General features: G+C 60.2%; 2 protein-coding genes across 9 annotated transcripts in view; both read right to left on the bottom strand.

The window, feature by feature from the left end:
- NTSR1 (neurotensin receptor 1) overlaps window positions 1-18,369 on the bottom strand; it is a 45,785-nt gene extending 27,416 nt beyond the window's left edge. Inside the window, exon 1 of the mRNA XM_027623113.2 lies at window positions 17,656-18,369. Within this exon, the coding sequence (XP_027478914.1) occupies window positions 17,656-18,369 (714 nt within the window). The remainder of the gene's footprint in view (window positions 1-17,655) is intronic.
- Window positions 18,370-38,279: 19,910 nt separating this feature from the next.
- On the bottom strand, window positions 38,280-62,627 carry SLCO4A1 (solute carrier organic anion transporter family member 4A1). Of its 8 annotated transcripts, XM_027622530.2 has the most exons (12): window positions 61,744-62,331; window positions 50,125-51,008; window positions 49,177-49,267; window positions 48,286-48,407; window positions 47,793-47,904; window positions 44,810-44,964; window positions 43,181-43,376; window positions 42,015-42,180; window positions 41,746-41,918; window positions 41,415-41,479; window positions 40,872-41,020; window positions 38,280-39,466 (listed from the first exon to the last, which is right to left on the bottom strand). In XM_027622530.2, exons 1-12 carry the CDS (start codon window positions 61,815-61,817, stop codon window positions 39,269-39,271), a joined length of 2,385 nt encoding a protein of 794 aa, XP_027478331.1. In that variant the 5' UTR covers window positions 61,818-62,331; the 3' UTR covers window positions 38,280-39,268. The 8 variants fall into 8 exon arrangements, 5 of the variants coding, with proteins under 5 accessions (XP_027478331.1, XP_027478332.1, XP_027478329.1 ...); XM_027622531.2 differs by lacking the exon at window positions 61,744-62,331 and adding an exon at window positions 62,380-62,627 and having other exon boundaries at window positions 41,415-41,775; XM_027622528.2 differs by having other exon boundaries at window positions 41,415-41,775; window positions 61,744-62,332.
- Between the last annotated feature and the right edge of the window lie 6,392 nt (window positions 62,628-69,019).

The following is a 69,019-nucleotide window of genomic DNA, read 5'->3' as shown; positions in this document are numbered from 1 at the left end:
AGTAGACGTTATCTGCAGCGGAAGGCTCATCCTTCCCCAAGTGGAAATGGGGGCCAAGCACTGGTGGGCAGTTAAAGCCACAAATGGCTTCAAGTTTTACTGAAATGGAAACAGCTTTGCAGAAGGATGTTGAGAAATGAGCCCTCTGCCATTTTTAGAAACCAGATAGTAAAAATCTGCAAGAGCGGACTGTTGAAAACGGAAGCTTCTCTCACTTTTGCGGGTGGGCCGTCTGAGGGGTCCCCCAGCCGAGCTTCGGCAGCTTGCTGACCCCATCCGGCGGTCAGAGCTGCCTTGTCCAGCTCTGCCCTTATGACTCACTGAGGAAGCAGAGCCAGGGACGGCTCCACAGGAGCCGTGAGGTTGAGGGATGGACGGCTTCCTGGAGGAGTCGGCCCCGGGCCCAGCTGAACAGGTGGTGAACGTGGGCATCTAGAGGGAGGTGAAAGCACAAATGTCAAGGAGCCCAACCCTCCCTCCCACTGGATGAAAGCGTGGGCACTGGGAGAATACAGGGCACAGTGATCCACCCACCTTCCCAGACCTGGAAGCCGCTCACCCCTTCCTCCAGGAAGTCCTCCTTGCTGCTCCAGCTCACACTGCTCATAAGTCAATGTTGCTCTTCCTTGTCCTCACAGGGAGCCCTGAGAGGGGTGCAAGGAGTCAGACTGGTCCTGTTTGGGCTCTTACGTGCTGGGGGCTTTGGGCAATCCCAGGGCTGTGCTGTGCTGGCACCATCAGATGCCGCAGGGTGAGCGACACAGGGGGCTGGGTGCGGGGTTGCCCAGCATTGGCCACAGAGCCAGAGGCCCAGGACATAAAACATGGCAGTTCTGTGCCTTGGCCACACTGCTGGCCTTGCCCAGGAGCCAGACCCAGCTGGTCCCGGACAATCTCTCCCTGGACCCCGAGGAAGGATCCAGGCCTCTCGAATTACCTCGGGGCAGCTTCTTGGGCACCCATGCCTGCCTGCCCTGGGGCGGTGCCTCTCAGCTCCATGGTGGCCCTCGGGGAGCTCCTGCAGACGGAGGCCCTGGGCTGTGGATTCCTGGGCCTGGGGCCGTCTGCTATGAAAGCTTCCAGCCTCCCCGGATACGTGTCCTTGTGGAAACCCATGTCCAGCTGCCCCACCTGTGCAGCCTGCCGCCGTCACTCAGCCGCCAGCCCAGGGCTCAGAGCTGCTGCCCAGTGGCCATGCGTAGGGATGAGCCTCGCAGAGCAGGAGTCGGCTCCAGACCTGCCTGCTGAGTGGGCTCGGTCTCAGGGGAGGAAGCTGTGGCTCCAGGCAAGGACAACCTTGCTTCTTGTTGGTGTCAGAGGCTGCTGGTGCCTCACTGTGCTCCGGCTCTTGGACCCACCCGTTCCTGGAAACTCTGGGCCGGGGCTGGCTCAGGGAGACAGCAGGGGTGGCCGAGGGAGAGGTGCCTGCCTCAGGGACGAGTCCGAAGGGCTGTGGGGGGCCAGCATGGGTCCTCGTCGGCTGGGGGGTGGCGATGTGACCGGGTTTTGTTTCCCAACCAGATCAGATGGTCTCTCTGGGACCAATGAGCACAGGTGAGGCTGAGACCCTCGTTCCTGCCATGTACCCCCCATGAGCACCAGAGCCCACCCTCCAGCCCATCAATGTAGCCGTTTCCTGGCAGGACTCAGAGGGACCGGAGGGAGGGACCACACACTGCACCTGGTTTGCAGGCAATCTCTGTGCTGCTCACGAGCATCTGCAGCCTTGCTCAGCTGTAAGGGACAAGCTGGCCTCCTGGCTATGCTTTAGGTGGTCCCATTACTGGTAGAGAATGGCCACTTGACCCCCAAATCAGCAATCAGTAATGAAAAATAGTAATGAAGAAAGCCCTCGGTGCTTGGGAAACAGTTGGCTGGGCTTCAGCGGCCGCACTGTGTGGGATAGCTGGTTTCTCCAGGGACTGGCCTGCAGGTGGCAGGGGACAGCAGGGTCATCCTGCAGGTGGGACATGGGATGCAGAGTGAGGGGTGGCCCGGGCCTGTCACCTCCAGCCCCCAGGCCGGGCACCTCTGGGCTTTCCTTCACGAAGAGCCTGTCCTGGGCTGTCCTCTCCCACAGTGGCCGTTTCTCCAGGGCAGGAGGAATGAAGACACATTTAATTTATTGCCGATGGAAGTGAAAATCCCCGCGGGTGGGGTCCAAGCTGCTGGCCCCCCAGAGAGCCGTTCTGCTCGTGTCCTGGCATGCGCTTGGGTTGGAACCCTGGTGACTCCGGCTCACAATGTCAGGGAAAGGGGCTGGGCCATTGACCCAGGGATGCCCCATCCATCTTGTGAGTTAGTTAATAAGGTCAAGGAAGGATTCCTTTAAAACTCAGCAGGAGGTCCCCCAGAAAGGGCTGGAAGTGGTTCTAAATGCTTTAAATGCCAACACAGAAGCTCGCCCTTGGGGCTGGGATGAGGTCTCCAGTGACCGCAGCCCCTGCGCCGCTGACCCAGCTGAGTCTTGGTGGAATGTGGCTCCTTTCAGCTCCTGTCTGGTCAAGCCCTGGGGTTGGGACAGGGGAGAAGATCCTTTGGCTCTTTTGGGAGCCACTGAGGCCCAGGCAGTGGATGGGGCAGGGGTTTTGGGCCTTGAGGCAGAGCCACCAGGAGCCCTCCCACGCCTGGGGCAGGGAGCGCTGGCGGGTGGCGGGGGCACCCATGCACCGAGCTGCAGAGAGCCAGGAATCCTGACCATACCCTGACCTCACTGCTTGTTGCCCCCGTTTCCAGCTTGCCCTTGAGCCAGAGCAACCTCCTGACCAGGGTCCCAGCATCCGTGCTGCCCCTCCAGCCTGCCCAGCACAGCAGAGCCATCTCAGGTCTCTGTCCCAGAATTAAGCCAAGACCTGCTCTGCACACATGTCCCTTTGGCCTTCATAGTGGCTACATGGAGGCACCTTCATGGGGCCCCTGACCCAGGCTAGTGACCTGCAGGTGCGCTAAATGTTACAGGCTTGGAGCAGAAAGGATTAAACAAGAACCAGCCCGACTGTCGTGGGCGCCCATCCCCCACAGGGTCACCGGGGCCATCTGGGGGCCGTCGTGGGCGCCCGTCCCCCGCGGGGTCACTGGGGCCATCTGAGCTCCACTTCAGCTCATCACGGTGTGAGACTGGAGCCGGGAGGAACCAGCTGACCACCTAACACCTTTCAGCCAAGGGACAACATGGAAGGTGTGGGCAGGTCAGAATACCTGACAGGTGCAGGCAGGTAGGACAACTGGCTGGGGCTGGGCCAGGATTCTGAGTCCGTGCAGGGGGGCCAGAGGCCTTTCCTTGGCTGGAGACACCCAGAGCGCCGCCCCGTCTTGGCCGGTCCCGGGACCGTCGGAGCAAACTTATCGGAGGGCCGTGAGGTCCGCAGGCATCTCCTTCTTGCTGCTCCTCACACATTTATCAGGGCCCGGCACCTGCTCTGCACCTGGACCTGGGGGGCCAGTCAAGTCCCCAGGAGACAGAGTGCTGTGTCCGCCCCAGAAGTGAGCCCCCCGCCCGGACAAGCAGCCCTGGTCCCGTCTTCTGCCTCTGTGTTGAACTGTGGTCTAGTGGGGCTACTGGTGGACATCAAAACACATGTCCAGGTCCCACCCCCCCAAGAACCTGTCAGTGTAACCTTATTTGGAAAAAGGGTCTTCACAGATGCAATTAAGGACATGGAGATGAGATCATGCTGAATTAGGGTGGCCTTAAGGCCAACGACAAGTGTCCCTATAGTAGAAGGAGGCACACCCTGTGAAGACAGGCAGAGACTGGAGGGACGCCTGGGGCCCCAGAAGCTGGAAGCGGCAGGGAGGACCCTCCTCTGAAGCTGCCGAGGGACCACGGCCCTGCCCACACCTTGGAGGTTTCAGACTTCCGGCCTCCAGAGCTGTGAGAGGCTAGGCTTCTGCGCTGGGAGCAGTGGGGTCTGTGGTCCTTTGCTACCGTGGCCCCAGGGCACTTGTGCTCGGCTCATGAGACCCTCACAACAGGCGGAAGCAGAGAAGGTGCTTGGGGTTAGAGCCTTTTCCAAACATGAATATCTGCCCCTGGTGGTTTTAATTGGAAGCTTTCTGAACACCGTCTAGCTGATCTCCAGGTCTGACATAAATGTAGGTATTTTAATACATTAGATGGACGACTTTTAAACAAGCTGTCAGGAAAATGAATTGCAGGAAGTTGAATGGGTGTTAACCTTGTCTAAGTGCCCTGCAATTATCTGCATCTAGTATGCTGGCAAGTGTGACGGGGGCGCCTCACCGGCGCCTCGCAGCTCCAGAAAAGCTTCCTTCGGCTGGGGCGCACTTCCCGACCCCAGATCACCTGGGGTCTGTTTGGCAGTCTGCTGCTGCCTGTTTGGCAGTCTGTTTGGCAGTCTCCTGTGGCTGGCTGGTGCTCTTCCCCAATCTTCTGGGCCTCTGAAGGTGGAAAGGGCCCCCCTGGGACCTGTACCCCTCCCAAGCCCCCAGCCTGGCCTGGCCCTGCTCCTCCTCAAACTCCACCGGGCACCAAGGCAGAGCAGGTGTCCCCCAGATGGGCTCAAGTCCCCTGGAGGACAGCTCACCCCAGCCAAAGGGGCCTCGGGGTGGGGCAGAGCCTAGGGCCCGGGCATGTTGCCAGCCTGTGGGGGGACAGAGGGGCCTCTGGGCTGGCAACTTTCCTTCCTGCCTCACGTGGGCATCACTGCAAGCGCTGCACGGGACTGGCCATGACCCAGCTGCTCAACGCCCTGCTCACTGGAGCTCCCGTCTGCATCGTCTCACTATCCTGTCTCCTGCCCTGGACCCTGGTGCCTGTGCTCCCAGCCTGCTGTCACGGGAAGACAGGCAGACCACCTGGAGGCCACCAGACAGCAAGCGTACACCAGAAACTGGTGTCACAGAAGTCTCAACGTCGTTCCGTGGCTGGGCCCTGCCTCCCCTGGGCCCCTCCCCAGAGTGGGAAGACAAAGCAGTGAGGTTATGGGGCTCCCCACACTGAGGACAATCCAGGAGGGGGTCTCCAAGCCGCATGGGCAAGACCTTCCCTGGGCTGGAAAGCTCCCTGCCCCCACTCGGTGCTCCTTCCTGCTCCCGTTCAGGGTTTCCAGGAGCAGCTGGTGCGCCCAGATCCAGAGATCCTGGGAGCGGGGTCGGCACAAATGTGATTGCTTCTCCCTCAGCCCCAGGCAATAAATAGTGACCCTCAGCAGCTTCTGACCACGCACGTCCTGTTGGGTATAGGGCCTGAAGCAGATGGACTTACAAACAGATGAGTCTTTGATTTTGGCTCTGCACCAGCAAGAGCTGGGTGTCCCGATGCACCGGGCTCCCGGGTGACATGACCCAGATGCACTTCCCCTCCCGCCTGACCCTCGGGAGCTGGAGGCTTCAAGGGCCTGCCAAGTAACGGGGAATTATACTCAGGACAGCAACAGCCCACGGCCTGCCATGAGCACTTACGACTTTGTAATTCCTGAATAGGTACGAGTCCAAATAGCCCAGGACTCTCTGAACTTCAGGAAGTTGAAATGGTGTGCGTTTTTTTTTCTTTTTTAATAGAGAAAGTATTTTTGAGTTATAAGAGCACAAAACTTGCTGAAGAATGCCCTTAACCTTTAAATATGTCAAGGGAGAGTTACTGAACTTTACAATAAATTCACCTTTTAACAGACAACGAGCTAAAAATGTTTAAGTCCAAATAATGTCACTCCTTTTCATAAGCTTCAGTACAAGATTTACTCAAACACAGTGGCTATCTTCAACTTCCTGTTTCTAGGATAACTCTGTTTCTTTGTTGGGTATTCTGTTGCAACTTTGTTTTAATAGTTCCTTTAATAGACCAAAGTTTTCTATCATAAACTGTCTCAGATATTTTTGAAAGTAGGCAGTGTTTAAAATCCAGGGCTGACTCCCACTTGGGGTACTGGACTAGCTCTCCTCTCATAAACAACTATGAAATTGTACACAATGCGTCAGCCAGTTGTTTTCAGACACGGGACAATCTACAGAACAAGACTGTGGTGGCCGAGAGCAGGGAAACTCACAAAGTGAGCCCCACCGTCACCTGTTTCTCTCCTTGGGGCCATTTTCTGGATTGCAACATTAGGAGCTGGGGTCTGGCCCAGCATGGCTATTCCGGCTGAGGAGGCCGAACTCAGAAGCTGGGGCCGCAGAGCAGTTTGAATCTGCAGAGAAGGCAATTGAAAGGGGGGTCCACATTGTGGGGGTCCTCAGAAGCCTGTGAGGGACTCTCCATGGCTTCTGTGCTGGCTGGGCTGTATACACAAACTGAAACCTTGATAGGCTTATGGCAGGTGGCTGGCTTTCTGGCAGCGCTGGAGGGCAGAGGCCTCATTAACACACCGAGTGTCCTGCTGAGATGCCAGGAGGTCCACACCTGAGGAATGAGCACCGTGCCCTAGATGGAGGCCGACTCTAGACCCGCCTACCTAAGCCTCAAAGCAAACCCCCAAATCCACAGGGGACACTGAGACTAGAGTTGATTCCTCCCAAGTTAGAAGGGGCTGGGCTTTCCGTAAAGCTGCACGGATGAGGTGTAAACCGGGATGATCAGTCTGCAACTGAAAGGCCTACAAAAGCAAGAATCGACACTCTTCAAAGCAAGATAACAGAACACAGAGTCTCTTCAATGCATCATCTACAATGTTCAGTACAAATAAAAAATGACTAGATATGCAAAGAAACAGAAAAATGTGACCCATTTATAAGAAAAAAAGGAAATCAATTAAAACAGCCCCCCAGGTGAGCAATGAGAAGTGGGAAGCATCAGGTGTGAATGGGTGCAATGTGAATGCTTAGCAGACGTTGAACTTGAGGATGCGTGTTTACACCCCCCAGAGCAGCTGTTACAAGAACAAACACAGACAGCTATACCTAAGAAAGTTAGTCGAGGAAATGAAATGGAATTCTCGGGCTTCCCTGTCAGAGGACTCAGAAAAGGATCTCTCGAAACTGGGGCGTATGGGAGGAAATCTCAGCAAGGAAAGAGCTGGAAAACGGATCCCCAATTCTGTGCATGATTTGACACAAATCCTGGGCTCACCCTTGACCTGCGCATGCGTGGAACCCACCTAAAGAACCAGAGTAAAGGAAGGACCTGAAAACTGCACTGTGACATAAACCACCTCCCAGAACCAGGACGAGACCCCAAGTGCTGTGTGCATGGGGGAGAGCAGGACGGTGCATCACAGGGCTTACAAACGAGACTGACGTTGGAGCCACCACCAGACAGTGAGGCAGATCGGGCAGCTCCTCATGGGCTCCCTGCCCAAAGAAAAGAATCCACTAAAAACATCAACATTCTCCAGGGGGTTCTAATTAACCCAAAGCACCACAGCAATATTCAAAGTGTTCAGAAAGTAACCCCAGATTACTTGATATGGAAAGGACCAGGAAAATAAGACTAATTCTCATGGAAAAGACAATATAGACCACTCTCAGGAAGACTCAGACGGTGGGACTTTCAGATGGGGACTTAGGAGCTTGTGCGAGCACCATGCTCCTTGAGATGAGAGCAACTCTTGAATGGAAAGGTACAAGTTCTTAAAAGATGAAAAGAAAGACATTGAAAGGACCAATGGAGGTTTTAGAACTAGATGATACAATGTTATCAACCAAACTGACCCTCAGAGAGCAATATGCCCAGCGGAGCGACCGTGGGGTCTGCGAGGGCGCACGCACCATTCACCAGCACAGACCGTGACTCGGGGCCGCCAGACAAACCTCAACTCCTTTAGGGAACTGAAATCACACGGGTATGTCCTCAAGCATGTGAAATTACAAACCAACGACAAATGTTGTCAACATTTGGAAATTAAACAACACGATTCTCAATAGTCCAAAGACTAGAGGGAATCTCAGGAGACGTAAGAAAATACCTTGAGCCGAATTAGAATACGTTTCAAAAATTTTGAAATGCTACTAAAGCAGCATTTAGGAGGGAATTTATAGCATTCGATGTTTAAACTACAAAAGAATAAAGGCCCTGAGTCAATAATCCAAGCTTTCACCTCAAGAAATCTAGGAAGCCAAGAACAGATTAAATCCAAACCAAACATGAAAAGGAAATGAAGATGGGAGTGTAAATAAATAAAACTGAAAGCAGGAAGACAACAGAAAAAAATCACGAAACCAAAAGCTGGTTATTCGAAAAAAGAATATTAATATTGGTAAACTCCCAGCTGTACGGACCAGGGGAAAGAGGGTGCACAGGTCACCAGTACCAGGAATGAGGGAGAAGAGGGCTCACAGACCCCACGGGCAGCCTAGGGGTGACAGGAGTGCCACAAGTCCCATGCCCCCAAATGTGACAACTTTTAGATAAAATGGACCCGTTCTTTGAAAGACACGAGTCGCCAAAACTTGCGCAGGCAGAAGTACAACACCGGAATCTCTCTACACCCACGAAAGGAACTGAAATCACAGCTGGAAACCTTCCGACAAAACTTCTGGCCCAGACGGAGTCGCTGAGGAACTCTACTGAACCTTAAAGGAAGACAGACGATCGCTTCCAGGAAACAGAAGAGGAGCAAGTACTTTCCAGATAATTCTATGAGGTCACCATGACCCGGATACAGAAACCGGACAAAGACGCACAAGAAGATAAAACTACAGACCGATATCTCTCATGAGCCTGGACACAGAAATTCCCAACAAAATATTAACTCAAATCCAGCAACATATACAAGGACAAAGCATGGCCAGGTGGGGCCTGTACTAGAAACGTGAGGCTGGCCCAACAGTGAAAACTAGTAAGGTTTTCCATGAATACAAGGTCCCCGGAGTCATCAAATCCACGGAGACAGAGGCAGAGTGGTGGTCTCCGGGCCGGGGGAGGGGTGGCTGGGGAGGGACTGTTTCGTGGGGACGAAGTTCCCATTGGGAGGTGAAGGCATGCCAGACACGGGTGGTGGGGATGGTCGCACAGCAATGTGAACGTGCCTAGTGCCACTGACCTGTCTGCTTAAAAATGGCTAAAGTGGTAAATTGCATGTTCTATATAGTTTGCCACAATAAAAAATTACTCAATGTAATTCACTATATTAACTAAGGAAGAAAAACCACATGACCATACCAACAGACACAGGAAAAGCATTGAACAAAAGTCAACATCCATGCATGATTTCTTAATCTGATAAAGGGCCTCTACTAAAAACTTAAATAAACTAAAAACCTCATCCTTGATTGTAAAGTATAAAGACTTTCTAAGATCCGGAACAAGGCCAGGAAGTTTTCTCTTCCGCTCTGATTACATATCATACTGGAAGTCACAGCCAGAACAATAAGGCAATAAAAGGAAATTAAAGGTATACAGATTGGAAAGGAAGAACCAAAACGTTCTCTATTCACAGACAACATGACGGTCTACACAGAAGATCCCAGGGACCCTACAAAGTAATTTGTAGAATTCATAAGTGTGCTCATCACAGTTGCAAGATGCAACATCGACCTACAAAACCCAATCACACTTCTATAGGCTAGCCATGAAAAACTGGAAATAGAAAAATAATTCCCAAAACATGAATACTTAGGTATAAATCTAACAAAATACATTAGGACCTGTATACTGGAGGCTAGCACTAATGATAGCAAAGGGGACCCAACTCAACGGATGGATGCACCGTCCTCGGGGATGTCTCAGTGTGAAGATGCCACGTCTCCCCACCATTGATTGACACATTGACCCAATCCAAATCAAAACCCCTGCACGCTTTTTTGATGGTCCTAGATTTATGTAGAAAACAAAGGGCCGAAAGTAGCAACGCTGTGTTGGAAACGAACACAGCTGGACGATACACGCAGTTTGGAATGCTCACTGTGAATCCACAGCGTGGGGGCAGGGACGGTGCAGACACGGAGACGGAGGGGGGTCTGGGCAGAGCCCCACACGGGAGGTCAGGCAACTTTTGATTAAGGTGCCAAGGAACTTTAGTGCAGAAAAGAGCATGTTTTCATGAGCAGTACTGACCACGTGGATATGTACATATAAACGAAAGCACCCGTATCTCATCCTACAGAAAAACGGATCATAAACCTAAATATGAAACATGAAACTATAAAGATGATGGAAGATAGCAGGAAAGAAGATCTTCGTGAATTCTTAGAGCACCAAAAGCAGGATCCGTTTAAATGTCTGACGGGCTGGACTCCATCAAAAAACCATAGCTGTTTGCTCTGTGATGTGCAATGTCAGGAAAATGCAAAGAGAAGCCACAGAAGGGGAGACAGTATCTGCGAATCATGTATCTGGACAAAGGACTCATATGCAGAATATATTTTAAAAACTCTCAAAATTCAACAATAAGAAAGCAAGTCAATTTAACAATTGGGCAAACTACTGAAGCAGACTTTGGCAGAGAAGGTGCACAGGTGCCAAGACCATATGGCGCCCCATGTCACCAGTCATCAGGGAAACGCAAATCAAGCCATAGCAGGATCCCACTGCACGCCCATGGGACGGCTAAATGAAAATAAAACCCAAACCTAAAACTGACTATCACAGGTGCCAGGTAGGATGTGGAGCACTGCGTCCTTCTACGCGGCTGTGGACATTCAAAATGGCACCTCCACTTTGGAAAAGCTTGGCAATTTCCTGGAAGGTTGAACACACTTCCTGTAGGACTCAGCAATCTGACTCGTAAGTATTCATGTGGGAGAAATGAAAATGCTCATTCACAGAAAATCCTGTACCTGAATATTATTGGTAGCAGCTTTATTTGTCATTGCTCAAAACTGGAAACCACCCAAACGACCTTCACCTGCCAAATGGAGAAACAAACAGTGGAATCCTCCATAAACGAAGGAGCAAGCTATTTTGATGCAGGCAACAGCATGGATGAGTTCCAAGGGCCATAGCAAGTGAAAGAAGCCAGACTTGGGGAGGGGACACCCCAAAGTCTCCATTTACGTGACGTCCTGGAAAAGGCACAAGGTTGAGAGAATAGATCCTGGTTTCCAGGGGCTGGGGCGGGGTGTGGTTGACCCCAAAGCAATAGCACAAGACATAGCTTTGGGGACACAAGACTGGCCTTGATCCTCTGAGGCAGTGGTTACGTGGCTCTACGTGTTTGCTAAAACTCGGAAGTCAACGGAAGAAAAGTGATTCTGACCAGGTGTAAATTTTAAAATAAAGTGTTTCCTGCAGGATCCTGCACCCAGATGACAGGGAGCAGCTCCCAGCCCCAGGAGGGGGATTCCCCAAATCAGAGGCCTGGTCTCTCCACACACGTGGCTGAATTACTGCTGCGCGGGTCACAGAGCCCCCACTGGGCGCCCAGAGCCATCCCAGGCACCTTGAGTGTATTAAGTCACCAAGCCACAGAGTCATCGCTACCTGCAGTCGGCCGGCAAAGAAGCGAGGCGCACAAGGTCATGTGGCTGGCCCAGGGTCCGGCAGCTGGCCAGCAGTGAAGCTGCCATGCTGCTGATGACAAACCCCAAACTTCCCGCTCCCCAGGAGCACGGAGGCTCCCCTGGGTGTTGATGGAGCAGCCCCACAGGTGTTCACGCGTGAAGTCCCCAAAGCAGCAGAGCGAGCCTGCAGGTGAGCAGCCCCACACCCTGCACCGGGTCCAGCTCGAGCGCCCTGCCCTCTCTGGGCCTCCGCTTCCCGGTGGGACCTGAAGAGCCTGGTGCTTCCACCTGGGATGACACCTGGCCTGGGCTGGCCACGTGGCCTCTCGGTGGCTGTTCCTTTGCTGGCGGGGTGCGGTGCTGCTGGGGAACAGCAGGGGTGCGGGGAGCCAGGCAGAGCCCACAGCTGTGAGCTCAGCACCATCATCCTCTCCTGGGGGTGGGAATCAAGCCCTCCTGGGGGGTGAGAGCACTGCTGGGGGCTTTGGGCTCCCCACGGACGTTCCCAGGACCCCTCGGGTCCTTGTGGGCCATCGAGCCTTCAGGAGGACCGTGCAGTGCCCAGAGGCCCGCCAGAGAGAGGACCTGCCTGTCCCCCACAACCTTCACGGGGCGAGGCCTCAGCACGCTTCGTGCTCGTTTCCGACAGACCCACTGAGACGTAACAATTTACATTCACTAAAATTACCCCTCAGTCCGTAGCTTTTCATAAACGCTCAGTCGTGTAATCACCACTACAGTCAAGATGCAGAGCATTTATTGCCCAACGTCAACCCCGCCCCCAGCCCGTCAGCCACTGATCCGTCCCGGTCGCTTTGCCTTTTCCAGAATGCTCTGCAGGTGGAAGTGTCGCAGGCGGCCTTCTGAGGCTGCGGCCCTTGCTCGGCACAGAGGGTTCATCCGTGGACTCCGGCTCTCAGAGGAGACCACGGGCAGGCTTGAAAGCCCGCCGGGGAGGGCCGGGGATCTAGACACAGAAAGTGGGAGTGGACACACGGGCTGGAGGGGCGGGGGGAGCAGTCAGGGTCTAATGGGGGACAGAGCTCCCCGTCGCAAACGGTGGCCGTGATCTGGGGACGGGTGGTGCGGATGGTTGAGCTGAAAAATGGTTGAAATGGTAAATTTCATGTTACGTATCTTCTACCGCAATAGGAAAGAAGAAAGAAAGGCTTCAGATTCCATTTTCTGCTCCTAACACAAACCACTAAGAGACCAGCTGGGGTGCCTGGTTGGCTCTTTCTCTGGCAGAGAGAAACAAAGGCTCCCTGACATCCCAAGCTGGGCCTGCCTGTCCTGCGGTGCCGCGGGCGAGCCCCTGTCCTCCTGCAGCGGAGACTTCCCCCGGAGTGAGGATGGCCCGTGGGCACCAGGCCGGGCCCACCTGGCACTGCAGACGGCACTTGGGGCCGGACTCGGTCTTTGGACAAGGACGTCTTCTTACAGAGGCTCAGCACAACCATCAAAATCAGAACCCACACCTCACAGGAACGGTGCCTCCCCGACTGACTGCGGATGGTACCCGGGTTTGGCGACTGTCCCAACCGCGAACTTCACAGCGATTTCCCTTTCTGGGCCAGCGTCTAATTGGAAACCACGTGTGGTGCTCAGCGCTGTGTCTAATCCCCGGGATACAGAGCGGCTCCATAGCGGGGCTCCTCTCTCAGGGCTGGGCACGCCGTGGGCCAGAACGTCCCTCAAGCTACGAGACTGAGGGCCAGGAAGGGGGCTCTATGTGCTGTCCTCAGGGCGCAGAGCAGGGGCACACAATGGCACCAGCGGGGAGCCGTTCAGCGTGGTGGCTGCCCTCCCCTCTACAAAGTCACTTTTGTGGGGACCCTGGGGCTCGCTAAACGTTGCCAATGAGTGCCGGCGTCCCTGAGGCCGGGCTGCTACCCGCGGTTCGCGGGCAGGGGAAGGAACAGACCATCAAGGTGCCACAGGACAGAAATCCTGAGAAAATGACTCGTGGTCTGACTCTCCTGGAACGAACCTTCTTCCACTTAGTGGAGACGGGTCCTGCTGCCTCGGCTTCCGTGGAGTCACACCCGACGGTAGGGGCTGCGTGTCGCACAGGCCGCGGACCTGGGGCCGGCGGGTGTGGGGCACCAGCTCCTCCCTGACCCCACGGCCCAGCTCGGCCCTGAGGGCGAGAGGACACACCGCTGCCAGGGGCACTTCCGTCTGAGAAGGTGAACAGAAGCAGGGGCCTCCAGGAGTGAGGTCCTTGGAGGCCCGTGGGGCCTGACATCAGCAACAACGACGTGTCGGCACAGAGAGCCCTCGGCTGCTGTGGTGCCGGCCGCCCAGGCTCTGCCCGTCGTGGCGCGAGGCTGCGCCGCCCCTGCCCTGGGGGCACCGCTGGTGTGCCCTGGGGAGGCTCCTGGGTTCCCTCTGCCCCTGCTCACAGAGCTCATGTGCTCCCGGGGTGGAAATACTTTACCACCGGTTTGAGCATCGCGAAGACCAACTTTACTGCGAAAACAGCAGATCCAGGTCTCAGCACAGAAGCCCGACCATCCCCACGGGCGCTGTCCCGGGACTGGGCACCACGTGAGGACTAGCGTGGGGCCCTGGGATTCTGCCCAGCCGTACGCCCCAGCGCCGAGGGCTGGGGGTGGCCCTGATCCTGGGGGTCAGTGCTCAGGGCACCCGTTAGAGAAGTCTGGGCTCCGAGCTTCCCTCACCTGCCCAGTGCGTGCGTCTGCCCCCATATCCCATGCCCTGAGCAGCACAGATGCCTGTGTACTTTTGATGGAGAAGATGGGGCCTCCCAGGCCTCCTTCTGTTAACTGAGTGGCAGAGACAGCCTGCAACACGGATGGGGTGCTGTGTGTGCATGTGATGTGCACACGTGTGTTTCCTGTGCCGTCTACGTACGTGTGTTACATCTCTGTGTGTCTCCACGTTCACGCGCGGAGGTCTGTGTATGTGTTTCTGCATGTGCATCTACATATGTTTGCACATGTGTGGACACAACCCCCAGGCTCTAGAACACTGGACTGTAGGGGGTCAGCACCTCCCCTACCCTCCTTCTTTAACTGGGAAAATGAGAACACACCTGGGGACAGCATGTGTCTAGGAGCTGTGGCTAGAACCAGGGCAAAGCTGGTGACCAAGTTAGCAACTGTCTTGGGGCAGGCAGCATATTCACCACTGAGTCCTGGGTCAGGGCGGGGGGGGCCGCCGGGAGCATGAAGCTGGGCAAGTGCCCGGCCAAGTCAGATCTGAACCAGACGCTCAAACCCCCCGGGTATCTGCTGCCACTGGTCATTGGTCACAGTGCACATTCACTGGAGGGGTGGACACGGGCCCTGCCCCACCTGAAGCCAGCCACAGACAGCCTGGGACAGCAGGATCCACATGGTGCCTGAGGTCAGAGCAGGGGACCAGGCAGGCCTGCAGTAGGGTCAAACACAAACCACGTGCGCTGATCCACACAGGCAGGGCCACCCGTAGGGACCGCGGTGCACCCTGGGGAGATGGTGCATGGAGTGAACGGTGGAGGCGGTACTGTTTCTCGGGGGGACTTTCTAGTGGGAAGACCCCTCAATGGCAAGAAGTCTTCACTGTGACCAACAGTCTGTTGGAAAGACCGAATCAGTTCCCCTCTGGGGTCAGAGGAGGGACCGGATTAGGGAACGCAGCAGGCCCTGTGGCTCCTCCTCCCAGCCACCCCGTCAACTTGGGGCCCAGGGTCTGGGGCCTCTGCTGGCCTGGGCCTTGCCCTGCCCTCTGACCAAGCCCCACTTAGCCCAACTCCAGGCGACACACTCAGAAAATGCCCAGCAGTACTGAGCAATGATTATTCAAAGTTGTTCAGAAATCTGATCCCAAACCCCCTCATTTCTAAATGACTTGTGCATGTAAGTACCCAGCATGGGCTCTTGTGGATGAGGGGGGTTGGCGGCCTCCTGGGAGACATGCAGACTTTCCTGTTTTGAAAAGAGGGGCCATTTGACTGGCTGACACCTCCACACTTCCAACATCGTCGGTGAGAGGGAGACACATGGATGCAAGCATGCAGCCCCTCCCGGTAAGCATCACTGCTTAAAAACAGTGGATGTTCACCCTGACCTGCCCAGTGGCCCCGAAGCCCAAGTGGGGGACACGAACCCAGGGCACCTCTCCTGAGATGGAGCAGGGCATGCAGAAGGGAGCGGGGATGGTGGCGAGGCCCCAGCCACACTCCTGGGAGCCACCCACAGGGTCAGCCTGGAGTAGATGGGCACCCGGAGTCTGGGGTCTCTGGGGGAAGATGAGGTCCAGTCTCGGAGGGCGTCAGGAAGCCAGCAAGCACTAGTAAATGCTCAGGCAGCACTAGGCCTGTGGGCACAGAAGGGGGCCCGTCTGCAGTGACCACTCAGCAGACATCTGCCAGGACACCCAGTGGCCCCGAAGCCACACCCTGGGCGGTGTGGGTGTCGCAGCCTCCGAGCACAGGGACTCCGAGGAACGGCCCTTGGGGAGGTGAAGTGGTGTCACTGGGCGTCTGATTGCGTGGGGCCGACGGAGAGGAGGCAGGAGTGGGGAGAGAGGATGCTTCAGGGGGGCTGTGTGCGCTCTGCTCTGCTGCGGCTGGTTCTTGATGATTCAAACCCGCCTGCTCCTGGCCAAGCCCTGGGAGCCGCCGGAAAGGCGGCTGAGCGGAGGCGGCTCCTGGGTGGGCAGGGCGTGCTAGCCACCTGAGCCGCTGACCCCCGAACCTGCCACTTCATACCTTTGAAGGCAGGCAGTGTGGCTGCTGTGCCCCAGCCCTGGGTGCAGACCGGGGGAGGCCCCTGCACAGCCGATCGAAGACAGGAGCTAAGGAGACAATGAGGGCCCTCTGAGGCCTCGGGAGAACACTTTCCCACCGTCCATCGCACGCGGCCCCGTGTGGCTTTGTCCCCAGCGCAGGGACCGTGTTGCAGACAGGCAGCCAGGCTCTACTAACCTCCCTGCGGCCTGTGCTGGGGGTGGGGGCCCTCAGCACGCAGCGGACCCTGTAGCCACAAGTTCTCAGCACCGGCGTCAGGGGCCAGGGTGGTGGCTTGTGGAGGGTCTGCCACAGCCCAGGGAGTGATGCGTAGACCACAGTCCTGCCCGCGTGGGGCCGGCTCCCCAGCCCAGCACACCGTCCTACTTCCAGCAGGAGCCCTGCTGGGAGGTGTGAAAGGATAGCCAGCCGGGTACGGGGCGGGGCACCCCGGCCCCCTCCTCTGGCTCTGCTGAGCACCTGCAGGCCCCGCCCAGAACCCCTGGCCCCATCCCACCCTGCACCTCCATGGCTACCCGGTCCTAGGGCCAGGATGCTGTCCAAAGTGGCATCTCTGCCCAGACTTCCTCCCACGCAGGGCCCTTGCCCAGGTGGTCCCTGACTGAGAAACCTTCTCTCCAGGCCGGCGTACCCCACCCTGCCAGGACGCCTCATCCTAGCCGATTCCCAGGGAGGGCTCCCACCTGGGCTCCCGTAGCACCTTGCTCAGACCCTCGGAGGGCTGTTGGTCACTCAGCTCCAGTGTCGTCCACCTCACACAGGTCTCCCACCTGCCACCGCGCCCAAACACCTTAAGATCCTCCCAGCAGAAACAACTTTGTCATCACCACCACCAAAACAGTGCTTCTGAGCATTTCCATGTCCTGGGAACCATGCGAGGGCTTCCCACGCTCTTTCTCCTGAATCCTCTACCACCTGAGGTCGGGCTGTGATTACCTGGTCACAGATGGGGATCCCGAGGCTCAACTAAGGAACCAGTCCAGGTGGTATCAAGTTTGCCTCCACCTCCCAAGTGTGAGCGGGGGCAGGGCAGCCAGGAGGCACTGGGGGGTGGCGTGGGAGGACGTGACGTCAGTGCTGGCCTGGGGGCGCTGCTGCAGAGGGGACAGACCTAGTCTCCTGGGGCCGCAAAGCCTTTTGGAAAGCCGATGAAAGGAGCTGCCTCCAGCACACATGTTTACCTTAAACCTCAGGGAGTTTGGGGACAGCTGAGGCCCATCTATGGACCCTCCAAGACGTCACTGATGTGAGGGCCCCGCTCCCTTTGATAGGAGGGGATGAGACGCGGGGGTGAGATCTCGCGGCTCTGGAGTGACAGGTGGGAGAAGGGGGGTCAGGCTGAGCTCCCAGGCCCTGCCCCCATCCCCTTCCCCGCTGCACAGGAGTAATATTTCCTGGTGACATCCTCTCCCTCCCTGACCCAGAGGGAGCACGGGCTGGAAACGATTTTCGAGGTGAGGGAAAGAGAAGACGGAGGTGCCCCTGAGGGAGGGCCTACCAACCCTGCCCCCAGGCCAGACCCCGTTTCTTCCCTGCCCTTCTCCCCTGATGCAGCTGCTCACCTGGATGACGACCTTGATCGTGGCGGTGCCCACTACGGGCGTGCACACCAGGCCGCCGGGGTGATGGCCGTCAGCACTGCGGTTCTGCTGGCCCATGGTGAAGGGCATGGGCACAGCCAACAGGCCCGAGGCGAGCCAGATGGCACTGATGAACTTCTTGGTGCGGCTGCGAGACATGAGGGTCTTGGCCCTGAAAGGGTGGCAGATGGCCAGGTAGCGCTCCACACTGAGGCTGGCCACGTTGAAGGCGGTGGCGTAGGTGCAGGCGTCCCTCAGGAAATAGTACCCGCGACAGACGGCGTCGCCGAAGGCCCAGGGGTGGTGCACCCAGATGAAGTTGTACAGCTCCACGGGCATGGCCAGCAGCAGGATGAGCAGGTCGGACAGCGCCAGGCTGCCCAGGTGGAAGTGCACGGTGCTCTGCAGGTTCTGCAGCGACTTCTTGCGCCCCAGCGTGAATGCCGTCACCGAGTTGCCCACCGTGCCCACCACGAAGAGCGCCAGGTACACCACCGTTACCAGCACCTTGGAGTAGATGTCCGTGTTCACGTCCAGGTCGCTGCTGGGCGCCGCTCGCAGGTGCTCCGACTCGTTGCCCGTGCCGTTACCGAAGCCTGGGGCTAGGAGCGCCGCCTCCAGCCCCGAGGGCGGCAGCAGGAAGGGTTTGGCGCCCGGCGCGCCCCGGGGAACCGGCGCAGAGCCGTTGAGGCGCATGGTGGGCGCGGCTCTGGCTCTGGCGGGGACCTAGCGGAGGGAGCCGGCGGGGAGCGCGCAAGACTGAGAGCGGGCGCGCCGTCCAGCGGGGGAGCTCCCGACCCGGCCCGCGCCGCCCCGGAGAGCTCTACGCGCGCTCACCGGGGGCCGCCGGTTCCCTCCCGCTGCCGGCTGGCCCCGGCTTCCTCCGATCTCCAATCTCCGCGACTGTGCGGGCTGCCGGCTCCAGACCCCGCGGGTCCGCGGCTCGGGGCGAGCCTGTGGCGCGAGCGGAGCGCACGCACGGCCGCCCCGGCACGCTCACTCCCTCGCCTGCGCTGTCCTCCCTCGCGCTCTCCGCGCACACCCGCTCGGTGCACACCCGCTCCGCACACCGCCCGCCGCGCCCGCGCCCTCCCGGGCTCCGCGCCTTCACTCAGCTGGCGGCAGCGCGGCGCGCCCAGCCGTGGTGGTGGGGGGGGGGGGGGGGGGGCGGCGGCGGCGGCGGCGGCGGAGGCGGCCCTTCCTCTGTCCCCGCCCAGCCCAACTGTAGGGCTGGCGGGTCTCCCCCGCGCGATGCCGCGGGTGAGTAGGGGATATTGGTTCTTTCCCCACACCCTCTCTCAGGAGCACGCCCTTCGTTCAGGGTCTTCCCAACTTCTCTCGCCCCCCACCCACCCCAGGAAGGCAACTGCCTCCAGGTCGTTTGCAGCGCTCTCAGGGGGGTGAGGGAGGTAAGGGGGGACAGGGCCCGCAGCCCCGTTGGGATGGCTGGGGTGCTGCACAGCTGGCTGGACAGCCCGCATGGTGCCAGCAGAGATGGGTGCCCGGCGGGCTCCAGCACAGCCAGGTGGGAGTGGTGGGCGAGGGCGGGGAGCAAAGCAGCGCCCCTCCCCAGGCAGGCTGGGGTCCTGCACCTGGCACCCTGAGGTGGCTTTGTTCCCACCATGGCTGCCAGTGGGCACACCACCCCTTTATCACCACCTGGATTTGATCATCAGAAGTCCCCTCAGAGCCCATGCCCAGCAGGTTGGGGAAGGGTGGCCGTGGGGGTCAGAGCCTCAGGGCCCTGCCTCGTCCCTGTGTGGACCTGGCTGGCTCTACCGACTGTGCCGAGAACAGGAACCTAGAGGAGGCTGGGGTGTGGGATTTGGGGTGTTGGAGAAAGGTGTGAGGCCTAAGAAGGGTGCCCGGACCCCGGACCCTGGCCCCGGGAATGGGTCTGTATTTATTCCTCTCTTTTCAGCTGGCTTTGGGCTTGACTGTTCCTCAGAAACCTGATGTTCTCATCAGGGGATCCTAGCACGTAAAAATACGTGCTTAAAAATTCAGCCTTCGAAGATAACACAAACATCCCTTTGCTGGAAACCAGTAGAGGAGGCTCGGGGGCAGCCAGCACGGCTTCATCCTGGCCTTGCTGCTTTGTATTCGGGCAACTGCTCTAGCGTCTCTGTGCCTCAGTTTGTCATCTGTAAAATGGGCATGGTGATTGAACAGATGGCCCCTGGGGCCAGGGCTATTACTGATGCTGTCAGTGCGGGCACATAGTAAGTGCTCAGTGAACACCTGTGGGGTGGGCGTTGCAGGATTGTGCTGTGGCTTCAGAGGGTGTGAGGGTTCAGGGCCCAGGCCAACAAAAGTGGCACTAAACCCCCAGCGGATCTGACCAGCTTGCTCTCTGGAAGGCAAGTCTACCAACTAAGTAAACGGCTCTTGGGATGGGGACCTGGGTGTGCCGGTCACAAAAGGAAGTGATGGTGCTAGACCACATTGGAGCCCCGGGGGCTCAAGGCCACCTCGGCTCACAGGTGACACGGGTCTTAACCATGGATGGTGGCATCTGGTCGCCACTCTCAGGAGCCTCCCCAGGGGAAGGCCCCAGCCGGTGGCCACTGGGACCTGTCCCTTTGCCGGCCAGTAGCTGAAGCTGCTCAGGATGACACTGATGAAATGTACTCTGGCTCGGCTGCTTAAACTCACTGTTTGGTTTTCAAACCCTGACCTTTCCACTAAGCTGGCCTTTTTTTTTCAAATATTTCTTTTTGAGCCAGCCTCGGAGCTTGAAAAGTCATAAAAGTCAACTTAGCACAAATATTGGACAAGACATTTGCTTAAAATCATGGAGGAAATGTCACTTGGAAGGCCTTGGTCTACAAAGTGGGCAGCAGGCCCTTGTCGGGGGCTCCCTGGAGGCCCACTTGGAACCCCTCTCCCGTGTCCCGAGAGCCTGGACAGCGCAGAGGCCAGAACCTTCCACCGTTTGGCCCTTTCTCTCTCTGACTTCCCCTGACGCAGACATGTCCTGGACAGCTGAGATCCTTTAAAGAAAGTGTTGGCAAGGTGCAGGGAGGACCGATCCTGGATCCGGCTGTGTCTGTGGGAGATGGGCTGTGCCCTTGGCGGGTGCGGGCCCCCACACTGACCAGCGAAGCCCTGCAGTGTGAGCTGCTCCCGGCTGCCCAGAGAGCCGTGGGGCCTGTCACCCTGACCCCATGCTCCAGCTGCTGCGTGTCTTGGGGAGCTGGCCCATCCCATGTGCCCTGAGGGCTGAGCTGCATGCACGGAGCCCGCTGGGCATGTCCCGGCCCCGTCCCAGCGCTGCAGCTGTGGGAGGAGTTGGGGGCACTCACTAGTCTCAGGAGTAAAGCCTGTGGGTGTGAAACACCTACTTTTCTGGCTGCAGAATTCAGTCCCTGGAGTTACCAGCGCCATGGGCTGCCCTCCACGCTTGGAGGTCCCTCTCTCTCCTCTGGGCCCCATCCGCTGGAGGGCAGTTCTTGCCAACAAGAGACATCTTCCTAAATTAAAAAAAAATAGTAACTTGAAAGCAATACTGGTATCAGGACATCATGATGATGTTTCCTGCAAGACTGGGGGCGGGGGGGAGTGAGTGCTTATCTGGAGGGTGAGTAATTTGAGGAAATGTAATATGCATATTTGCAGAGTTTTAGCTGTGGATTTTCTCATCCATGGCTTGGAAATCACACACGTTCCCGAATGTACAGCATTCCAAGGAAAATTTTAAAAATAGAGCAACACATGTGCAAATGTAAGCGAGGTGTGAGTGTGAGCCGGCTGGAGGGGTGGGCCGAGCCTCATTCAGCTGGGGCCCCCCAAGGGCTCATGGCACATGTGGGCTGCTGACCGACCGCAGAGCTCCCGCTCCAGGCAGTGCGCTTCAGCTGCCTCACCCTTGTCTCTCCTGTCCTCCTGGTGAGCCACACGCCCGTCACATGGTCTGTGTGCGTGTGTGCACGTGTGAACAAGAACCTGTATGTTGGGCACCCGGGCACAGGGGCTCAGAGTATCTTTGTTGGCAAGCCCATCGCCTGCCTCTGCCCCTGGGCTGGGTGCATGCTTTTCAGAGAAAGCCGTGCGTGCCGTGGGGAGGGAGGAAGCCCCCTGAGGGGGGAGCATGCGTCCAACGTCACCCCTCCTTGGGAGCTGCTGTGCAGAAGCTTGATTGGGCTGCAGCTTTTTGGCTGAATGTGCGCCAGAACTACTGTGGACACCTGTGCCCCAGCCCTGGGGCCCCTCATCCTTGGGTTTCTGTGGACCAACACTGACATAGGATTAGTTTCCACCAGCCAGAGCCCCTCTCCCTAGGGCTTCCCTGCATCCACTGTCCATTTGTCTATCTGTGCAGCACTAACCGAGTGTGGTCAGCACCCGGGGACAGGGGGCTGCCTTCCCAGGACTCACGGCACACCGAGTGGAAAGCTTTCTGTGCAGGGCGGGGCTTATTCCCTCTGGACATGCAGGGAAGGCTGCAGGTCGGGGGCTGGTCCCTCTGGGACCCTCGCCCTCCACGTCTCCGTTGTCACCCCCCCAGAAGCCAGCCCCTCCCTCTAACCAATCCTGGAGGTTGGTCAAGCAGAACCACTTGATGGCAGCTCCTGGCCCTTCCGGCAGACGAGGGCAGGGGAGCTCGGTGGAGCCGCGCCAGCGTGAGCCCCATCGGGGACATTGCCGGCTCCTGCCAGGAGCTGTGCAAGGAAGCTGGTGTTTGGAAGGAAGGGGGCCATGTCAGATCATCCCCTAAGGAGAAAGAAAATCCAACTTCCAAGACATGTTCAACGCAGCTCGGGTCCCTAGAAGCGTCCTGGGAAGGCTTTGCTTCGGCTTCGTGTAGGCATGCACACAAAGGATGCTTGTTAGAATTGCCTTTGAGGCTGCACAACAACTTCTCCGGACCAGGCTTGGAACGGACCGAGTGACCCTCCGAACGGAGGCCATTGCCGCCTCCCCGCTCATCCCCTCCAGATCATGCTGGGAGGAGGGTCCCTAATTTGCTTTTGGGCAAAAGACACACACACACACAGCACGTCTAACACAGAAGGACAAACAGTCCCATCTGCTCAGTATGCAAAAAAAAGCAGTATGTTGTCAGCTCTCACCCTAGGAGATGGAGAGTTTTTATGCCTGTTATAAATTTACCAATTTGTGGTTGAATTTCCCAGGCATGCTTCTGAACACAACAGGCAATTTAAAGTTGAAAGGGTCCTGTTTGGCTAAAATGAGGCTTCCATTTATTACTTGGAGGAAGGGGGACCAGGAGGAAGGGGCACTGGGAGTTCTCGGATTCGATAGTGGCTGGCTGTTGGACAGCAGGGTGTGGGGACCCCTCCCTGGGCACAGCGGACGACCCCGGGGCGTGGCGGGCGGGGGCAGGTGGGCATCGGTGCCCCTATCCCCTGCCTTCCTGACTTCTCTCCTTGGCAGGGAGGATGGAGTTTGCACAAACATGATGCTGATGTGGCTCTAGCTCTTTCTCGGCAGATGTGAAGCGTGCTCCCTTTGTCTGTAATCAGGGGTTCTAGTTGCCTAGAAATATTTAAATAGAAGAAATGTCTCTCATCTTCTAGCGACTTCATACAAGTTCCAAAAATAAAACCTGAACCAGGGGCTCTTTTGTCGTTCTTGCCTTGGAGCTCCAGTGACCTGTTCAAGGGTACACATGGCCAGGTGCGGGGGGCTAAGGGCAAGTGACCGCAGGAGCCTGGGATGGAGGACGGGTCCCACAGAGTCGCGGCAGCAGGCTGTGGATTCCCAGGCAGCCCCCACGGCACGTCTGGGACCCTGGAGAGCCACAGCCGCAGGGGCCCAGCCAAGGGGGCGTCAGCAGGCATCCCCGTGCCCCTCTTCCTCTGCCCTGAGTCTCCCCTGTGGGCACAGTGAGTCCTGCCCTGCAGGCGGGCCGCGGGCATGCGCTCTGGCCAACAGGTGTGCAGAGAAAGGTGCCCGCTCCAGCTAGGTCCTCCTTTGGCCTCTACTGCCCGGCATGAGTTCATGGTGGTGGGACCCCGGGTTGGAAGCTATGGGGGAGATGCCCAGCAGCCAAAGAGAACGAGCTGGGACCTCCCTCCCTGGGAACCCCCCCTCACTGGGACTCCCTACCCCCTAGGGGTCTTGGCCACTTCCCAAAGTGCCCCAAGACAGCCATCTATGACCTTAGAAGACACACTCCTTTAACCACCTGCTACAGGATGAGGGTGCTTGGAGATCTGGGAGGGGGTTCCCGAGGAGACCAGTCCCCTCTCAGGAAATTGAGTGGTGTGTATAGGGATGGGCCCGGGAGTCTGGAGCCAGCAGAGCAGAACCAGCCCAGGCCACGTGGGGTCAGCCTCTGGGACAGAAGCCCTGAAGTGTGGGAGGCCCGGATGACAGCCGGGTGACCCCTGCTGGCTCTCCCCTCCCCACTTAGATGCCAGGCACTCTCCTCAGGCAGCTCGTGAGCCCCTGTCATCGGCGACACGTGTTTGTGCACGGTGGGCTTGCCCACTGGGCCACGTGCTCCCGAAGCGAGGGTGGCTGCTGCCCACTCCCAGGGCCGCCCAGCAATTACCAGTCCAGTTGGCTGGCCAAGGCGTCAGCCGGCGGGCCCTTGACAGGGGCTCTGGGGAGAGTCTCCAGGCTCAAGGGGTCCCTGTGGCTGCAGGACAGGTGTGAGTCCTGGCTGGCGGTCAGGCGGGCCACCCCAGCCTCTGGAGGCCTCGCCAGTCATCCGACAGAGGCCTCGGCCTCCTCTCACATCTGTCTCCCGAATTCTGCTCCAGCCACTTCCCGATGACAGTCGGAGCACGTTTCCCCACCCCAGGGTCTGGGATGAGCGCCCTCCCTTTGTCCAGTCCGCAAGGCCCCCTTTGCCTGGTGTGCCTGCATCCTCACAAGTTCCAGGGGCCGGATGCGGGGTTTCTGGTCAAGGCCTTCAGAGAGCTGACCCTGCGGGCCCCGCACCCAGAGCACCAGCACCCAGGGCTCTCACACTTGGGGCAGATCGGCCCAGGCCCGCTGGGTCCTGCCATCCACTGAGAGGAGACCACGTCTGAGCCACAGAGCATGCCCCGAGCTCCCGTGGGGACGGGCGGTGGCTCCTCACCGGTGCCCGCTTGTGCTCCACTTCTGCGGACCAGAGCTGAGACACAGCGGTCCTGGGGAAGCTGCCCCGTGCCTCATTCAGCGGCGTGAGGGGCGCCCCGCTCACGGGTGACAAGAGCATAGTGAGGAATTCACTGTTTTGTTGGCTTGAATCAAAATGTCTGAAGAGCTGCAAGATTTTAAGGAGTTTTTTTTTTTAAAGACTTTATTTATTTATTTGACAGAGAGCGACACAGCGAGAGAGGGAACACAAGCAGTGGGAGGGGCAGAGAAGGAGAAGCAGGCTTCCCGCGGAGCAGTGAGCCCGACGCAGGGCTTGATCCCAGGACCCTGGGATCATGACCTGAGCCGAAGGCAGACGCTTAACGACTGAGCCACCCAGGCGCCCCTTTTAAGGAGATTTTAGGGTGGAGACAGACCCCAGTGCAGACACCTGACGGGTCCTCAGATCGGGGGATGGTGAGGCGGGCCACGTGGGCCAGCGTCCAGGCCAGGGGGCTCACAGGGGCTTCCTCATTCACTGTGGATCGTCGGCCCTTCTTCCCTGGGGCCGTGAGCATCTAGGGGCCGCCGTAACCCATGACCACAGCGTGGGGGGCTGTACTCTCTTGATCAGCGAACCCAGGTGTGCGTGAAACCGTCCCTTCTTCCCGGGGCTCCACACAGAGCGGTGGTGACACATGGTCACTCTCATCCCTGCTGGAGGGCATCCCTGCTGGCCGGGACAGCATGGAGCTTCTCTCAGGCCCAGAGCTGGGAGTCCTCTCCGCGGGCCAGGCTGAGGGCTCTGCAGACCGCGTCCATCCCCCGCTGGTGTGAGTCCGCCAGGCGTGTGCCATGTCAGTGCTCGAAGGGCCGGCCTCGAGGTTTTCCCCTCTAAAAATGTGCTTGTGTTTGTCGGTTAGCACACCAGCACGATTCTGCAATCTGGTTTTTAAAAAATATCATCACTGGGGGAGAAAAGGAGCATGAGCATGCGTAAGGAAATGTGTTCGGGTGTAAATGAGCAATTACAGTTCGCTCTGATGCTGCGTGCCGCACGGGTGAGCATGTGCACACACACAACACAATAGCCCGACCCCACCCTGTGCTGTTCGGCGTCCTCGCCCGAATCGGCTCCCGGCCTGCAGACAGAGCCCTAGACTGTCCCTGACACGGACCCCCGTGGATGATGGCTAAGGGACGGGATGGCTTATTCCATCTTTCTTTTAAAAGGGCTGAGGCTGCTAGATGTCACCGAGCAAATGCTCTTGCTATCCGCATCCTTAACGGCCCTGAATCTCAGAGCCTGGCTTTTGTCATCTTTTCTCAGGTACCACGTTTGTGTGGCAGGCTGGTTCTCTGGATGGCAAGTCTGCTGCCCCTTTGTCCGTCCTCACAACAGGCGAACGGTGCCGCTCTGCCGTGGGCAGCTGGTGCCGACCCCGGAGGGGACATCTGTTGGTGTTGCTCCAGACCCCCGTGCCCCCTGCCCCAGCCCGGCCCCTACTGCTGAGTCACAGGGGTCTCGGGGCCTCGTGCCCACTGGCGTGACCTCGGGAGGTCTGACCGCCCCGGTCCTGCCCCCAGAAAATCAGAGGCCCCCTTCCCATGGCCCCGGGGGCCCAGGGTGGACGCTCAGAACTTCTCCCACTTGTTGGGGAGAGCAGACACCCCTGCTCGCTGGTTGCTGAGGCGTTTCCGGGCAGGGCTGGGGACAGAAGGAGGCCTGGCAACTCCGCTCGAAGCCCTGACTCCCGGGGCGCAGGGGGCCCGCCCCGCCCAGCCTGCTTTTCCCCGAGCGGGTGTGACTCCGTTTCCAGCACCGGCAGCCAAGCGTCGGCCCATGGGCACCTCAGATGTCACTTGCGGGCTCTTGTGACCCTTGATTCCTGAGTCCTTGATGTGCAAAGTGGGCGGGAGGGCCGAGATGCCGCCGCAGCGAGTCCCTGGTTTCTCTCGCCCAGCGGGAAAATGCTGGTGGTGTCACGCCTGGCTGACTCTCGTCTTCTCCAGAAATTTCAAGGCTCGAAGACGGAGACGTTAGCTCCTGAGATGCTTCGGTCTGCCGGGAACGGAGTGGAGGTAATTTGCTTCTTCCTGTGACAGCTAATGATCAGCTTCATAACAGCATGCCACCGGCTGAGACTGATTGGCCTCCACGGCCAAGTTATTACAGAAAAACGTGATTTTGAGAAAACAGAATTCCAGGGCCTTTCTGCTTCTTCCTTCCGAATGCGCCAGAACCTCGGCCCTGCGCGTCCCTCTCCGAGCGGCCCTGAGCGGCCCAGGTTTGGGTCCTCCCTGCCGGGACCCGCGGGGCGCCGTCCTCCCTGGCTCCATCCATCCTCCCCGGCCAGGCTCGTCCTCGGGGGCCGGGCGGGCGCCGGGCCGCCTGCTCTTGTGCGGATGCCCCTTGAGGAAGCGCAGGGGAGCCACCCGAGGCCAGCGTCCACCCCTTCCTAACCCACCATTGCAGTGACGAGAGACTTCTGACCTTGTCAAAAAATGTTAAAAGGGAATTTGGGGCAGGAGGCCAAGCTGCCAAGTGGCTGAAGTGGGGTTGTGTGCTGGAAATACAGACGCAGGCGGGGGGTGCGTGGGGTCACGGCACCGTTCTCCCTCGGCTTCTACACGAGGTTAACAGAAGACGTCTGGGGTAAAATAAAGGCGTTTATCGAATGGCCATCCTCTGCCTATGAAGGTCTGGCTGCTGTCACTGGGCTGGAAACCAGTAGGGTGGTTCCTCTCCACTGTCGAAAAATAAACCCCAGAACGAGTCCACCGAGGTAGCTCCTGCCGACGTGAAGATGCCGTTTCCCACCAGTCTCTCTGTCTGTGGGACGAGCGGTGAATCCCAAGCAGTGAGGCGGAGTAAGGAGCGAGGGGCAGCGTGCAGGGGCCCTGGGCGGCGTTCTGGGGGCGCGTCTGGAGGGCGTGCATGCGCCTCCCTTGCTCCCTGCCTGTTGGGGTTCTCCTTGCTCCTGCAAAGCCCTCCCCAGGCAGAGGAGGGGACAGGGGGGCAGACGGCCCGGGGTCCGTTCCTGCCTTTCCAGCAGGTGGCCCGGGAGCTGAGCAGGTAACACCCTCTCCTGAGCTCCGTGTCCCCTGTGGGAAAGCAGAGCAGGATGTCAACCGGCCTCCTTGGGCCGTGGCGGGAATCGATGAGATACCGGGGCACCCGGGGAGCTGCACTGCTGATGGGCACCCCCAAGCAGACGTGGGACAGGGAGCCACAGGCAGGGTGTGGGGGGAGGAGACCAGGAGGCATTGCTGGGGGGCAGGTAGGTGAGGCCGGGACACCTGCATTCCCATCACACATCTGCTTTGCACCTGTGCGGCAGGTGAACCCGCCCAGAGCAGCTCTCCCTCCACGCCTGGCGGGAGTCACCCAGAGGGGGACACGCGGTGTGACAAAGGCAATGTCACCGGGGACGCATCTGCCCCGGCCTCTTCCTTGGCCAGAGGGGCACCCCTGCCCGTGTGCACGGAGCCGTCCCCTGACCAACCGGCTCCAGCTTGATGCCCACAGGTGTTGGGGCACTGATGGTGCAGGTTACCTCTGCTTGGAGCACAACAGGGGTCCCTGAGCCAGGTGCGTGTCGGCTCCCTTCATCAGCCTCTGAGACTTCGCAAGTGTTTCCAGGACCTTCAGGACAGGGCTGGGGTTCTAAGATGCCCAGGAAGTCTTTGGAAAGGACTCGGCCCCACAGGAGGGGAAGGTGTGGGATGCAGATGCTTCTCGAGAGTGACTGCTGAGCTGGGGTCCCCAGCTCACCCGGGCCTGCTGCAGGGGGGCCAGGGATCCCCTCCACCTTGTCCCATGCTCTGAGCCTCTACTGTCTGCAAGGCTGGTTTCCTTGGCGCCCAGATGGCATCTGCCCTGTTCTCCACAAACCCTCCTGCAGTGAAGTGAAGGATGCACAGAAAAGGAAGACCCTGGTGTGTGTCCCCTGCCCTGCTGATGTCCCTCAGGAGGCCCAGTCCCAAGCCATCCATGGTTCAGGGAGGGAGAGTCTGCAGGTGCATAGAAACAGGCTTGACTTGGTTTTGGATGACCGGGCTCGGTCCTCTTATGGGAGGAGTGGGGGTCCCCAGGGCCTGGACGGGACCGTGAGGACTTCTGCAAGAGGGAAGGTCAGGGAAGTCTTCACGGGAAGGGCTTTCACGCTGAGCTTTGTGGGCTCATCTGGTTTATTTGAAGGTGTGCATTTCTCAGGAAATGAGAACCCTCCTTCTCTGCCAGTTGGGCTCCCCGAAGACCCCAGCAGTTCCTTCTCTCCCCTCCGCTGGGCACTTCTGCTTGGAGCACGGGGGTTTTCTGGCTGGTGCCGTCAGGTGGGGAGGCAGCTCAGCCTCCGGTGTGTCCTCCTTATGGGTCCAGGCCCCCAGGACGGCTCTGCACCCCTAGGTGCCTGCCCTTGGGGTACGGAGTCTGGCTAGAGAGGTGGCCGCGTACCCAGGGTCCCAGAGGGTGTGGCCCCTGGTGGATGGGAGGGGTCCTCCTTTCTCCAGGGTGTACCTGTGGTTCTGTCGCTGCCTCCTTGCCTGCCTGGCTCACAGTGTGGATGGTGGCAGGCTGCCTGACATCTCCCACTCCCTAGATGCCCCCCCCCCGGGGTTGTGGCTTTTGTTCATCATTGGGCTCCCCGTTTGCCTGCTGCCTCCTCTCCAGGTCTCGGCTCAAACTCACCTTCTCCACAGGCCTCCCCCCTGATGCCCACAGTGCACCCCCTCTGCAGCCCCCCACTCGGCAGGTGTCCACATTACCCTGTGTGAGTGGAGGACCACTAGGGATCCGGGGGCCCCTGTGCTGCCTACGGCTCTGTCCTCAGCAGCAGGACCACTTGGCATGTAGAAGGTGCTTGGCAGGTGTTTGCTCACTGACAAAGGGCACCAAGGTCCACTGTCCTTCATGTGGCTGCCTGGCCTTTAGCCATCTTCATAGACCTTTGGAGCCTTGTGAGGCTGAGCTAGAGGCCGCCCAAATTAGAAAGTAAAATGAAGACATTTGTCTAGCCTGTTGTGGGGACTTTTCATTCTGCTGTAGCGTCTCCTTCTGCCTGCCCTGTGTGGCCCTGTGTACCCGGCCACCCTCTTCCCTCCCCCACATCCTCCAAAGCTGCCCTTGGCGAAACAGCTGATACTAATTCAGACTAGAGGGTAAATGACTGGTATGGCTTGCCTTTCTATCTTATAATAAGATACTAATTCAGACCAAAGGGTAAATGACTCATACGGCCTAACGTGGCCTTTTCCTTTCTGTCTTATAAGATTTTTTTTTTTTTTTTTAAGTAAAGGAAAGCTTGTGACTGATGTCTGGAAGGCAGGGAAGCTGGGAAGCTCCCTGGGGCCCAGAGGTGGTGCTTGCCCTTCAGACAGCTGTCCGCCGTCCTGCGGCTGGTGGACCGGTTCTTCCAGCTCCCTCCCTGCCTCCACCCCGGCAGAGCAAGATTTCCTCATTCTGAAGCTGTGGAACATGACGATCAGTCACCACGGAACGTCAGAAGAGGAATAAAGTCCTCAGTCAACTGTCCTCCTTGGTAAATAGGGGCAGCGTCTGCGGCCCTCCTCTCCCCTAAGCTGGGGGCTTGGAGAGCACCGTCAGGAGCTGTCATCCTCAGCCTGGGACACTGTTTCCCAGGGGCAGCTCGGCCAGGCTCTGCTCCCCAAGCACAAAGCCAGATGCCTTTGGCCGAGACAACTGCGCACATGGCCCCGAAGGCCACAAGCCACTGCACAGCTCTGTCTTCGCTCAGAGGCTCTTGCTCATCACGTGTGTCCTGTCGGCAGAGCGCAGAGGTGGCCACGGAGAGGCAGCCCTGCTGCCCACTTACCAGCCCTGCAACTACAGCCTGGGGCAGAGGGCAGAGGAGAGGAGAGGAAGGGATGGGGGAGGAGGGGAGGAGGGGAGGAGGGGAGAAGGGGAGGAGGGAGGAGGGAGGAGGGGAGGAGGGGAGGAGGGGAGGAGGGAGGGAGGGAGGGGAGGAGGGGGAGGGGGAGGGGAGGAGGGGAGGAGGGGGAGGAGGGGGAGGAGGGGAGGAGGGGAGGAGGGGAGGAGGAGGGGAGAAGGGGAAGAGGGGGGGGAGGAGGGGAGGGGGGAAGAGGGGGAATAGGGGGGAGGGGGAGGGGGAGGAGGGGGAGGAGGGGAGGAGGGGGAGGAGGGGAGGAGGAGGGGAGGAGGGGAAGAGGGGGGAGGAGGGGAGGGGGGAAGAGGGGGAATAGGGGGGAGGGGGAGGGGGGAGGAGGGGAGGAGGGGAGGAGGGGAGGAGGGGGGAGGAGGGGAGGAGTGGAGAGAGGGGGAGGGGGGAGGGGGGAGGGGGAAGAGGGGAGCAGGGGGAGGAGGGGGAGGAGGGGAGGAGGGGAAGAGGGGGGAGGAGGGGAGGGGGGAAGAGGGGGAATAGGGGGGAGGGGGAGGGGGAGGAGGGGAGGAGGGGTGGGAAGGGGGATGGGAAGGAGGGGGAGGAGGGGAGGAGGGGGAAGGGTGTCCTGGAGGACCCCTCCCTGCAAGGCGCCCCTTCCCGCACACTGTGCAGGCTGTTTGCTTGGGATGGTGCAGGCTTCATTATAAACCCGTAACTGTAAGCGCGTGGGGTTTCGCAGGAGGAGGACTCGCTCCGCCCCTCTGTCTGTCCCCTGGGCACGGGGTGGGGGTGGGGAAGTGCGTTTATGTCCTGAGGGGAAGGTGTGGGAACGCGGGGTCAGAAAGCCCACCTCCCCTGGCGCCCGGGGTGCAGTTCCACCGAGAGGGAAATCCCATGGACCCCTGAAGGAGCCGCCGCCCCGCCGAAAATCCGAGTGTAGCTTCTGCGTCCCCCAAACGCACCTGCTCACAGCGGCCCGCCGGGGCCAGCAGTGCCCCGACACACACGTGTTGTATGCGCGGCACGCCGTACTCCTGCCAGGAAGGAAGCCGACAGAAGAAAATGTCATTAAGAAAATCGAAAGGAGGGGGCGCCTGGGTGACTCAGTCGGTGAAGCATCTGTCTTCGGCTCAGGTCATGATCCCAGGGTCCTGGGATCGAGCCCCACATCGGGCTCCCTGCTCCGCAGGGAGTCTGCTTCTCCCTCTCCCACTCCCCCTGCGTGTGTTCCTGCTCTAGCTGTGTCTCTCTCTGTCAAATAATTAAATAAAATCTTAGACGAACCATGAGAGACTATGGACTCTGAGAAACAAACTGAGGGTTCTAGAGGGGAGGGGGTGGGGGATGGGTTAGCCTGGTGATGGGTATTGAAGAGGGCACGTTCTGCGTGGAGCACTGGGTGTTGTGCACAAACAATGAATCATGGAACACTGCATCAAAAACTAATGATGTAATGTACGGTGATTAACATAACATAATAAAATTTTAAAAAATGAAAAAAATAAAATCTTAAAAAGAAAAAGAAAATCGAGAGGAGATAAAACACACTCAGTGTCCTGTCCAAGCCCGTGTGGCTTGGGGGCCGAGGGTATTTGCCGGGGTCACACTGGGTCTCATGGCTTCCTGACTTCTTTCTCTGCCTCATTGCAACCCAGCAAGGAGATGACGCCCCACGCGAGGCTGCCATGGATGGCGGAAAGGGACTGTGTATGCAGCTGCCCTTTGGGCTGACTCAGGGAGCAGGCTGGGGCGAGCCGCCAGGTCCCCCACACCCACCATCCCCCTCATCCGACCCCTTCTGGCCCCACCTGCCCCTGTGGTGACTCCACCATCCACCATCCATGTTGCTAAGGTGGGAGAGGGGTCCCCTCTGTGCCAGGCTGACCACCCACTAGCCTTGGAGGGGGCTGCAGGGCCCCCAACCCCTCGAGCTTGCTGCTCCTCTGAGTCTTCCTGGGAAAGTGGGAAACAAATACACGGGGCGGTCCTTAGGATTGTGCCTGTTGTGAAGGCGGGTTATTAGCTGAAGAATAAATCCACGACGGGCCGTGCGGAGGACAAGGGCTGGGGCCCATCAGGACCAGTGCCTTCCAGGGGCGGTGATGGTGACCGCTGTCCTGGCCATCATGCAATGAGTGACCCCTGGGGGGGGGGGCTCGGGAAGTTTGCGGACAGAGCTCACACCAGCGGCTGGGACGTGATGACAGCCCAGCTGCCTGGACCCTCCCAGAGACTCTGAACCAGGGGGCGTGAGGGCGGCGGGCCCCGCCTTTCAACACGGGTCCCCACCTGGTTCGGCTGGACATGGTGGGGCCGCAAGCCCGGCTCAGCAGACAGGGGTTCTGGGGGACGTGAGGCTCCAGGAAGAAGCGGCACAACCTGCAGGCGTGTGCAATGTTTCACTTCACCTGTCAAGCTGGCGGTACCTGGGGGCCTGGATGACACGTTTTTCTGGGTGTTTCCAGCTTCCTGGACCCGCACTTGCGGCTGGCGGATTGCAGGACCCCCAGCCTCTGTGATAGGATGTCTGCACAGGTGCACATGCTTCCCTTGCGTCTGTGTCTGGGGACCCCGGCTGCCACGGGCTGGCTACCCAGCTGTCCAGGCCTCCCATTCCTACCTGCCGAGCAACGGCAAGGACTACAATCATCCGATGAACATGTCCACGGCATTTAGTCCTGACCCAGGGACCCTCGTCCTCCTAAACCCCAATAAGCCCATATAGTGGCTTCATGCCCACTTCAGAGGTGGGGAGACTGCGGCATGGAGAGGTTGAGTGACACCCCAGGACCGCACATCTCTGAACGCACGGGGTCTGCCCCAGGCCTGCTAGCTGTTAAACTCAGGCCGTGTGGCCAGCCCTGCCTCGCAGGTGTGCCAGGGGCTCAGAGTGCACACGCGCCCCAGGCTCAGCTGCTCAATTACAGTTACTAATGTAGCCGATACCGTATGGCCTTTGCCTCTCATCGTCCTCAACATCACCATCGCGGTCGTTCCCGCCACCCCCGAAGGCTCCTGTGGCGGCTTCTGCCCGGCCCCACGCCCGCCCCGCGGAGGGCGGCTCCTGCAGCGCGCCCCCGTGCGCCTCCCGTGCAGTAAACAATCGAGCTAGGAATTAAACACAGCAGAACGCAATTACCGCGGGAGTCAGCTGCGGATACAGCAGATTATACCCGTGACCCGCATCCACGGCCAGCACTCGTGGGTTTCTAATGAGCTGCCAATTAAAATAAAGCCAAGTGTAAATGATGGCTCAGAGTAATTGCTCTCCACACCTCGTGTCTGTGCCCCAGGGGGCGGCATAGCTGCGCAAAGCCGTCCACCAGCACAGCCGGGCCTCAGGGGCCACCAGCCTCCAACCAGACCAGAATGGGGCCGCCCGGGGTCCTGGAGCCACCAGCACTGAGTGGCCAGGCGTCCTCAGAGCTCCGCCTGGATGATTCAATTCTTCCTGGCCTCGCCCTGGGAGGCGGGTCCCCCTCTGGGCCCCCATTTGCAAATGGGAACACTGAGGCAGGGGGTCAGTATCGCTTGCTCAAGGTCACACCACCTGTAAGTGCTAGAGCTGGATTGGAACGCCACCCCAGGATCAGGTTTGGAACCACCCTCCATGGGACAGCACTTTAGAAGTGAGTGTGTGTATGTGCACACGTGTGCGTGGTCATCCATGCACACGGACCTATGAGCACACGTATGCAGATAAACACATGTGCCATTCAATGGGGTAACACCCCAGATTTCAGCAGAGACTCCAGAGGCCTCCCAGCTCCTGCAGCTTCCCACCATCCCCAGACTGGACGCCTAGCATATGGGGAAGGATGGGTGGGCGTGGTGCTCGGGACTCAGGAGCCCTGTCCACTCCCTCCGGTGCTGCGGCCAGCCTCCCCCCTGCCCCGGGGCCCACACCGGGTGCTTTGGCCAGCCTCCCCCCCTGTCCCACACCGGTGCTGTGGCCAGCCTCCCCCCTGCCCGGGGCTCACACCTGGTGTTGCATCCAGCCTCCCTCCTGCCCCAGGGCCCACGTGCTGCGGCCAGCCTCCCCCTGCCCTGGCCAACATGGCTGGTGACAGGGCATCCAGAGTGCTGCGAGGTCCAGCTTTCCTAGGCCACGGCCACACGTGATTGCAGAAGCGTGTCGACCCTCCCGGAAGACGGGGTGCTGCTCCAGCCCTGGCGGCCCAGGAGCCCTCCGCCCTCGCCCCATTTCCGTCGGGCCTCTACCCTACAGGCCCTGGCCTGCTGTCCTCACCCATCTCGGGTCCGAGGCTGGCATCCCCATCCATGGACAGACTTGCCTCCCACGTTTTTACTGTAGGGATTTCCATCGTGACGTCTTCAGCAGCCCCACGTGACTGGACACCGGTGGGTTTCCACCGTGTTCCCATGCTTTGTTTGGCCATGTCCTTGGTGGCATTTCAGGAATGGACATCTGATACTTGTGCCTGTCCCTCCCTCCCTCTGTCCTCCCTGCAGGGGGGGCGGGTGGGTGGTGTGCGTTGCACCCTGACCCTCCTCAGAGCCAGCAGACCGGGCTTGAGATCTGCCGTAACCGGGAATGACAGGCATTTACTTCCCACAGCTCCGTGGCTGGAAATCGGGGCCAGGGTATCGCGTGGTTGGGCCCTGCTGAGGATTCTTCTCCTGATTTGCAGAAGGCCACCCTCTCGTTGTGCCCTCCCGTGGTGGGGAGGCAGGGAGCTCATGGCCCTCATGGGGCCCCACATCTGATACCTTTCCACTGGGGCCAGGCCTACACAACATTCAGTTCCCGACACTTGCCTTGGCCACTTTATCACTAGGGGGCCTCTAGGAACATTGCGAGGCTCTCAGACCCTCAGAACCTCAGCTCAGAAGCTCCCCATCCATAAAATAGGGACAACTCCAACCACTGCAGATGGGGACACACGACTCTGAGCACCACATGCGTGCGCCTGGCTCGGGGAGCCAGGTGTCACGTTCCCCTGGTGCCCCCCGTCTTCTGACTGTCACCCCACCCCTCACTCCCCCCCAGCCGCATGCGAGCAGCTTCTTCCTGCTGCCCTCCAGGCCTGGGTCCCGGGACTCAACCCTCCTGCATGGGGCCCGTCCACTGGGAGCTTTGATGCCACACGGCTCTGTAGGGGCTGGTGTAACCTCCAGCAGGTATGCAGCCGGCTTTCCCACCTCCCTCTGCGGTGGGGCCAGGGGACGTGGCTCATACTGTGGGATGTGAGTACATGGACTCAGCTGACCCCCTGCCCTCTGCCCCGGCTCCGTCCTTCCACCCTCGGTCTGGCTGCTGGAACAGCCGGCTACAGGAACACAGGGTGGGAAGGGGTAGGCCGCAGGGCCTGGCCCCAGCAGCACTGGGCCCTCTGGGGCTCCCACGTTGGAGATGTGCTCCTCCCTGATTGAAGCTGCTGTCCCTGTCGGCAGTGAGACCCCATCCTGGTGCTGACCCGGACACCTGCCCCTGCAGCTCCTCCTCACCATCCAGCCCGCTACCCGGGCCACGCCAGGTCTCCAGCACGATGCGGCCAGCCTCACCTCCAGCCCTGTCTCCTATTTGGTCCCGGGTGACTGCTCACCTCCCAGGCACCCTGTTCCCTCCTTCCCCTGTGAGATGGGTATGACATTGCCTCCCCAGGAAGCTGCTGCCCGCCCCCCAAACCTACCCTTGCAATGTGACTCCTCAATACTCTGTGCCCCCGGATGCCCTCCCCTGGCCGGCCTGGCCCAGTGGTCAATAGATGAGTTTGGCAGACGCCATCCTGGGGACCTCATGGCCTCGGAGGCAGCAGACGTGGACCGGCGTGGATGCAGCGGTCAGGCCCGTCCCAGTGAGGGGGCATGTGTGTGCAGAGGATGTCTGTGTCCGCTCAGAACTCTACAGTGTGGCTCAACGTCAGAGTCCTGCTAGAGGACATATCATCCTAATTCCAACACCGAAGTGATCACAATTTTGTGTTTCAGCCTGGGAATGGCTTGGGAGGGGCCAGGGACCTTGTTTCTCCTTTAAATGTGACTGACACATGGGGTCTATCCATGCAGCGGACTACCTTTCCACCTTAGCCAGGACATAGGTTTCCTCATGGAGGTGCCCTGTGGTTGCGGCCGACACGGAAGGACCACGTCACGTGTGGTTGCCCCTATAGCAAATGGCCCAAACGGACAGCTAGAGAGGAACGTGGATTCGTGGTTGCTGGGGGCGGGGAGAGGAGCTGGGGGTGGCAGCTGAGGGGGGGTTCTTGTTGCCGTAACGAAAGTGTTCTAGCTGCCCGCGGTGATGGTCCTAGGACTCTGAATAGACTAAAACCCACTGTTGCGCTTTAAATGGGTGAGTTACATGGGGTGTGATTCATATTTCAACAAAGCTGTTTAAAAAAATATATGGGCTGAAAGAAGTACCCACTCCCGCTGGGACCCTTTCCAAGGGCAGAGACAGGATGGAAGGAGTCCAGAAGCATGTTTCTGCCAGGTGCCCGGGGTCCCTCCCTGCGAAGGGGGTCTGAGGGCCTCCCTTGCCAGGAGAGGGCATCGGGGGCACCGCCCCGGGCTGAATCCCAGCACCCTGGCTGTGCTGTCCATCCCAGGCCCCTGCTGCCCTCCTGCCTGGTCTGGGTTTGCTGCCGGGAGCTCTCTGGTCAGCGTCTCCACTGTTCCCTGCTGCTTAGCACAGGGCCTGGCATGTAGCAGGTGCTCAACTCTCAGGGAGCCTGTTTGGCCCCTGCTCCCCACTTAAACCCAGGCCCCCTGGCTCCTGGCAAATGGAAGTGGCTGGGTCGGGACCCGAGGGAGGACTGGCATCCAGCTCACATTCACAGAAATGTGGGGAGTGGAAGGAAGAGAGCCCCGTCTAGGGGCTTGGACCCCAGGGTACCTCTGAGCTGCCTCCTGGTGCCCACCGGCCATAGTTGTGGACTCTCTGGGCTCCCTGGCACCCACCTGGGAGGGGCTGCAGTCAGGGTCAGAAGTTACAGCCAGAGCTGGGGCCTGGGGGGCCTGAATTCAACCAGGAGCAGGCAGGGCACGCCCCGGGACCCCTGTGGCCTCAGCCCTCTGGCCGTCACAGACCATCTCCAGAGGACAAGGGGGTGGAGGTGCCCCAACGTGCCTGTTGGATGAGATGCAAGGGGCACTTGCCCTGAGCATCCTAAAGGCTCGGGGTGACGGGGCTCCTGCCCTGGGCATTGCGGGGACTCAGAGCCAGGTGCTGCTCAGAACCTGCAGCCAGGAGCACCAGGGACCAGATCATCCACCTGCTTCCACCATTGCATCTGCTGAGCACTATGGAGGCCACGTTCTGGCCCTCCAGGAGGCGACGCGGACCGGCCATCGCCCCGTGTGGTCACTGCTCCCTCAGACTCGGACGCCCAGGGAGCACAGGGTCCGCCCACCTCTCACGCACGCACATTCTTCTGCACCAACCGCTGTGTCCAGACATCCTGGTCTGAGTCCCGATGCTCCGGGTCATTCAGGAATGTGGCAGGGAGTGGGGCCCAGGGTTGAGGACCCAGGCCCCCCAACCACTCCCCAGGGGCTGGTCTCTGGAGGGAAAGGACTCTGGGGTCACAGTGGGGGAGGGGACAGTCATGCCCAGGCAGGTTCAGGGCCAAGGAAACGCTCATCCGGGGCCAGCCTGCCACAGACTCTGAGACACAAACTCACAGAAATCCACAGGAAGGACGTACAAAACCACCGAGCTCTGCAAATTCATAGAAACAAAACACATTGGACAGAGAGATAGGTTTTTATATATTAAAATATATTTATATACACATCATTTTAAGTGAGGACACCCGCCAACAGACATTCCATGGAAGTGCTGCCGTCCTTGTGGTAGAATCACACGTGCCTACTGAGTGTGCCGCTACACGCACACCGCACTACCCAGTAAAAAACAATCCTATAAATAAGTTTATGTAAAATATTGGTCCATAAATATCTGCTTGTGCACGGTGCTCCCATCCTGCTGCAGATCTGAGGACAGGTTAGAAAACACTGAGAAGGCGGCTCCCCCGGGACGGCGCCCCCGGGGACAGCCTCACACCCCTTCCCTGACCTCTGGAGAAACACCGGAAGTCAGGCCGGGCTGGTCCGCAGGGCGCAGGGAGTGGAACCCGTTCGGAAGCATGGCTGGCAGACACCCCGCGGCGGGGGCCAGTGCCTTCTACTTTAATCCAGTGGTTTCGACGGTGCCACGCGTAAGGCCGTGTGTGCACATGGAGGTCCGTGGCGGGCCCTCCCCAGGCTCCCAGACAGGACGGCAACCGACAAAACTCCGGGGGCCACCGGCTCCACACCAGGCCTGCAGGCGGCTTTGCACTTTCTAGAACTAACGGCACAGTTACGATTGCATAGACCTTTTTAAAAGCATGGCTGTTAACGTGTCCAAGGGCTCTTGGGGCCCCCGAGGGAAATTCAGTGCTATGTGGCTGTGTCCGGTCGTGGAGCAGGAAGCAGGAAGGGAATGGCTGCTGGGCCTCGTTCTTCCCGAGAGCCGTAGACACCATCACCCCGGTCCCCAGGCACCAGGAGGGAGGTGCGCCCATTTTCCATGAGCCTTGCTTTCTCTCTCCCTGGTGTCTGAGGGTCACATGTGTCCTCCACCAGCTCAGGAACCCTCGGAATCCAGTGGGAGATTTCTGGAGGGTCCTCAGCACGGGGGTATCACAATGGGTGAGGGGTTAGCCCTTCTGGGGAGAAATCCGACAGAGTTCTCAGGAAGTGCCCCTGGGCAGACAGGTGGGCCGCCAGACGTCACTCCGGAGCTGGAGGGCCAAGGGAGTATCCCGGACGTCCATGGGGTTGTCAGAGGCCGAGGACTGGCTGGGCAGAGAGGCTGCCAGGCTGTTGGGAGACTCCGAGGGGGGCTTGTACAGCACACAGGTGGTGGCAAAGAATAGGAAACCCAGCACCTAGGAGGGGGAAAGGAGGAGCTCACTGGACGCACCCGGAGCCGCCCGCCCAGCCCTGGTCCCTGAGGACCCCGGCTCTGGCGAGAAGACCCTTCTTTCCTGCAGAACCCTAGCGTGGACACCAATACCGTTCGTGAGGGAGGTGGAGGGCTTCATGGGCTGAAGAGCGTCCCCCTGGAAGAGACGCCCCAGCCCTGACCCCCAGAACCTGCAGTTGGAAATAGGTCTTTGCAGATGTCATTCAGTTAAGGAGCTTGAGATGAAATCATCCTGGATTTTGGGTGGGCCCACCTGCCATGCCGGGTGTCCTTACAGGAGCAAGGAGACACACAGGGAGAAGGCCATGTGACCCGGGGGCAGAGATGGAGATGCAGGCCCAGACCCTCTGGCAGGGCCCCCAGAGGGAACAGACCCTGCCACATGTGGATTTGGGACCTCTGGCCTCTAGAGCTGAGGAAAGAATAAATATCTGTAGTTTAAGCCCCCGGGTTTGTGGTCAGCACTCAGAGCTGCGGAGGCTACTTCACCCACAACCAGCCACACAGACCTCACAGCCCCGCCGGGCTCCCACACAGCCTCACGGAGGACTCTGGGCACGCAAGGGCACGTCTTTACAGCTGACCCAGCGCTGACCTCCAGAGCCACACAAATCCCTGCTCACACCCGGCTATTTCTATGCTAAGCCGTGCAGAGATAAACCCAGGGGGCCGAGGATCCTCCATTCTTGAGGCCCTTCAAGAAAAGCTTGAGGCGAGAGGTGGAACCCCTGGGCAGCCCCTCCACCCGGAGAAGGAAATCAAAAAACCCTTACAGACTGGCCCTAGAATTTCATGCTATTTTGAAGGTTTTATGCCTTTTCCTCCAATCAGGCAAAATTCAAAATATAAATACTGCGCTTCTCCCCACGCAACGTGAGCCAAGTGTTCCAGCAGGAAGTTTCTCCTAACGGGGTCAGGCTAAGGAAGGGGGCAGCGCCCAGGGCATGGGAAGGCTGGAAGAAGGGGGTGTTGCTCATGCGTGGATCCATCAGGCTGACCCGGCCCAGACGGGAACAGGCCTGTCAGAACCCAAGCTCACAGAAAGGAGCTGGTTTTCATTTCTGCAAAGCCTCAGCTGATGGGAGCCCCAGGGCCAACCACCAAGCTGCAGGGTGAGGGCCCCAGCAGGTGGGGGGCCCGGGAGCACCTGCATCCCAGCGTCGCGGGCCCGACCCCGACGGCTCTAACGTGGAAAGGATGCTCCTCCTGGACACCAGGCCACCAGGGTCCAGGAGGGGTTCTGAGCTGCGGGAAGGCCCCTGTGGGGCACTCGGGACCTGAGCTAGCTGGAGAAGATGCTCAGCCTTTTGGAGTGGACTCTGGGGCTCCCTTGGTCCCACACACGGGGCAGATGCCGCCTCACTCACCTTGTACACCAGCCCGGTGATGAGCATGTACCGGCTCATGGCCGAGTTCTGGTACACAAAGCAGGAGCCCTGCTGGCCACACTGGTCCTGCCAGAGCAGGCACGCCTTGTCAATCACCCAGCCGAAGGCGATGGGCCCGGGGATGGCCCCTGTAGGGAGAGGCTCAGTCAGTAGGCCCCCAAGCCTGGGGCAGGCAGGGTGGGCGGGCAGCACCGAGACCCAGACCGTGCAGGTTCTCAGAAAGGTGGCATCAGTCTTCGGTGATCTCAAGGGGTGCAAAGTGGACTTCAATGTTCCTTTCTCGGGGGGACCTGGCATCAGGCTGGGGGATTCCCCGTGACTTCTGAGCCCTTTGTGCTAAAGAGGAAAAGCCACCCTCTGGGTCTGGGCAAATCAACGGCCATGGGTCCCTCTAGTGGACTGTTAGGGAATGGCGTCCTTCGCCAAGTGGGCACACACTGAGGAGACACTGTCTGGGTGCCCTTGTGCAGTGAACGCACTACGCAACTGTACCACTCCACAACGCTACCCAGTGCACAGTACCTAGTGTTCTAACCACAATCCACTGGATTCCCAGCGCAAAGGATCTCTGCCGGTCACAGACACACCTGAAATGGAAGACAGCAGCGTCAGCGTCCTGGAGAGTGCGGCCGTCCACCAAGTCACACCCCCACACCAGCTGCCAGGTCCTGGCCAAGCCCCAGGCTGCGTCACCGCCTCCCCAGGTGGCCAGCCCCTCGCCGAGGCAGTTAGCGCCGTGCGGCCACGGGGCTCCAGGGGGCCCAGCACGTACCCTGCGGGATCTGCAGGGCTCCACCGCAGCGTGCTGCAAGGGAAGGCTCTGGACCAGAGCGAGACCCAGGCCCGGGCTTACCGTAACGTTGCCATCAGCGCAGGAATGCTGCTGAGGAATGTAAAGATAATTACAACGAATATGAAAACCAGAAGGAGGGGCTTTCTTTGACAAGTTGAAGTGCATTTCCCTGCAGTAGCATGGCCAAAACCAGAGGAAAAATTCTGAGGGACACAGCTACAGTCTTGGTACACCTGAGGGGCGCAACAACACCGCTGGTTACAGGAGGGAGGGGCGGGGGCCCTCCCGGGGCAGGGCGCGGACAGCACACAGGCCTCAGCCGCACCCACCTTCTGGCTGCCTGCGCTGGGCGCAGCCTCCCCACCACAGCCCGCATGGCAGGGAGAATAGTACGTGAGGCTGTCGGAGCCACACACGGGGCTGTAGTGCTCGGGCCGGCAGGTGCACGGGGCGTTGCAGGCGGCTGTCAGCTCCAGGCGGCCTTCCGGAAGGACGCTGAGGGCAGGAGACAAGGTGGCTGTGGGACCGGGGCCAGCGCCGGGGGATGGGGCGGGGGAGGAGCGCCCAGCCTCCTCAGCGCCCTGTGGCCACATGGGCTCCACCCGAGGCAGGCGCCTCCCTGCACAGGATCGTCGGGAACTCTCACGCCACCCACACCACGCCTGTCCTGCTCCCCAACCGTGTGCACCACGCGCTCCCTGACTCGGCTATGGGAGAGGCAATGTGTGCACAGGGCTCAGAACCCAAAAATGGCAAGAGGACAGGCCAAAGCCCTCCGCCACAGCGCCAGCCCCTCGGGCTGTGGCTACACCATTTGCACGGATCGTGTGTGCATGCACACAGCAGTGGTCACGGACACACACGCTTTCTTCTCTTTTCCACTCAAATGGGAAACACTAAACCACCATCTGGTCCCTCCAGCTTGCCCTCAGCTCTGTAACCCGGGGCCGGCCCCAGGGCCAGCTGCCGCCCCCCTCTCATGGTGGCAGGGCCCTCGTGGGCTGTGTAGCCTGTGCCCTCTCCACCAACCCCGTCAGAGGACTGCACCACATGGCATCGCTGTGCCCTGCGTGGCCAGTCGAGTCTGCAGGGAATCCCGGGAGGGGCCCGCCCGGCCCACGGGCAGGCGGCCGGCCCCTGCTTGAGATAGTCCCCTCTTGCCATCGGGGGGCTATTGTTCTCATGTCCCTATGACGTGGTGACACATGAGAGCCGACCCTGGGCCACTTACCATGTGCACACGTGGAAAGGAGCTGGGTGATCATGGTCTCGTTTTCAGACGAGAACCCTGGGCTCGGCTGAAACGGAGCTGAGGGCTTCTCAAGGGCCGACGCCGGGCTGTCTTTGAGCAACCGTGAGCCCATGTCCTGCTGCTATGAGCATCTCCAAACAGTGACCGAGGGCCAACCCCAACTCCCCCAGTCCCCGGAGCCACTGGTGCCCCCGACAGGTGTGCTGGGGGCCCCCCTTTGCCTGGGCACTGCCCGGCCCTTACCTGCCGCTGTAGCTGGCTGTCACACCGGCCATGGGCACATTGGGGCAGTGGATGAAGAACACGAAGACGGCCAGCAGGCTGGTCAGGGTGCAGAGCAGACACAGCTTGATGATGCCCACCCCGCGGAGCTTGAACTTGTTCACAAGGAAGCCGCCCAGAAATGTTCCGCCGCCGCCAGCTGGCACCACCAGGTACCCTGCAGGGGAGGGCGGGGCTCAGCGTGGTCCTCAGGGCCGCAGGGGTGGGGCCCGCAACCCACAGGGTCTTCTCATCTCCACGCTACAGGTGGGGAGACTGAGGCCCAGAGCCATCCATCTGTCCATGTGGCAGCACTTGGCTCTGACCTGAGTGCTCAGCCGCTGGACGGGGGGCCGCTGGGGGAGCCTTGGTCCAGGGGCCTTCAGGAAGGACACCTGGCTGCCCAGAGGCGGAAGGACGCAGGGGCGGGCCTGGGAGGAAGAGAGCTCAATGGCCCCTGCCCACCTGATGGGGTGGCCCCCAGGACAGTATGTCCCCTGCCCACCACAGCTTCTGCTGCATCCAGCCGTGAGCCACATTTGGAGACGCCGTGGGATGAATGGCTCCCAGGCTGTCCCAGGACAAAGTGCAAATGGGGGTGGGGACTTGGTGGGCCTGTCTCCCCAGCAATGACCAAGGCCAGCTCTGGCATGGGCCCCTTACACCTCCAGGGTGAAGCATGGGGGCCCCAGCGGATGTTTTGTGGGGTGTCAGCACGGGGACGGCCGCTTTGGGGAAGGGGAGGCAGTTGCGGATAGAGCTCTGGGCATGTGAGGTCAGCTGAGAGGCCAGGCAAGGAGGGGTGTCTGGGGGCATTAGATAAGGGGGCTGAGGCCCCTAATCGAAACCCCACGCCCTGTGCCGGGAACAGAACCCCAAGGGCTGGGGCACAGCCTGCGCTGGCCCACGTGCTACCCACATGCACCCCACCTTTCACACATGGCATTGGCCCCTCTGGCCAGGATCTGCCCCATGTCTGGCATGGACCCTGTGCCTGGCATTGACCCCATGTCTGGTGACCACTCCCACACCCCTCCTGCCTGGTGGGACAGTGGCAGCAGGGTCTAAGGAGGGCCCCCTCATTCTCCTCAGGAGTCCAAGCTGCCTCTGGCTACAGATTGGCTCTGGTCAGGCAGGCCCGGGGACTCCAACTTCATGGTCCCAGGAAATCCTGGGACACCGGCCACCTGGCTCATGGGCGTGGCTAAGCACGATCATCCAGGTGCTCAGGGGGGTGCTGCCACCCAAACCTTTTCTGCAGCGAGCCAGGGATGATGCAGGCCCAGGCCCTGGGTGGGGAGCAGCACAGATGAGCCAGACCCACCCCTGACCCTCCCAGCTAGAGCGGATCCCCACCAGGATGGATCCACTGAGAACTGGCCAGCACGCTGTGGTCAGCACTCCCCACCTCTCGGGAAGGACCATCGGATTCACATGGTGACATTGACAAACAGCCCCACACCTGCTCCCGGGGCCTTCCCTGCAGGACCACATGCCCAGCGAGCCCTCACGTGCACAGCTGGACTTCTAAAAGATACTCCAAAGACCCTTCACTCATCTGAGAACTCACGAAAAGTCAGAGGACCCCCAAGATTCTGCGAGTTTTCTCACCAAACAAGGTGGCAGCTTCTGAGGCGCTCAGGCTGAACTGGGACTCCAGGAACTTGGGGCCAAAGGTGGACATGCCGGCAATGAGCGTGGCCTCGGTGGCCCCAGCCAGACAGAGCAGGATGAATGTGGGGTTTTTCAGGAGGAGCCAGATGGAGCTGGACGGGGAAAAGAGAAGAGACAGAGGGTCAGAGTGGACCAGAGCAGGGTGTGCGGAAGCGCTGTTCCTGGGGCCAAGGTCCCTCCCACCTGAGTACAAACAGCCGCAGGTCCAAGAGGGGAGTGGAGTGGGCTGGTGAGCTGTCGTCGCTCCATATCTGTCCCAGAGAAGTCAAGAGAAGGTGTGAGGCCGGGCTTCAGCTGGTGGAGAACGGGCCCCAGGAAAGACAGCTGGCAAACCAGGGAAGAGCCTTCCCCCTCTCCAGCGTGGGGAGACCCTACGGCACCATTCAGTCACCTGGGGGGCAGCTGTGATGTCCGACAGACGGCCTGAACCAGGAGCCGGGGGCTGGGGGAGGCGCTGTCGCCAAGTCCAGGACTGGCCAGGCCCCTGCAGAAGGGGAATGGGCACCAGGGGGTGGGGTCCCTTCTCAACCACCAGCCCTGGAGAAGGGGGGACAGGGGAGCCCCTCCAAGGAGGCTCAGGCTGGGAATGGCTGCCCCCCCCAGTTTCTCTTGGTGCATACTTGGTGGGGGTGGTGTTGCCGGGTCCTGAGGGAGGATCTTGGCGTTGGCCCCCCCACACCTGGCCTGCTGATTCCCCAGTGAAACTGGCCTTGCTTCCCCTCGAAGGGCTGGGAGTGGGACCCTTGCACGGCCCTGGGGACACTTGGCCTCCGGTCTCGCTGTGGCCAACCCTGTGTGGGGTGGGCGTGGGCTCTGGCGGCTGTTCCCCCGCATCCCCGCCGAGGGACGGGCTGGGCACCGACCCTGCCCCACACCGCCTGCCCTCGGGATGAGCGCAGCTTCTTTGAGGGCCACTGGCTCTGGCTGAACTGGGATTCTGCATCTTGTTAGGGGGTCGGGCCGAGCAGGGCAAGCGCCTGAGTCCTGGTTACACACGAGACTGTACCTGCCCGCTAAACGTTACGAGGGGCGCAGAACAAAACAAACTGTCCTTAAGGGGTGTCAAAGGGAGCGAGCGGAGCTGAGTTCAAAACATACAAAAATCACAGCCCGAGGGGGTCCAGACGTAAAGACGCTCAGCCTTCGTGGGGCAGCCCGTCGCCCCACACGTGAGGCTCTGCCGCCTGCACATCCCGATTCCCCGAGCCGTCCCCAGCCGTCCCGCCACGGGCAGCAGGTGCCCGCACTAGCTTGTCCCCGGCCCCGGGGCTGGTGAGTGAGGTGGGCTGGGGCAGAGTTTTCCCTGGAGCCCCAGGTCCTGGCAGGACGGACCCTCCCTGTCCTGCACCATGAAAAAGCAGATCCCGGCCGTAAAGGACCACCGTCCGCCGGCCACTGGGGGTGGCTCAGAGTAGCCCTCCCGGGCTGACATTCTCGGGTCTGCAGCTCAGAGCTGTTCTATAACCTGAGCAGGTGCACCTGCCGTCCTCGGGAGCCCCGCCCCCATTTTCCATGGGCTGGTCGTCCCCACGCCACCCGGCGGATCGCAGCTGCGAACACCTTCACACTCTCCCTTCTCGGGACACCGGCTGGCAACAAACTGGATTTTAGAACATTGGAATGTGCAGTGCAGCCATAATTAGCCTCTGCACCGGGACCTCGAGCTGGCAGCTGGGAGGGAGCTACGGACAGACCCTCCCCTCTGCTCGGGGCATCTCAGCGGGGGGGCGCTCAGACTCACCCCAGGCGCCATTCCCCACCCTGGTTTTCAGCAAAATTGACTTTCAAGCTTGAAGACTGAAAACAATTCTCTTTGGTTCGGTACTTGATCCCCGCGTCCGTCCGGGAAGGGAAGGAGCTGCCCCCAGCGTGGGTGCCGCCGGACAGGGGCTTGGCTGTGCTCTGCACCTGCCCCTCCCTCAGACCTCCTCCGTCGGGCTCTCAGGTGTGGGCAGCTCTTGGTGGTATCACAGGAAGTGCGAAGCAGAACAAAGTCCTAAATGGGTCCGGGGCCATCCACCCCTCCACCCTTAGCATGACAGCCGTTTCCTCTGCATGAGGGAAGCAAAGCAGCGGACAGTGGACGGCACGGGGCCTTCCCTGGAGGCCACCTTTGACCCTGATCCCCCTTCACCTCCCCATGGCGAAGACAGACAACGGGGACTCATTCCCACCACTAACAGCCCCTGGCCCCAGGAGGCCAGTGAAACACAGGCATTCCAGGGCTCAGGGCTCAGGCCCCAGGGTCCTGGAGGGGCAGGTGGGTGCTCAGTGAGGCCAAGGAGCTGGGCTGGTGACCATCCATGGGAGAGGCCCCCTGTGGAGTGCCTGGTCCCGTGAAGAGGGGTGCTGGGCAGCCAGGAGCCGCCCTGGTCCCCAATTTCTCTGAGACCAGAGCAGGCCAGGGATCTTTTTGTCCCGATAGTGTATGAAGACCACAAAGCCAAGCCAGGTCACACAGAAAGAGAAAGAAGGGAGCACAGAAGGGGGCGCTGGTGCAGGGCTGTGAGGGCAGAGAGCTGGAGACAGTCCTGTACCTCCCAGGGTCTTCAGCCACCTACAGGCATGGAGGGGGCGCGAGCCCAGAGCCCATGAAGGTGACACTTAGTGAAATGGTCAGAGGACACAGCGGAGTGAGGAGCTGGGGCCCTGGCCCTCCATCGGGACCAGCCCTCGGCAGCTCCAGCCCCAGAGGGCTCTGGCTGCCGCTCCTTAGTTTCTCAGTTTGGGGGCGAGACCTGGAGTGCACTGGGTCACGAGGGAGGTTTAGGAGCTATGCTCTGGCCACGCGGCCCTGGAGGGGTCACATGGACTCTCCTAGCCTGGGATCAAGATCCAGGATGTGTGGAACCCCCCCAAGGATCTTCAGGACACACGGACACAGGCGAGAGGCGCACACCACCCCCCATAAGGTCCTTACAGAGGCAGATCTCTGATGGTTTTCCCGAAGTTGGGGCTGCTGGCCGCCTTGTGTCCACTGTCTTTTAGCTGGTGTGTTTCAGACACTCTCATGACCACGTAGCGCTGGGAACCTGGAAGGCCGCAGATGTCAGCGGGAGCCAGGGACCGAGGGCTCTGCTTGAGGCCCCTCCCTGCTCCCGGGTCTGGGGAGGTGCCCTGGATGGAGGGCACGGGGACAGGTGGGGTATGGGGCTGCAGCATGGTGACCACTGGCCAGATGACAGACAGGAGGGGGTGGGAGAGCCCGCGGCAGAACACACTGTGGGACCAGGAGAAATGGAAGGAGGCAGAAGGGGCACGTGCTCCGGCTGCCACAAGCCCGTCCTGCGTGCCTCAGACGGGGAGAAGCCACAGGGGTGGACGGTGCCCGTGGTCAGCAGCACAGGGGCCAAGCCGGCCCTGCAGGACGGGGGCCCCGCCCAGCCCAAGTGAGGAGGGAGTGATGCACCCACCTGGCAGCTGCCGGGGATACCCGAGGATGGGGATGGCGATGAGGGAGGCAGCAGCCCCCGCGCCCAGGAAGCCCACCCACCAGGCGCCGACCCATCGCGGGCTCTCGGTGGTCAGCTCTGTCCTGTGGGGAGAGGCGTGGGGGGTCAGCGTCCTGTCCACGTGCATTCAGGGCACCCACGCCAGGCATCCAGCTGCACGCTGGTCCATGAAAACCTTAGCTGGGGGGTTTGGAGAGCCTCCAGGCAGGGGTGGGGTTGACTCGCTGCACAGCACGGAAAACCGCACCCCCTCCCACACCTGCCCTCCGCGCCTCTTCCAGCTGGTGGCTCCGGGCTCATAATCTGCTTAATAAACTGGTAATCTAGTGAGTGAGGTGTCTTCCCGAGTTCTGTGAGCCATTCTAGCGGCTTATCACGCCCAAGGATGGGGTTGCGGAACAACCAATTTGTAGCCGGGCTGGATGGAAGCTGGGGGACCCAGCATCTGAGGCTGGTGTCTGACGTGGGTGGGGGGGGTCTCCTGGGGCTGAGCCTTAGCCTGTGGGGTCTGCATCGACTCTGGGAAGTCTGTCAGAACTGGGTTGAATTGAGGACACCCGGCTGGAAAACCCCACACAGATGAATCGCACCGGCAGCACAAAAATCCACCGTCTGTTCCACAAAGGGCAGCAGAGAAATGGTGACCTGCTGCCGCCTGGTCCGGGAAGCTGCTGACCCGCCACGCTGTCCCCGCCCCCAGGCCTGCACTCAGGGACCCCCCCCCCCGACCCCCGGCCCGCCAGAGCAGGCCCAGCCCCGGGCTTCCTCCTGCTTGAGGCCAGGGAGACCCCTCCGGCCTCACTGTGTGTGGGGTGCTGTCCCCCAGGGGCAGGGGGAGCCCAGAGCACTGACCGGCGGCCGACTTCTGTGTAAACGTTCAGCAGGGCACCTCCGATCAGGTAGCCGGCGGCAGGGCCGAGGATGGCTGCCGTGTAGAAGGTTGCTGTGGAGAGAGGCAGAGCTGTGGAGGGGCCACCTGACAGGAGCCCCCCAGGCCGCACGTCTGCGCCCTCTCCCCCATGGCACCCACCCTTCAGACCAGGGTTTGCATCCGTGCAGCCTCCACTGTGTCTGAGATCTAACTGCCGTCAACTTTTTATTTTTACTTATTATTATTATTTTTTAAGCAGGCTCCACTCCCAGTGAGGAGCCCGACATGGGGCTTGAACTCACAACCTGAGATCAAGACCTGAGCCGCAATCAAGAGCCAGATGCTCAACCACCGAGCCACCCAGGCGCCCCTGCAGTTAACTTTTAAAAGTGCTTCTACAGCTTTTCTGTCAAAGCCAAACGCACGCGGCATCTGGACTCTTTCTCCCTTGAGAGGGCAAAGATCCTGAGGGCCTCGTTTTGCAGGATGTGGGTGCCTCCGCTCGGCACCACCGGCCAACCAGCGCCTCACTGGAGTGACGGGACCCCAGCGTCCCTGGGTCGGCACCACTCGGCGACTCAGAGCGACAGAGCCCAAGGTGCAAACGAGGAGGCCGGAGTCAGCGGACAGAGTGTGGCCAGGCCCTGGGGACGCCTGGCCTGGCAGGAGGGACTCGGGGAAGTGGGCGGCCCGAGGTTGAAACCCAGAGATCTCACTCTAAGGAAACGTGGGGATCTCAGCGGGAGCGTGAGGCTCGAGTGCAGCCCCTGCGGGCCGTGGGCAGCTGGCTGACCCCAGCACCTGAGGAAGGCCCGCGCTCCCCTGCAACCTCACCCATGACCACCGGTGTGGTACGTCACCGTACCACGTGGAAAGGCACGTCAGCGGCGTGGACGCACCCGCCCTGTGGCCTCGGCAGCCCCACTCACCGATGTAGACAGGAGAGTAGCTGGACTTGACGTTCTCGTCCAGGTAGGTGACGCCCAGCGTGTAGAGCGGCGTGGCGCCGACACCGTGCAGGAACTGGCCCAGCATGAAGACCAGTCGGTAGCTGGCCAGGCCCGAGGTGCTGTCCCTGCATGCCACGCTGCGGTTGGCCCGGCACGTCCCGACGCCCTCGGCGACCTCCGCCTCGTAGGCGCCCGCGGTGAAGTGGGGCAGTGCGAACAGCAGCGAGCCGGCGCCCATGACCAGCACGCCCCAGCCCAGCCAGCGGGGCTTGTGCCCGTTGCCCCCGAAGTAGCTGACGAAGGTGAGGCACAGGCAGGCGGCCGCGTCATAGGAGCTGGCGATGAGGCCGCTCTGGTAGCTGGGCAGGTCGTAGCGACGCTCGATGGATGTGATGACCGTGCTGACGAAGCCGTTCACCGTCATGCCCTGCAGGAAGGCCGCCGCACACAGGAAGAGCAGGAAGCTCCTGGGCGTGTTGAAGGCCTGCAGGCACTTGGGCGTGAAGGCCCACCAGCCACACGCCACGCTCTGTGGCCCAGCAGCCACGTAGTGCATCTCGGGGGGCATCTGACGGCCATGCTTCTCGGTCAGCGGCGGGCACAGCAGCTGGCTGCAGGAGTCCGGGGGGCTGTGCGTGGCGGGACACAGGGCGCCGTGGCCCGGGGACGAGCCGAGGGACACCCGCCTGCTGGGGGGACTGTGGCCGCACGCGCTGTCCATGGCCAACGCTGGGCTTGGGACGACCAGCTGCGGCATGGAGACCAAGGGCTTGTCCCCCATTGAGTGCTGAGGCATCTCTGTCCAGGGGGCGCCGGGGGCAGCTGTGGAAGCCGCCGAACGGTATTCCAGTGTTTGGTTTGTTCTGTGAGAAGAGCTTCTGGTTACAAAGCTTACACGGACCCTTGAACACACGGACATCTCGGCGGGAACACCCCCGCCCCCTGGGCCCGGCCCCTTGGGCGCCGATGGCTCTGCCGCTCCCCAGTCTGATGGGGCTGACCTTGCCCGACCAGCCCCCTCCGGCATCCAGGGCCACACCTCCTGGACCCACACACTTGAACAAGGCCACAGTCGATGCCCGTGTGGGCCCCTGACCCATCCTGCCCCCCGTGGCCTCTGCTCGGCCGGCGTGAGCCATGTTCTCTGCCCCGTGTGGACACGGTCCCCACACTGTCCAGCCTCAGGTCCTCATTAAACTCACACCCTTCCAGCATTCACTTTAGTCCAGCATCTGGAAGGCAGCGAGGGAGGGGTAGACGCAGGGTCTCGCCCTGCAGGAGGGTCACTGGGCTTGCTGCCCACGGCAGGTTTTCAAGACCACAACAAGACACTTGTGCAGCCACGTGGACAAGTTAGGAAGAAACGGCACCAACGCTCCCTCCGTCTGCAGCTCCCAGCCTGGCCTGTGCCTGGAGCCCCACCTGGGCCATCGCTTCCCCCCGACCCAAAGGAGCTGGGCTGGGGCCAGGTAATCCTGCCTCCCGAGGCTCCCGGGCCGCCCCCCCCCCAACTCCTAACCGCCAGCCACCTCAGACGAGAGGGTGTTGGGACACAGTGCCTTTAGAGAGGTGACTAAGGTCGTCAGCGTGGGCCCCACTTGGCTGTGACTGGGGTCGTAGAGAAAGGGGAGACCTGGACACGGGCGGACAGCACGTGAGAACACCGTCCACCGGCAAGGAAATAGGCCTGGAGCAGGTCGCCGTCACACCTCCCTCTCAGGCATTGCTCCCAGAACTAAGACAATCAAGGCCTGGGGTTTCAGCCGTGGGTCTGTGGTCCTTTGTCCGGCAGCCCCAAGACACTGACACACCCTTCACCCTTTGGGTTGGGCCACTTCATATTCAGAGGTTCCCGGCAGGTCTGAAGCCTGGCTGTTTCTGGGAGCCGGGAGCCTCAGGCCGTGGGGGGCACAGAAACACCACCGGCTTGTGCTCTGAGGCTTGGGGAGCTGCCTGCTGGCCTCGCCCAGGGCTGGGGCCCCGTTAGTGGTGACTCGGGACCCTGAAGTGTCCTCAGATCCAGGTTCACCAGGCCACGGGGACTCCTTGCCCCCCACCACGCACAGAGCCCATGGTGTCGGGTGGACGCTGGGAGAGGCTCCTGCCATCTGATTCTTTTGGCAGACTCCTTCCAGCCACCGAGCATGGAGCGCAGCTTTGTTGGGCCCTGCACGGGGGCCTGGAGGGGAGCGAATGGGGGTCTCCCCAAAAAGACAGGTGCACCCATACACTGAGTGTGACCGTATTCGGAAGAAGTGTCTTTGCCGATGTGATTAATGGTTTGAGATGAGGTCATCTGGATTGGGGTGGGTCCTAATCCAGCAAAAAGTGTCCTTAGAAGACAAGACACAGGGAAGTCACTGAAGCCACAAGGAAGCGGGGATTGGGGGGGTTGGGGGGCAAGGAGCTGGAAGAGGGCGGAAGGGCCCTCACTGGAGCCTCCAGAGGGAGCGCAGCCGCGCGGACACCTGATTTCAGACTCTGGCCTGCAGAGCTGGGAGAGAATAAAGTTCTATCGCTTTAAGCCCCCGGTTTGCAGAGCTTTGTTAAGGCAGCCGTGGGAAAGTCACCAGCCCCTGGGGATGCCACGAGCTGTCATGTGTGGCCTGGTTTTCAGGGGGCCACAGGCCCGAGGGGAGGTGGCCACCGAGCTTAATAGACACCTCAGAGCCTGTGTGTGCGTCATGGCAGTCCTCACCAACACCGTACGAAAGAACCGTGACTGGTCACGTGGTATTCGTGTCCAGACCTGGCTGCTCACCGTGGGCATGGGTTCCCCCAGGCTATCTGCGGCCAAGCGCCAAGGCCGTGCATGTCTGGCAAAATTCCACGGCAGTCATCCCCATGTGGCTGTGAGTACTCCAGTGCGTTATTTCTAGAGCCGCAAGGCCAGCAGGCCCAGCTCGGATATGAGCAGAGCTGGGAGAGTCAGCTCCTGGAAGAAGCTCTAGCGGACAGGCAGCTCCGCATGCACGCAGCCCAGCTGCTGGAGCCGGCAGTCACGGAGGCCACCTCCAGCACATGCCACGCCCGCACCCAGCAGGTCCCAGGAGAGCCTCGCAGAACACAGCCACCAGTGTGAGCCCTGGCACCCCCCAGCCCCACAGCTCAGACGGGCTGCTGAAACAGCACACGGAGTAACACCACAAAGGCTCGACGTTATCCCAAATTCCAAGGTCCAGAGGCTACCCTGTGCTGACTGGCGTCACGGTGTGTTTTCCTCTAGACGCGTGCACACATGCACACACGCACACACGTGTGCGTGCAGATCAGCATGCGCACACATAGCTATCTGCACCTTTGCCCACACAAACACCTGCTCACACATAAACCACACACACGATGCAGGACCATTGGCTGAGACAGGCCCTAAAGCACAGGAACCTCAACCGGGCTGGGGACCACAGGGGCCATGGGGAGCTCAGGGAGGCCCCCAGCAGCCTGCGGGGCATGAAAGGTCAGTACTGGGCCCTCGGGAATGCTTCACGGGTTGGTATCCCCCGTAAGTGATCACGACACCAGCCACCATCAGACACCTGCTCCCTCCGCTCTGGGCTTGCCTCGCACGCTGGGCTGTAACTCTTGGCCCTGCCTCTGCAGGTGAGATGCAGGGGCAGGTGACGGCGGGTGGGGCCCACAGCAGGGTTCAGGAGGTGGCTGGATAGCTAGCATTTGTGATTAGGGATGGCCACAAGGGAAGAGCTCTCCCTTTTGAAACCGAAAGCCACAGGACAACACCAACATGCAGCTCCAGGTCAGTGGCGAAGTTTTCCCTGAACCTACAGCTATGGATCTTGGACATGAATATATAAAGCTCAAGCCAAATCATACGCATCACATTACTTAAATTAGCAAATTGAAAATCCAATCTGGGGTATTATTAGCCAGATGACCCACTGGTGGCCGCCGCCTGCACATAAGAATCGAACGGCAGCACTCAGAGTCATGGGGCTGCGAGCCTCCTCCAGGGAAGCCTCCTCCAGCGGCTCCTGCCAGGAGCCTGACTGCTCCCACCCCCAGGCAGGTCGGCACGCTGAGACAGAGCCTCTACAAACTTTTCTTACGCCTGGAGTTCTGCCCCAGTTTTCCTGCGCTGTCTGGAAGGCTCTCACCCTCACCAAGGCTCTTTTAAAAAATTTTTTATTGTTATGTTAATCACCATACATTACATCATTAGGTTTTGATGTAGTGTTCCATGATTCATTGTTTGTGCATAACACCCAGTGCTCCACGCAGAATGTGCCCTCTTTAATACCCATCACCAACTAACCCATCCCCCCACCCTCCTCCCCTCCAGAACCCTCCCCTCCAAACGCAGTTTGTTTTTCAGTCTATCATCTCTCATGGTTCGTCTCCCCGTCCAACTTACTCCCCTTCATTCTTCCTCTCCTGTTATCTTCTTCTTCTTCTTTTTTCTTAACATATATTGCATTATTTGTTTCAGAAGTACAGATCTGTGATTCAACAGTCTTGCACAATTCACAGCGCTCACCATAGCACATACCCTCCCCAATGTCTATCACCCAGCTACCCCATCCCTCCCAACCCCCACCACTCCAGCAACACTCAGTTTGTTTCCTGAGATTAAGAATTCCTCATCTCAGTGAGGTCATATGATACATGTCTTTCTCTGATTGACTTATTTCACTCAGCATGACACCCTCCAGTTCCATCCACGTCGTTGTGAATGGCAAGATCTCATTCCTTTTGATGGCTGCATAATATTCCACTGTGTATATATACCACCTCTTCTTTATCCATTCATCTGTCGATGGACATCTTGGCTCTTTCCACAGTTTGGCTATTGTGGACATTGCTGCTATAAACATTGGGGTGCACGTACCCCTTCGGGTCCCTACATTTGTATCTTTCTCACCAAGGCTCTTGATCAGACATGGGGAGGCTGGCCCTCCTGGGGCTACCGTGTAGGGAAGCAGGGTGCTGTGCCTGGAATCGTCCCCTCCATCCGCAGGCCGGCGGCTGGGGCCTGAGTGAGTCTAGGGACCTGTGATACCTGGAGTCTCCCAGCCACCAGGATGGTCCTGAGTATCGTGGGACTTCAGAGGACAATTCCGAGTTTGCACCAGGATCTGGGCGGATCTGGGCACCAGTACATGCGTGCAGTGCCAGAGACAGCTCTGGACGTGGATGCGCAGACGGTCGTGCCGAGCTGGGTCTGAAGTCAAAGGACGCTGTGTGTGCCCGAGGATCGCCACCTCACCATAGAGGCCTGCGGTGGGACCCGCCTGCCGGGGAACCAGCAACAATGCACGGGAGCATTGTAGCCGGACTGGCCGAGCCCAGCGGAGCAGGTTGGATGGGTACAGAGCTGCCCTGTCTCAGTCTCCTGCTCATCAGCTCCCTTGTGGGGGGTGTGACCCAGGTCACTGACAGACAGTTTCTTTCCAAGATCTGCTCCCAAGATGGGCAGAGCTGACACCCAGTGTGGTCACTGTGGTCAGCCAGGAGGAGGTGACTTCCCGGCTGCCCTTCCTGCCGACTGCCCAGGCAGCATCGGCTGACCCACATTAAGGCCAGGCCAGTGGCTCTGGGGCCACTGCCTTTAGCTTGTATCTTAGGCCCCCGTGGGCAAGTTGGAGAGAAGGTGGCAGGGGCTGGAGGACCCAGTGGCACACCACATGGAGGGGTACTAGCCCCCCCTTGAGGAGGACCGGGCACCATAGTCCTTTCTCCTGGAGCCCTGTGAGCATGTCCACCAGGAACTGGTCTGGACAAAATGTGTGCCTGCTTTCTACCTGCTGAGGAGGCTGGACTGCAGAGCGGAGGCACGGGCACCTTCCGTGGGGCCGACATCACGTTCAGCTGCTGCTGAGGTGCTGAGCGGCGCTGGAGCAGGGGGGCTGGCAACACAGCCGGACAGCAGAGGACGGGAGCGCCTGGGAGGCGGGAGGCGGGCCAATGGGGAGCCGAGGAGCAGAGAGAGTGCTTGGCAGGAGGGACAGGCCGAGAGGCCACCCCCACCCCTTGGGGGCTCCAGGTACCATCCACAGGTATCCTCACCCAAGAGACCCCCAGGGCCTCTCACTCCTGGCGACCGCTCCCCCTCCTCCACCCAGAGCTACTGCCTGATGCAGCATGATGGCGGATTCCACCTGTCAGTCTGGTGGGCCAGGAGGTGCCCCATTGGCCAAGCAGTCCATGTGTGGCTGCAAGGGTGTTTCTAGAAAAGATTAGTATTTGGATTCGTGGACTCAGTGCAGGTGGGCCTCATCCGATCAGTCGAATGCCTGAATAGAGCAAAAGGGCTAACCCTTCCCTGAATTTCTCCTGCCTGGCTACCTTTGAACTAGGACGTCGTTCTTCCCAGTTCTTGAGCCCGCCCTGCCAGTAGAACCACACCCTTACCTCCCCTCTCCCTGGTTTCCAGCTCGACGAAGGCAGACTTGGGAACTTGCCAAGCTCCATAATTGCATGGGCTGAGTTTCTAATAATAAATCTTTATCTTACATATAATATCTAATACATAAATATGCATATTTATATATAATATATAAGTAATATATACAAAGATACACATAAGGATATAAAATATGTATAAAGCTCTTAATATATATATCTCCTCTTGACTGTTTCTCCGGAGAACCCTGAGTGATGCAGCAGGTAATTTCACACCAACACCTGTCTGCGAGGCCCGTGATGGACGCTGGGGTTTGGGGACCTCCGGGACACAGTCCTATCTGGGAGGAGCGCCCAGCCCCCTGTGCCTGGAGAGGTCACCTTAGCACCAGCTGCAAATGGCCCCAGCTCCAAATGAGAACAGCAGAGGTGAGAGGCAGCTTGGAGCTGGCCTGCAGGGGCCCCAGGAGGCCTTCGGGGCCGGGGCACGTGGCGGGGCGCCTGCCACCATCACCGTTGGTGAGCATTCTGCGGGGCTGGTTGTAGCTGAGCCCTCGGCCATGCATACGTCTCAGGGGCTGGGGCCTCCCACCACGGAGCCAGGGGCACGGGAGTACCAGCAGCAGGAACGAGGCCCCTCCCCCGTGATTAGAGCGGACTGGGGGCTCCGTCTGGGGTGCCCGCTCACACGCTGGGCGGCCCCTCCCTGCTGCTCTGCGGCCTTCACCCCCGTGGGGGAACGATGAGGCTGTGAGCTCTGGGGAGGCCCTGGATGGCTTCCCAGGCCCGCACGTCCTCCTGCCCAGGGAGCCCGCTGTTGCAGGGACCTTATCCCGCCCTCCAGGCCTGTCCCCGGTCCTTGGGAGTCTCCTTCCACCCCCCCATGGCCAGGAGCCCTCCGTCTGTTCCCGCGGGGAGAGGAGCCCTGCGGGATTAGCGGCGAGGTTAATGTGTACCCTGGAGCCTCCAGCCAGACACTCTGCACCTGGAGCTGCGGTGGGAGGGGCAAGGGTGTGTGTGTGCACACGTGCAGGCTTACTCAGGAGGAGACCACAGGTCTACTGGCCTGGCCATCAGCCACACTTCTCAGAGTCTGAGCAACTAGGCTCCAAGAAATCCAGGGCCCACTTCCTCCTCCCCCACCCCCACCCATAGGCCCCCAACAGCTGTGGCATGAGAAGCCAGTGGCCCCCGTGGGTGGCTTGCCATAGCCCCGTCTCTGAGAGCTGGGCCCTAGTCTCAGTCCAGGGCTGCCCACCCCTGTGCACCTACCCCTTAGATGCTCATGCAGGGCTGTCTGCAGACCTAGCGGGGGGAGGGGCACAGGGTCACCCAGCACCGCAACGTCTGGTCCTCCTCTGCCTGGCTCCCAGAACAGTCTGGCTCAGGCCCTGCAAACGCCCCCAGGGGGGCCCGAGGGTGACTAGTGCCCTTCCACGTTACGGCCGGGGTGCTCCCAGGCTCCCTCCTGAACCCCGCTCGCTGGGGATGTGGCAGCTGGGGGCACGTACAGGTTTCATTTCTGCTTCCTCTCTATGCTCCAGCCAGTAGGTCCCCCTCTCCCTGCACCTGGTTGCTCTGAGGTTGACACCCATAGCCCATATCACCATGACATATGCCACACACCACATGGCAGCCCTGCCCGAGCTCCTGCTCCACGGGTCCCCACCCTGTCCTCTGCCCTTCTCCCGCCCTCGCCGCCTCACAGCCTGGGCGCTTCCCCCACCCTCGCCACCTCACAGCCTGGGCGCTTCCCCCACCCTCGCCACCTCACACCCTGGGTGCTTCCCCCGCCCCGCCCGTGACCCTGGGTCCTTCCCCAACCCCTTCCCATGACCCTGGGTCCTTCCCCACCCCACCCCCGTGACCCTGGGTCCTTCCCCACCCCACCCCCCGTGACCCTGGGTCCTTCCCCACCCCACCCCCCCGTGACCCTGGGTCCTTCCCTCCATGACCCATGGAAGTCTTCCAGGCAGCCCTCTTCTCCTGCCTCCTAGGTCCATTGTGGTGTCTCTTCCTCTGACTGAGGGAGTGGAGGGGGCTTTCACTTGTTGAAGATGGGGCTCAAAGCTATTTATAGAGCAGACACCGGGTGACAGGATCTGGGGTGGCCACAGGAGTGCCTGCCCCACCCCCCCACCGAATTTGCATACCTGGTGACCTTGCACAGGTGAGTGGGCAGGAAGCCGGCCACTTTGCATGGAGGCCAACAATGAAGGACTGTCTGATAGAGAGCCAGAGGACCCGTCCCTTGGGGGGTACCCTGTCAGGACTCTGCTCCCCACCCGGCTCCACCAGCAGGCAGACATGTGGGGAGGGCAGGATGTCCAGAGAGAGAGGTGAGTACAAGTTTACTTGTCTTTCCAACCCATAACGTTTGATCCATGGAGGGGACGCAGAGAGGCTCTTGCAGCCGGGCACTGTTCCCCCCTCGGGCAGGTGGTGGGCCTCTCTGTGTTTCTCCCCTCCAACAAAAGTGTGCCATCATGGGGAGGAGGGAGTGAGCCCCTCTCCTCCTAGTGGGTTCATGAGAAATGAAGACCTGCAGCAGGGCCCTCACAGGGTTTGGAGGTGCTGGGGCACTGGCTCTGTCCCATAATGGGCCTGTCTGGGCACAGGCGGGGTCAGCCAGGTCCAGGTGGCCTCTAGGCCTCTGGGTCCAAGCACCAGCCCCAGGGCATCTGCTGAGAGGCAGACCACCATGACGAAGTGCACGGACGGCACATAAGCTTGGGGTGGGAATGGGGAGCCACTCAGCCCAGCTGATCCCAAGCCCTAAAAGGCATTGGGCTAAGGAGCAACACCTTGGCTACCCCCAAGGCTTCCTGGAGAAAGAGGTGGCCCCCTTGGTGGAGAGGACGTGTGAGATGTTCCCCAGCCCAGGAGCCTGTGATTCTCTGTACCCTGTACTTGGTCCTCAGGGGGCCTCGCCTGACTGCACTGTGAGCAGCTGTTGCAAAAGGCACGTGGTTTGTGAAACGTGTCCACCCACCCCCAGAAATGTGGTTCAAGAGGCTAATTCTGTGTCATCCTGGTGGGAGGGGGCTGCATCATGGCCACCAAGGGGAAATGAGGGGTGTCTGAGGACAGCAGGCTAAGGGCTGCAGCAGGAAGAGTCCCCATGACCAGCCAAGGAGGGGAGGTGACCCAGGGCCTAGGAGGCCAGTTTCTTCCCCTGCTAACAGGACCCAGGGTCCACCCACACACAAGAGCCCTGGTCACCAGAGAACGAGCTGGTGCCTCCTTCCCACTTACAGGGGTGGGGTCCTGATGGGCCTGTTGATTACATGCCATGGTGGAGACTGGATCCTATACCCTAAAGTGGGCCCCCACACGCCACCCTCATGCTGAGGCCGGACAAGCAGCTCAATGTCCCAGAACCAAAGCAGCTGGGAGGTTCTGAGGATTATTGTACATCCCCTTCCAAAAGCAGACAATGGGCTCTTTGCCACGCCTGAAAACAGGAGGCCACGTGGCTCAGGAGGGAATATTTCTGTGGTCTCTGTCCACAACGGAGAAAGCAGAAGTGTGGCCGGGAGAACCCTCTGGGTACCTGCTGGGCTAGCTGCCCCACTCCCTTCTGACCGTGAGCACCAGGCCGGGTTCCACTACTTGCCCATGACCCACGGGGAGGCCTTGGGGACCAAAACTGCCACAGTCAGCATCAGTGCACAAAGCTATGAATTGATCCTTGTTTGGCAATGCTGACCTGGGAACTGGATTAACACTCTAGGAGACTTCTAGATCATTTGGAAGCCAGACCGAGACCCAGAGGTCAGGCTGCAGCAGCGGCTTGTCAAGGCAAGGGTCCATTGGAGACCGGGGAGAGCCAGACTCTCTGAACGGAGTTACTCAGAATTGGGTGCTCTGACAAGGACAGAACATCAGCCCCATTCACTGGGCCATCATCACGCCCAACCTCCAGGCACCCAGCTACCTCACCACGGAGGTGGGGGGGACTTGGTTGGGACCTGCTCAGGGGCCGGCTTGAGGGGCCACACCCAGGGCGGATTAAGCCATGGCCACCCAGGAGGGAAGCAGCCCCATAAAAAATGTCCAGGTAGTGTCCACCAGCCCTGCCCAGCAGGAAGCAGGACTGAGGCGGGGCAGCCATGGGGGTCTGACCCAGAGGACCTTCTGTGCTCTCCCTGGGCAACACCTGGGAAAGCCGGCTTGCTCTGTGAGAGGCCCCCTCCCTGCATCCCATGGGCATTGGCTACCCCCCGCCAACTGCCCCAGTCCCCTTAGCCATGGGCCCACCTGTTGCAACACTGCTCTGTGTCAGGCCTGGCTCACCTGGGTTGTCTTCTCCCCACCAGGAACAGAGCTGCAAACTGTCTGCAGTCACCCAAAGCTCCACCACATACTAGCTGTGTCCCCACAGGCAAGTCACCGAACCGCCTAGTGCCTTGGTTTACTCCCCTGTAACGTGGGGGACACAGCAGCGACCTCACACGTTGTTGTCAGGCTTGCCTGAGATAATAATGCTCAAAGCAGGTAGCTTGGGGCTGGGGCGTTCTACCTGCTCTGCGAGCAGGCCCTCCTCCGCTCCTACTATTGGTACCCTTGGGGTCCCACACTGACCCGCTAAAACCATAGGCTTCCTCTCCTCTGAACCCCACGGGCCCCACCTGCACTGAGAGAAACCTCACATCAGGACCTGTTCTGGGTTCACTGAGTAGGGCCAGTTTCTGATTAGGCAGAGGGAACCCAGGCCCCAAATAAAACAGGGAGACACAGCGACTGGGGAGCTGGTTCCTTCAGGTGGAAAACTACTGAGGCTCCCCAGCGCCTCTGCCTACGGGGAGGAACAGGCCCCGCCACCAAGTCCCGCCATGTTCACCCCCGCCCCCGCGCGCGCACGAGGGAGCGCGTGCACGCTGCCTGCCTCTGCCCTGGTGGCGCTGACCCCCGCGGGGCCCCAGCGGGCCTCTCTCCACCCGGGTCACGCTGCCGGCGCCTGTGTCAAAGGTGGAAGCCCGGCGTCTGCCTCCGGTTTCCGGGTCTGGGGCCAAGGGTGCCCACCAGGCGCTGAAAGCGGGTCCGCATCCCCGTTTCCATGCTCCCTCTGCCCTCACTGGGGAGCCCGGGTACCCCAGTCCCGCTCCGCGCCGGCTGCCTGCGGTGGGGCTGGGAGAGGGGCCGGCCGGCGTGGCCCCGGCTGGGGACCAGCCCCACGCGCCCTCCGCAAAGCCCCGTGGGCAGGGAGCTCTCCGCCCGCGCCCCCCCCCGAGCACTCACCTTCCCAACACCCGACGGTCGCGCTGCGCCCCGCGCTCTAGCGGCTGCTCGCGGCCGGCCCCGGCTCCATTCATCTCCTCTCAGGCCCGCCCGGCCCCGGAGCGACCGCTGGCCCCACCTACCCCGGCCAATGGCTGCGCCGCGCTGGCTGTGCCCGCCCCCGCGCCCCGGGCCCGCGCCCTGAAGTGACAGCCGCGGGAGCGCGCGGCGGGGGCAGGGCGGGGACGGCGGTACCTCTCCCGCCGTTGGGTCGCGTAGCCCCCCAGCCCAGCGCGCCTGCCGCTGACGGATCCCTCTCCGGCCCCAAGAGACACGGCATCCCTGAGCTGCCGGCCAGAAACGGGCCAGTGAAGTCTCCAGGCCCTGTAGCGACTGGTCTCTGACTCAGAACGCAGCCGGCGTGTGGGACGAGGGGGGCTGTGGCAGAGGCCCTGAGAGGAAGTGAAGTTTCCTGCCCAACCCTTCGGAAAGGCCACCCATGGCCGGTGGGAGCCTGGCAGCGGCGCTGGTAGGCTGGCCTTGGCCTGGGCTGCCTGCGGGTGTGGGCCTCCTTGGTGCCTCCTGGGGCCCCTGGGGAATTGGGCAGGATGCCAGTTAGGGGCTCGCCCTGGCTTATGGTGAGGCCAGCACCCTCACCTGGGGAATCCAGCCTTCTCTCTAGAATGATCCTCTCTCTGCCGTGGGCACTGTCAGGAGTGAGGGGCTCTTCTGCCACGTGGCCACCAAAAGGGGGGCCTGCTGGCCTTCCGCCACTGTCCTCCCCTGTGTGACCCCGAACACATTGCTTAATCTCTCTGAGTCTAGTTACATCATCTGTAAAATGGGGCTGATGACAACACTTCCTCAGAGGTCCCTGAGCGCCGTAGGGATGAGCATGAGACCGAAGGGTTGCCAAGTTAGTACAGTGACAGCAGAGCACACTGACACCCCACAATTTTTCCTTTTTAGTTTTCACAAAATGAATTCATTTTAAAAGAATGGGGCGGGCACCTGGGTGGCTCAGTCGTTGAGCGTCTGCTTTCGGCTCAGGTCATGGTCCCAGGGTCCTGGGATCGAGCCCCACATCGGGCTCCCTGTTCGGCGGGAAGCCTGCTTCTCCCTCTCTCACTCCCCCTGCTCGTGTTCCTGCTCTCACTATCTCTCTCTCTGTCAAATAAATAAATGAAATCTTTAAAAAAAATAAAAAAAATAAAAGAATGGGGCACCATTAAAAAAAGGGGGTGCCTGGGGGGCTCCGTCGGTTAAGCAACCGGTTCTTGATTTCAGCTCAAGGTCATGATCTGAGGGTCATGAGATCAAGCCCTGCCTTGGGCTCCTCACTAAGCATGGAGACTGCTTGGGATTCTCTCTCCCTCTCTCTCCGCCCCTCCACCCTGCTCGTGCAAGTGCGTGCGCGCGCTCTCTCTCTCTCAAAATAAAGAAAGAAAGGAAAGGAAAGAAGTCTGCAAAAGTCAACCATGTGTGTTTAAGTCCTGACGTCTGCTGGGTAAGGGAGAAATGACCAAAGCATGACCTGGGGCTGGTGGGGGAGCACACACAGAGCCTGAGGCCCATGCAGCCACCGAGGAGGCGTGGGGCTGACCTCTTCCTGTGGGGGCCAGGGAGGGGCGGTGCTGGGGCTCATGGAGAGCCCACGTTCGCACAGTTATTTATGAAATGCTCTGCCTTCAGAGGGCTGGCTTCTGCCCACCCATGCCAGGCCCCGGGGGGTCCCTGGTCTTGTCCTTGCCTCCACGCAAACGTCCACACCTGGAAGCTGGGGCGAGGTCTGGCCACTCCTGGAATATCAGCCACCACTCCTGGCCCCACTGCATAAGAAGAGAAACTACCAACAGTGTTCCCAGGAGGAGAAGTTCTCTCTGAGGATGAGGAACTAGTGGGAAGACCTCACTGGTCTGCCTGGGAGAGGAGGCTGCTGGAGGGAGAGCACGCTCTTCTGAAGAGAGGCTGGTGAGCTGCTCTGCAGACCTGGCCTCGGGGTGGAGCCCGCTGGGAGCAGCATTTCCCAGTGTACCTGACTGGAGATGCCTTTGGTAGGTAGTGAGCTCCCCGTCATGGGAAGTGTGTGAACAGAGTTGGCTGATCTTCTGATAGTGATGGCATGAGAGCATTTCAAGTGTCAGAAGCAGCACTGGACTTACTGTTTCCAAACTTCATTTTGGATTTTATTCCTGGAGACTGTTACCTACACAATGTTTTTCCTTTGGACAATTCATGTATTTTACTAAAACAGTACAATTCTTTTTAAAAAGGTGAATCCGTGTCTTTATCCTAGAGAGGCTAGCATCAACGTGGATAAAGGAAAACAGAAAGCAGTGTTCATTCTAGCTAAAGACTACTGCCTGCAGAGAGCTCTGGGCCTTGGACCTGCTCCCTCTTTGTTTGCCAAAGGGCTGCTGTCAGTTACTAAGGGGCGGGAGACCGTCTCCGGACCTGACCGGCAGGTGGGAGGAGGGAGGAGGACCTCTCTCCAGGTCCTGGAACATGTTAATCCCACCGTGATTCCCTGCTGTTTGCCATTTTGTCTGGGCCCTGTCTGCATCCATGGCCCACGTGACGGGGCCCTCGTTCACCTCCGGGAGACACTGGCCCCCAGTGAGCCTGGGCTCATGGCCCTTCCCCGTCTGTGCCACCAGACTGACAGGCTCTCCACCAGGGACCCTCTCAAGGCTCTTGTCCACAGGCACGATTTGAAAGGTAAATCAGGAGCAAACATTTCAGACATATTAATGCAAAATGCAGGCCTTGGTTCTCAAAAGCTAACCAGTGTCTAGGCACCTCCAGAGGCCCCTGGGAGCACCTGTGTGCCCGAGACCCCACCCCGCGCAGCCGGCCCATAGGGACGGGGTGGTGCCTCGGGGTGGCTGCTGGCCCAGACCCCAGGCCCCTAGCGCTGTGGGAGTGGCCGCCACCCGGTAGCCACCCCACCCTTCATCCTGCGGCGGAGGGATCCGGAGAGGTAGGGAGGAGGCTGGCAAGAGGTCACCCACGGAGCCCAGCAGACTTTGAGAACAATGGCAACCTGCTAATGCGCCCTGGAACATTCTGGACTCAATAACGTCTATCCTGGCGGGGTTTTGTCTGGGGCAGAAATAATTAAAAGGAAAAGAAAGAAAGAGCCCAAGTTCTGCCGGCTCCTCTGTGGTCCTGCGGGGGACGCCCGGCTGCATGTCAGGGCACCTCCAGGAGACTCTGAACAGGCCAGGTCCATGTTTATGGCCAATCATTCTCCTCTGATATCATCTCTGGAGGCACCCCAAAGCACTGAATCGTGCAGGCTTCTGCTGTCACACTGTCTCTCCGTGGACATCCGCTGGCTTTCCGCACATCTCACGTCCAGGAGAGACGTCTCCTCCTGAGATCAGAAGCAAAGAGAGAGAAACTCTCTTCAGGTCTTGGGACATGTTGATGTCCAAACTGGAAGTACCCCCGACACTGCACAGGCGGACAGATGAGGCGCCATGTTCTTTCTAGTGGCCACCAACAAACCGGTCACTGCTCAGAGATACTGGTGGTAGAGACGAGGGTCTGGGTGGAGAAAGATAGACCACACAGGCCTGAGCTCCGAGGACCTCATCTGAGGACATGTGGGCACCCTAGGTTCCAGGAAAGGCAGGCCCAACAGAGTTGGGGGGGCCCTCTGTGCCGGCGGCTCCGTAGCTCAGGAGCTTCAGGAGCTGTGGGGAGACAGGGGCCGGCCCCTGGTGCCCGCGGAGCCCAGCCCTCGTCCAGACCCAGGGCCGGCTGCGCAGCAGTTCCCTAGAAGGATCATTTGACTTTTATCAGGATCCACTTTCTGCACTCGCTTCTATAAGGAGACAACTGTGTTTGCCAGCTGGAGGGCACCCAGAACTGCCTGAGCCTGCCCAGGGCCTGCCCTGCCAGGCTGGGGTGGAGGTGGGCTCAGAAGGTCCATTTGGCAGGGCCCTCCCGTTCCGGAATGGGAAGTGCTGGGAGCTTCACAGGTCTGCACGCAGGGCCGTCCGATGTGGCCCAAGAGGGTCAGGCCTCCCAGCTTTTGCTCTTACCCCGACCCGCGGGGTACCCGTCACTCCTGAATCCTGTCTCTGCCTTGACTAGCAAGATTAGTTTGCATTGAAGGTGTTTTGTGTTGCACACATTAAAAGCAAACATTCAGATTATCAACAATTATTTGTAGGCCTGCGTGGGGCGTTCCTTCGTGTTCTGTTTTGCTGGGAACCACCACACCCCGAGCAGCAGCTTTCCCTGCCACCGAGGCCCTGCCCTTGGCATCCTCGTCCCACTAAAGCCGAGGCTGCTCCTCGGGACAATCAACAGAAAGGAGCAAAAGACCGTAGGAAGGGAAAGACACACAACGCAGGGCGGCAGGGGCCTCTGCATCTGCCGTGGAGCTGGGGGTCTGTCCCCATGCCTCCGGAGACCCGCGGGCCCTTCCGGCCCGGCCCCCCCTTGCCCTGCGTCTCCCACTGGCCTGGGGCTGGAGCTCAGAGCTCACACCTCCTGCCTGGCGCCCGGCTCCCTGCCCTCCCGCCTGCTCCGGACGCCCTCTCCGAGCCCGCGGGAACTGCCTGCCCCACAAGCACCCCGCGGGTTGTCCTGCCCCCGTGCCTCACACACTGTACTGTTCTTTTTCCTGAAAACTTCCTTCTTTGCCGACTATGGACATCTCCATCCCACCTCCTCCAGGAAATCCTCAAGGACCATGTCTCTCTCTCCGCCCCTGGAAGCCGGCTCTCTGAGCTCTGTAGGTCTTTGTCTGCAGGCATAGGCCTCGCCCAGGTGCCTGCCAGGTGGCATGCTCCCCTGGAGAACCTTCCAGCAATCTGGCCATCCAGCGTCTGACACCCCAGGCTGCGAGCAAGGCACCAGGGGTGAAAAAGAGGGGGCGCACCCACGTTCATGAGACATGATTGCAAGGGGCTGCCTCCTGGACATCCACAGCCTGGTGCCAGCCCCAGGGTCCCCTCTGCTGGCAATGGCCTCGTCATGGTCCTGGAGCTGTTCTGGCCGAGTGGTTCTGCTCACTGAGCCACCAGGACACAGGTCTGGCTGAGCCCTTGGTGACCCACCCAGGACCTTTTCGACCTTCATGCTGGACGACACGGCTCCATCCCAGCAGAGGAGCTGCAGGGGCCCAAGAGGCCCCTTCCCCGGAGTAAGCCGTGAGGTCACCGGCAAACTCCCAGCAGAGAAGCCGACCTCCAGGCCCTCTAACTTAGCGACGGAGCGGCGACCAGGTGGTGGCCGGCTGCCTGCAGTGGTTCTCACACGTGCCTCAAGGTTGGTCGGAGGGGGATGCCATGTCGGGGAGGCCGGCTGCCCCACTCTGAAATGGCTCTGGGGTAGCTGGGGAGGGCAAAGCGGGCAGGTGTGGATGGGAAAGCCAGGCTGACCGCAGGCGGCCAACTGCACGCAGCTGTCCATGGGAACCGGGTGGTCCCTGTGGAGGAAGGGCAGAGGGTCCAGGGTCACACAGAGGAGGGCCCGAGCTTTGCAGGGAGACAGGACCATGGAGTCTGGAGCTGGCTGGCGTGAGTCTGGGAGAGCAAGTGCCATAGGCAGAGACAAGACCCCGAGGGGTGTCCTCTGCCCAGAGAGACCCTCAGCCCTCGGCCCTTGTGGGACGAGCTGACCGTGGGACTTCCCCTGAGGGGGCATGTGTCCCTGGAGAGCCTGGCTTGGGGGCAGACGGACCAGTGGCCCTCTCTCAGCACCCTGGCTGCTCGCGGAGGCCCCTGGAAGGACCCCTGGGGGAGGGGAGAGAGAGGTTCCGCCCTCAGTGCCCTGGCGGCCGCCAGGACCCGGACAGCTCGTGTCTTCTTGCCCCGACCCGGGGCAGGCCGGGCCAGCGGGCTGGGAGGGCTCAGGTAGGTCCTCGGGGAAGGTGAGCAGCAACACCTGAGCCCACTGAGTGGTGAGGCGATCCTTCCCAGAGTCTCCGGGATTCGAGACTCGGTGGCCGGAGGCCAGCGCCCACCAGAGCCACTGAGCATTTTCCCCATCCCAGGGTACAAATGCGAGTCCCTGGCTTGCCGAGAGGCCTGGATGTTCTCTTAAACCCCAGGAACACAGAGACCCCGAGGGGATTTGAAGAGCTGCCTTGATATCTGGATCCCAGATGGCCTGTCCCACCACAGGAAGTGGGTGGCTTGAGGCTCTGCAGGGCCCCCCAGGGGCGCCCTGCCTCCCTCACCCTCCCCGCCCCTCCCCTGGTGGCTCCTCCTTCCGCCCAGCCGGCCCCCGGCCAGGCCCGCAGGACCCCTCTCTGCAGGCACACCGGCTGCCTCCCCCAGAGATGCTTCCCTCAAACCCTCCCACGGCCTCCAGGCTGGGCCAGCGGCCCCACTGAGGTCACCTCTGAAGCTGGGCCCCACATCCTCCTGGGCAGCCCCCACCCTTCATGCCCCCCCACCCCGAGCTGACTCCTGCCCTCCTGGGAACACGAGCCTCCTGCCCTCCGAGACCTGACACGGCTGATGTCCTTCTCTGCTTCCTCCGTCCCCTTAGCCTGTGGCCTCGGCTCCAAAGCTGGGTCTGCACCGGGCGTCCCCCAAGCTCTGCCTTCCAAGACCCACGGCTGACCTCCCCATGTTCCCCCGGGAGGCATCCATGGGGGTCTTTCCAGCTGGACTCCAACCACAGCCATGGCCCAGGGCCTCCTCCTTGGGCCCTGACGTGCTCCCTCCCGGTGTCCCCACCTTATGCAGTGACCCACGGGCCCACCTGTCCACGTCCCCCAGTTTCCCGTCACCCCTGCCTGCTGCTGTCCCCGCTGGTCCCCTGGTGGGCCTTTGTGTGTGTGCGAGGTGCCCACCTCCCCGGCGTCGGTCCAGAGGCCGAGCTGGGCACCCGTGCAGACAGCCCGCTGCGCCCCTCAGCATGTCAGGAGGAGCGATCCAACTGCTCCTTGTCCCCACCTTGTGCCTGCTCAGGTCTGTGTCCCCGCCCAGCCTCCTCCTCGGCCCGCATGCCCCGCAGCCTCCTTAGGGGCAGCCCCGTCCGCCCCCCCCAGGCCCCACCGCCCTTCCCCGCGGCCAGGCCTTCTTCTCCCCTCCCTCTGGGACTCCCGCTCTGTCCCCGTGTCACGGCCTCTCCTTCGTTTCTGACTCTCTGTCTCTGTCTCTCTCACTGTTTCGTTTCTCTCTCTCTGCCTCCTCCTTTTGTCTCAGGAATTTTATTTATTGCAAAAGCAACATTGCAACAACATGACAGGAAATGTTTAAAGGAGAAAAGTTTGCTCCCGGCCCCACAACCCAAGCCCGGTGGCTGCCTCCCCTGTTCTTCTTGTTTTCTC

This window comes from Zalophus californianus, chromosome 8 (genome assembly GCF_009762305.2).
Source record: "Zalophus californianus isolate mZalCal1 chromosome 8, mZalCal1.pri.v2, whole genome shotgun sequence".
NCBI classification, from domain to species: Eukaryota; Metazoa; Chordata; class Mammalia; order Carnivora; family Otariidae; genus Zalophus; species Zalophus californianus.
Note: the sequence above shows the minus strand (reverse complement) of the source record. Positions and strands in the feature narration are given on the sequence as shown.

Coding starts and splice junctions, on each gene's coding strand:
- SLCO4A1 (XM_027622528.2), bottom strand. CDS start 61,817: ATGAATGGAGCCGGGGCCGGCCGCGAGCAGCCGCTAGAGCGCGGGGCG. Junction 44,965..47,792: donor ACCATCAGAGATCTGCCTCT/GTAAGGACCTTA, acceptor TTCCCCGTCCAG/CTCCATCTGGCTCCTCCTGA. Junction 41,776..42,014: donor CCAGCGCAGGCAGCCAGAAG/GTGGGTGCGGCT, acceptor TACATTCCTCAG/CAGCATTCCTGCGCTGATGG.